A 71,816-nucleotide genomic window follows, 5' to 3' on the forward strand; every position below is an offset into this window, starting at 1 on the left:
AACCGAAAAGGTTCAGATTATTTTACCTTGTCGCCTCTAGCGAGACTTGGAGGTTTTGTCTTAAAAAAAATTATAATTCTTTATCTATTTTATGGAAAATTACGTATATAGTAATTTATTTACTTTTATAGTTCTATATTATTTGTTTAATTATTTTTTAAAAACTATATCAAGCGTTATATTTTAGTTTTATTTTAATCATCCACTGATAAAAAATAAACTGGATAAAATATAAATTGAATTAATAATGTAATTATTTATTTTACTTCTTAATGATAAGATTATCTTAAATAAAATATTAAATTATTATTAATTTTTTAATACGAATGATCAGGAGAACGAAATCAGAATGTAAATAAATATAGTTTTTTACCCCTGCTGTGAATCGAAATTTCCTTGAATCTTAACTCAGAAGTTGAACTGCTGCAATGCTTGAATTTTCTCTCGCAATTTTTGTGTTACAGCCACCCTCACCGTCATGACCCCCGCGGCAGGACCCATAATTCGAACTTTCACTATTGGCTCCTCGATGGCGACTAGTTCAAGAGATCCACCCGCTGCCCCGACTAGGTAGGGCCTAATCTCTTCAAGTACCTGACATGATATGCAACTCATAATAACTTCAAGTGCGTGCCAAGATACGCGATGCACAATATTTAACTCGAGTATTTAACACCGAGGATGAAACTAACAAGCTAAGGGATGCTCGTGCATACACCAAACAGTTTATGGAAAAAAGTACCGAATGGTTGTAAATAGAATGCAAACCAGATCAAACATCAAAATAATGTTACATTGACCAGGTATTTAAAATAAATAGAATGGGTCAGAAAACTAAACAAAAGGGAACATAATCTCTACTGTGTTACTATGTCAATGCATGACAGCAAAACCACCTTGGCCCTAAATTTATATCATCCTCGGATATATCTGTTCTCATTGATGTACTTGAGGTTTTGATCAGCAAAAACCATTCCATGGTGCTAAAACATTACAGAAATGCTTTTGTACAATCATCCTAAATCCATGGCCCTTAATATAAAAGAGCTAGACCATCTTCCACTCTTTATATGCATCCAAATATTCAATCATCGAAATTTGTTTTTGGAAAAGGAACAAAGGCTAGATAGACAAGACTTGACTAATAAAGAAACATAAGTTGACCGCAAAATAAACTATACATGACCCAGTTACAGTCATTCAGATAAAACCATATGCCCAATGTAAGCAGTACTCAGGAGAGGTGTTAAACCTTGAGCAAGTAGCCATCAAAGGTTAGCCAGAAAATAGAAATTCAAGCTACTTTTCACCACACAAAAAAAAGGTTAGCCAGAAAATATTTTAACATCAAAGAATGGAAACAGTTGTCATCAAAGATTTGAAACAAATCTTGAGCTATGGCGCTTAAAATCCATGTCTATGTTGTCAAGGTTCATAATCATATCCCAGCTTACTGCTTCCATTGATATTGATTTAGAAGATTTCAAGAGAAAAATATTCCTTTACCATTTTGGCTTATTCTCTCATTCCCTTCTTTCCCTAGTTAGTGGAAAGTTAAAATATAAAGAGAAAAAAAAATGAGATCTCTTTATATGGTAGTGATGAAAAGAGAACAACATAAGTTTAAGAGCTAACAAGGTTAAAATGAAATTACCATCTCAATGTTCTCTTCATTCAGCTCAAGGCCAGTCTCTTCATCAGTTATTGGTTCCACAGCAACAATTTCAGGTATCTTTTCCATTAAACGTTTTTCAATACCCATCTTCATCTTCACAACAGAACTTGGGCAAGAGCCACAAGCTCCTTGGAGCTTCAACCGCACAACATTACCATCAATCTCATGCAATGCCACATTCCCCCCATCTGCAATCAGATATGGTTGAACTTCATCCAACACACTCTCTACATTCTCCGCTGTCAATGGTAACTCCAAGGCTGGATCAGGAGTTGCAACAGCCTTTACAACTGCATGAACTCAAAAAAGCAAGCTTTTAAGATTTAGAACATGTTTAGAGATTCAACATTCAAATGGAAATAGGAAGAATATAAACTATCTAAATCAAAAAGGTGTTTAACCACTCAAAAACCTTGCGATGAACATGATAAACTATATATCTATCTAGAGAAAGTAATATACTCAAATTTCTTAACATAACAATCCAAGAAATTCGGAGGAAAAAGAACAAATAAAGCAATTCGCAATTAATTGTATTTTTTTAAAATTAAAAAATGAAAAATAATAAGAGCCAGCTCCTACTATCCTAAATAGGTGCAGAGAGCTAAGATTTCAACATTCAAGTATTTGCTATGAAATAATTTTCTCTATAAGCCAAAAAAAAAAAGCAGCAGATTCCAAAAAAACCCTAAAATTATAACAATCAAATCGGAACGAACAAAACCGACCTTGCCTACGCCATAAGCAGCGCTGCTCAGGATTACGCCCTTTCGCGAGCAAGAAGCGGACGCCAAAGAAGTTAGATGGCTGGGAAAATCAGAAAATCGCATTAAAAATCCGCAAAAATCGAATTAAACTTCCAGAAAATAAACGAAGTAGAGAGAAATGAACCTTAACGGTTATGGGACGAGAAGATGAGGGTTCTGGGGATTGATGGGGCTTGCAGCAAAATGTAGGGCTAATAACTACGGCTTGCATCTCCAAATCAAATATGATTTTGATTTGGAATAGTGGAATAATAGATTTGAGATTAATAACTCTTCTTCTTGCTAAGGCTTCAAAGATTATCGAATTTCTGTATGGAATTCTATTTCCCAGTTTCCGCCCATGAGACGGCGTATGTATTTATGTGTTAATGGTGATTGTGGCAGAAATCCCCGAAACGCAACCGACAAGAGCCGCGAGTAGTTATTAACTACTAAGCATCTAGCTCAAATTTGTCTTTAAACATTTATCAAATTTACTCTTTTAAAAAATCATTTATTAAAGTTATTAATAATTAGAATATTTTAGAATTTATAAAAGTAAATATTCATTCAGAATATTGTCTGCAATAACCCCAATAGAGGGATTGTCTGCAATAATTTGGTATCTTGCTTAGACCAACACCCCGTTACATGTTCACAGAATGTAAGATTATCGGCGGTAATAAGATTACCGACGAGAATAAAATTATTAAGAATATTGTATTTTGTGTTTGGTTCGTTTAGCAAGAATGTAATATTATCGTGTTTGGTTAAAGGAATAAAAGATTATTAGAATGTATATTTTACCAAATTGTCCTTATTATATATTTGTTTTTTTAACAAGTTGAATTCTACTATAATATTACTATAATTAATTTATATATTTCTTTAAAAATTTTAAAAATTTTAAATTCATAAAATTTATATATATTTTTTTTATAAATTGAAAAGATAAATAAGTTTAATGAAAGGGTAATATTTTTTTTAACTCCTGAACTTCATATAAATTATAATTATTGATTTTTTTGTAAATCTAAAATAGTTTAAGGATACATTTGTAATTTAACATTTGTATAATTTTTTTAATCACAACAGAAAAGATATTTTTGAAAAAATATTAAGGGCATTTTAGTCCAAAACGCTTGGAATGTAACAATACCTAAAGGAAGAGGGTATTCACATTCCCGATATATACCCCAAAACACTGTTGGGAATAACTTATTACTGGGGCTGGGAATATTTGCCAACCAATGGGGAATGAAATGTCATTCCTTCGATAATGTGAGATACCATGAACCAAACACCCCCTAAAGGTTTGTTGGGACCTCTTTTTATCACATTCACCTAGTGACGGGTTCAGTTCTCAATTCTAGGAGTTTCGATTCGATTTAGTCTTATCGGTTAGAATCTTTAAAAAATATTGCATTGGATCGAGTTCGAATTTAAAATAAAAATATCGAATCGAATCTGGCCCAAAAATTATCTTATATATTTAGGGATAATTACAATAATAACTCTTTATATTATATTGTCAATTAAATCTTGTTTTACTAATACAAATAATATTTTTTTATAAATATTTTTATTTTTGACCGGGTTCAAACTTTATCTCAAAAAACCAGATCAAGTTCAATCGTACTAAATCACCCCTAAACTCAAATTAAATCAAATTCAAGTAGAATATTTATAATTTCAGGCTGAATCAGATTCATGGAAAACCCGAACCAACCCATCCATACCTATCCCTACATCCACCGTGCCCAAGAGTATGCTTAAATTCTGAAATATCTATAGCATAGGGCATGCATATTTCACTTAAATAAGCATATAGTTTTTCATTAATCTAAAATGACTATAAATTGTAGTATTTGAATAAAAAAATTCATTATAAATAATAATATTTAAATATCATGTGATAGTTGTTTTCTCATCAATGGCAAAACTTTCGAGTGGAAAAAAATTAATTTACTAGATAATGCACTCCCCAGATTAATTGCTTAAATAAGGTGAAATTCATCGTAGGTCGCCATGCCTTCCGGGCGACATACTAGGTCGCCATGTTTTCCCGGCGACCTACTAGTCGCCATGTCTTCCCGGCAGCTACAAGAGATTGCATGTGTCATGCACGTCCAACACGCTAGGCATCCGAGGCCATCCGACCGAGACCATCCGAACGAGCTATGCGAGGGCAGCCGAGCGAGCTATGCGAGGGAATCCGAGGCAGCCGAGCGAGCAAGGGTAGGTCGCCCGGAGTGCATGGCGACCTACAGGTCGCCCGAGAGCATGTCGACCTACAAGGTCGCCCGGAGGGCATGACGACCTATGTGTTGGGACTGCATGTGACAAAATCACCCCTAAACTCAAATTAAATCAAATTCAAGTAGAATATTTATAATTTCAGGCTCAGATTCATGGAAAACCCGAACCAACCCATCCATACCTATCCCTACATCCACCGTGCCCAGAGTATGCTTAAATTCTGAAATATCTATAGCATAGGGCATGCATATTTCACTTAAATAAGCATATAGTTTTCATTAATCTAAAATGACTATAAATTGTAGTATTTGAATAAAAAATTCATTTAAATAATAAAATATTTAATATCATGTGATAGTTGTTTCTCATCAATGGCAAAACTTTCGAGTGGAAAAAATTAATTTACGATAATGCACTCCCCAGATTAATTGCTTAAATAAGGTGAAATTCGTAGGTCGCCATGCCTTCCGGGCGACATACTAGGTCGCCATGTTTTCCCGGCGACCTACTAGGTCGCCATGTCTTCCCGGCGAGCTACAAGAGATTGCATGTGTCATGCACGTCCCAACACGCTAGGCATCCGAGGCCATCCGACCGAGACCATCCGAACGAGCTATGCGAGGGCAGCCGAGCGAGCTATGCGAGGGAATCCGAGGGCAGCCGAGCGAGCAAGGGTAGGTCGCCCGGAGTGCATGGCGACCTACAAGGTCGCCCAGAGAGCATGTCGACCTACAAGGTCGCCCGGAGGGCATGACGACCTATGTGTTGGGACGTGCATGTGACATGCAACACGTTCATTCTCTTGAGCAAGGGTATGTCACCCGGAGTGCATGACGACCTACAAGGTCGCCCGGAAGGCATGGCGATCTACGACCAACACTGTGGATTTCACCCTATTTGAACAATTAATCTTGGGAGTACATTAGCTCGTGAATTAATTTCTTCCAGAATATTATCTCGAAAGTTTTGCCCTCATCAATCGTATTTTAAACATTTAATATTATTTTATCATTACTTCACATGACATATACTTATTTTATACACTTAGGGGGCGTTTGGATGGGGGAATGTGGGATTCCCCCGGGAATGGAATCCACATTCCCCCGTTTGGTTTGGCCGGTAATGTCATTCACGGTAATGTTTTATTACCAATAGTGGATTTTTTGGGGTATATTACCCGGGAATGTCATTACCTCCCTTCCCTTAGGTATTGTAACATTACCGGCGTTTTGGACTAAAATGCCCTTAAATTTTTTTTTATTTTCAAAATATCATTATTCTGTCATGAATATAAAATTCTACGAAGGTTAAATTACAAATTTATCCTTAAATTCTTTAGATTTACAAAAAAAGTCTATTTTTTTTATGAAGTTCGGGTGTTAATAAAATTTTACCCTTTCATTAAACCTTTTTTTTATATTTTTAATTTTTTGCCTCCAAAACACCCTTCTTCTCATCTATACAGTATCTGAGACAAATTCGGGTTATTTTCCATTCGTTTCATCTACAAACTCCCCGTCGTCGGCGTCGTCTCCGCTGCCTCAGCTACATCCAGCATAGACATGTTCTTATGGAGTTGAGCGTTCAATGAAGCCAACGCAATCTATGTTCCGGATTCTCTTTCCTTCAACAAATTTAGCTCCGCCTTGTTTCCTCCAGCTCGGTCTCGAGCTTCTTTAAGTTATCGACAACCTCTTGATGATGATGGGTTTCTCTTGTTCCTCATCTTCTTCTCGGCTTAGAGGAGTAGGGTGAAAACCAAGTGATCTCTCGGGTTGGAGGGCGGCTGTAAGTGTAAGGCTTTGGGGCGTATATCTCTCTGACAAGAAGCCGCTCGCCGAAGACGGCGACGGCTTCTTTGACGGAGCGGAAAGGGCGGGAAGTGTCGACGTTGGAGCATAGTCATTGGGTGGCATTGTAGGTGGAACGGGACTTGGGTTTCCATGGAAAAAGCTTGAGATCAAACGATAAATTGTGTGTTTTGTAGTGAAAAACTGCTTGAGTCTGAGATTTCTTTGCTTTACTACAGAAGATTACAGAGAGAGAACGATTGTTGTTTGAAGGTTAAGCCTGATCGGAGCAGATGAAATGAAAGTATATTCATCTGAAAGTTAAAACTAATAAATTTTCAGCTAAAAACATAGAGTTCTTCACAAGTGATACGATAGGAAGGAAAAATAGAAGCCTACCTCTTCCAAGGAAAAAAATCAAAATAAAATGTAAATTCCAATCCTTAATTACATTCGTTATGCTCATAAACATAATCAGAACAATTCATATACCAGAATATTGGCACCAAAACTAGTTCCAACAGCAAATAGAGGAGTTCTGGATATTCACAGGTATATGGTCAATGATTTCCGTACATCTTGTTGGTAATGCTCAATCACATAGTGTTGGAAACACTATTGGAATGGTATTTAAGGCTTGACATTCTACTTCCTTGTTGAGTGATAGAGAACAAGGGGGGCTCTCGCACCGCCGCCGTCCGTCCGTCTCGGCTCGGCTCGGCACGGCACGGCTCGTGGTCGTGGTCGTGGTCGTGGTCGTGGTCGTGGTGTGGTCGTGTCGTGGTAATGGTAATGGTAATGTAATACGTGTCTTTCGACACGTCCGCGCGGATACTATCTTTTTAGAGAAAATTCTTGAGGAATTTCTCTTTGAAAGAAACAAATGGAAAATGTGAAAGATATCAACTGATATTATAGGCTGCTGAGGACTGTTTGAATTTCAATATAACAGCTGAATTATTTTTTATCAGAAATTAACAGTTATTCCTAAATTAAATCAGAAACGTTAAGATGTACTAGATGATTTACAGCTTTGTACAGAGGGACAAGCTGTTAATATCAGGAGTTTACAGGAGTTATTTGATTTAATTCCAGGGGTTACATGATATAATTTCGGAGTTATAACAGCTGAATGATACAATGAACCTGGACTATTTCTGAGTCAGGTTCATCTAGTCGTTTCAGCTGTTACTAATAAGAGGTTTAATCCTGAAATTTTATGGACGATTTTAACCCTATTTCTAGCCTATAAATAGAGAGCTATTCAGCTTCTAACTCACTCCAAAACATTCACAATTCACTTACCAAAGTGTTTCTAAAGTCTCTCTGTGAGTTCTCTCTGAGTGCTTTCCGATCCAAACCCAAATGGAAACCCTGAATCAATTTGGGGTTTCAGCTAGGGTTTTCAAACCCTAGCCCCCAGCCGCCGTCAACATCATCAGCCGTTGGATCTGGCAAGATCCAACGGCCCAAAAGGGTTCCAGATGGAAAACCCTAGGGTTTCTAACCCTAGCAGCCAGCCGTTTCCAGATGCGGCGCCACCCCTGAAGCCACCCCGACGACCGACTCTCTGATGCCAGATGGTCCAACCAGTTGCTGCCGACGCTGCTGCTTCCACGACGCCGACCTCGTCGAGCTTTCCAGAAGCCAGCTGCCTCACCAAAGATGCTAGATCGGACCGGTCCGAGGAGTACACTGTGGTGGCTATAAAAGCCACCATTGAACCTGCAAAAGAAAAGAAGAGAGCAAGGACAGAGAGCAACGGAGAACACGAGAGAAACGAGAGATCCAGCAAAGAAAAAAAAAAAAAGGGAAGACAGAAAGCTACCAACGAACCCACAACCAACATAAAACCAAAACAGAAAGCAAAGAAAGAAGAAAGAAACTTACCCTTGGAGCCTTGACCACCGTCGGAAGCACTAAACATCGCCGGAGAACAGAAAATACCGAAGGTATTTTCGTAGATTTACTCCGATTAGGAGTCTTTTAGGGAAAACAAAGACCGGAATCGGTCTTAGGGCGTTTAGATCTACGCTTTGGGGGTGTTTTTGGTGAATTCCGACCACCGTTACGGTGGCCGGCGGCGGTGGTCGGCGGCGGAGTACGGTGGCCTATGGCTGCCGGTTTCCCTCCGGCGAGGGAAACTAGAGAGAAACCAGAGAGAACTCTGGTTCTCTCATTTTGAGAGAGAATGGAAATAGGCAAATGAGAAGCTTGGCCCTTCGGGCCAGGCGTTTAGGGTATTTAAAACCCTCCCCAAACGACGTCGTTCTGGGGAGGGTATCTGTGTAATTTTCATCATGGGTAAACCCTTTCCGCAGTCACTCCGAGTTTATAACATTACAAATTAGTCACTGGAAGCAAATTTTGATTCTTTTAATTATCATTCAATTTTATTTTATTACATTTTAGTCATTATCAGTTTATATATATTTAGGGTAAATAACTGATTTGTACCTTATAATTTTATTAACATTTATTTAATCCGATTAATTAAATAAGGCTAAATTACATTTTTAGCATTTAAAGTTTTTATTTATTCGAGATAGAGCCTTTAAACTTTGATAAATTTTATTTTAATCAATGATTAATTAATTAAAGATTAATTACACTATTAGTAATTTTATTTATGATGATTCAAGTTATGTTCATTATTTAAATAATTTTACATTTATTATTATTTATTTATTTATAGTCATTGTTTAGTTATTTTTTTTCTTAATTTTTATTATTTTAATATATTTTAAATCATTACTTTAATTATTGTTTTACTATATTAAATATATATATATTATTTAATAATGTTTATTTATTTTCCATATTAAAGAAAAGGGCAGTCTTAATACAACTGGATGTCCTATTTTGGTATTTTAAAACTAATTATTATAAAAATTATAATTTAGTTTTTTACGTTTTATTTTAATATAGAAGGAAAGAGCTGTCTTAAGGTACCTAGAAGCCCTTTTCTGATATTTCTAAATAAATAAATATCTTATTTATATATTAATATATTTTCTTAAAATTATAAATTTGAAATAAAAAGATTATGAATTAAATATATTCGAAATTTTTTCTTCTAATAATAGAGACAATTTATAGTTAATAAAGTACCAATTTTGGGCGTTGTAGGGGTGCTAATCTTTCCCTAAACGTAACCGACCACGAATCTCTTTTTATTAATAAAAAGAATGAATTTTTGATTAAACGCAGATCAATTTATCTTTTAATTGATGTTTTCTTAAAAACTCTTTTAAAAGATGATTTTTAGGTATTCGACCTACCTGACTCAAAAGGCCGATGGCGACTCCCAAATTATTTTAAAAACCATTTATTCACATTACTTTTCCCATAAAGTTAATATTTTCGTGCCCGGACGAAAACCGGTTACGACACACAGCGTATATGGTCAATGATTTTCCGTACATCTTCAGTCCATCCAGCATTATAACAGCAATCAGACTGAAAATAAAATCATTCAGGTAGACTTCGTGAATTTGAAAATGGCAATTTCTCAAAAGACTAAGATGATTAAGAATCTAGGCCAAAAGAGCGTTGCATGAGAAACTCACAGTTAGAGATACACCTCCTAGACCACGATGATTGCATACAACAACACTCCAACCCTGTCTTGCCATGTTGAATGCACGATGCTTCACATACTGCACACACAACGACACTTCTTTAGGTTCTTCAGCAAAAATATGAGCGAATATATACATATATAACTTACTGCAGCAGTAGAATCGCTGGTCAAGCCAGGAATGACAATGACAATCGGAGTTTTATCACCTTTACGAACAGCAGAACCATCAATTATGCCAGAGGGACCCTCCACAAATGTTATTAGTTAAAGATTCATAATATTAAACTGAAGCCACATCTATCATTTTAAAGAGTGAATTCTCACCCATTCTTTAAATTCGAATATCATACATAAATGTTCTAAAAACCAAGCTAACTAAAAACAAAATAAACAAATCATGGGATGATGAGTAAAATCTGACCATCCAAATAAGTTAGCCAGTCCAGAGCAATTGTTCCACTATCAAAAGCACGGAATAAACGTCTAAGAATAATAAACACTTAGCAGTTAGCACATTGATATCTATCCAAAGAGAAGAAGTTGAAAATACAGATTAAAAAAGAAAAAGAAATAGAAAGAACTGAACTAACCGTCTATAAGTAACAGGAGGAGGCCTTCGTGAAAACTCAAAAAGGCTGTCTGAAGATGAGGACTAGAAAGCCATGGAGTGGCCAAGTACCTGCACGATTGTTGAACAAAATCACAAACAACTGGAAGATTAAATTCGAGTTTCGATAGATTAGCAGAGAATTGAGAAGTCAATCCTCTAATTTGTCCGAATTTAATCCTCAAACTCTATGAAAACTGAAAAAGCAGTTCAATTAACACTAAACCTTATTGTTAAATAGCTAATATGAAAATCAGCAGCTCAATAATGCAAAAAACTAACAAAAATTAGCAGTTCAGTTCAATAATTTATATGTATTGAGTAAACTGTTCAAATTAATCTTTCCGTTTTTCTAAAAGTAATAATGTTACTTTGTTGGAGTATCTTACACTTGGCGGCGACTGATCGGCCGAGGTCGGAGCAGAGCAGGAGTTGTAAGTTAACGTAACCGGATCGCCTCTGAAGAGCGAGTAACTCGTGAAGAAAATGAATCTCCAAAAAGTTGTACAGAAAAACGAGGAATAGAAAGAAGGCGGCGAGGAAGAAATGTGAGACGGGGATTGAAGCGAGTGCTCGGAAGAGAATATCCTAGGAAGAGATGGCGGGCTTGCTATCCATTGATGTTTGGAAAGAAATGGAAAGCTAAGAGGAAGCTATTATTTTTTTTCCTCAGAAAAAAGTGAAAAAGGAAATCCAAGAATATTGTGTGGATAATAATTAAAGGTAAATGCCAGGCTTGTTTTATTTGGCGGGAAATATTCAAAAAAACGCCGTCTGTGGGAATCGAACCCACGACCACGTGGTTAAAAGCCACGCGCTCTACCGGCTGAGCTAAGACGGCTGGTGAGATTTGTGTCTAAATAGTGAAATTATATATACAGAATGGATGGGGGGAAAATCCGACCACTGCCATCCGACCACTGCCATCCCTAGATATACTTATATCAAAATTTGAAAATTCATACGCAGACTGCATCGAGATGATAACCATGGCGGTTCGCACCAGAGTCCTCACCGGCTGCTTCTGGTCCGCAGCTTCGCAGACGCCAGGACAAATGGGTTCGGACCCTTACCTCGACACCGCCGTCGAAAGAGAGAAAAACCTCAAAGAAATCCTTTCCCTCAAAAATCAAATCGTCTCTTCTCCTCCAAATCCCTTCTCCTTTCCTCTCTCTCTCCCACCTCTCAAATCCCACTTCAATCTCCCCACCTATACTTCCAAGCTTTTTCACAAGTACCCTTCCATTTCTCCCAATTCCAGCCCTCTTTTTCTCTTCCTCTCCACGTTAAGCTTACTCCTCAAGCTATGGCTCTGCATAAGGAGGAGCTAGCCATTCACAGCTCTCCCTCCCACCGAAATGACACCGTAAACCGGTTGGCTAAGTTGTTAATGCTGACCAAAACAGGTAGGCTGCCTTTGCGTATCGTAGACAAGTTCAAATTTGATCTCGGCCTTCCCTGGAATTACATTACTTTTCTTCTTTCTGATTATCCTGAATATTTCCATGTTTGTGAATATAAAGACCCTTGTGATGGAAAATAAACCCTTTTTTAGAGCTTGTTTCTTGTAGGGATGAGCTTCCTATTTCCGAAATGGAAAAGAGAGCGTCGTTTTCTGGCCAAGCGAAATTGAAAAGGTGAAGGATTGGGTTGAAACATGGCAGGATTTGCCTTACATTTCACCTTATGAAAACGCGTTTCATTTAGGCCCTAAGAGTGAGCAGGCGGAGAAATGGACCGTGGTTGTGCTTCACGAGTGTTGTGGCTCTGTGTCGAAGAAGACTGAAGGGAAGAATGTGTATTCTTTGGGAGAGTATATGGGGTTCGAGAATCGATTCGAGAAGGCGGTGAAGCATTTTCCGGGGATATTTTATATGTCAAATAAGATCAGGACACAGACCGTGGTGCTTAAGGAAGCTTATAGGAAAGATTTCTTGATGGAGAGCATCCCTTGATGGGTATGCGGTTTAGGTATATTCATCTTATGAATAAGTCAGATAAGTTTCAAAAGGGAGATGGTGTTCGATTATTCAGGAGGAAAAGGAAGGTGATGCGGTGTGCCGATGAAGGAGAAGTTATGAAAAAAGGCAGAAAGAGTTTGGAGGAAAATAAGGATTCAAACGTGTCATCTAGTTCGGAGTTTAGCCATGGTTCAGATGACGAGAATTTTAAAACAAGGGTAATGGATATTTAGTATGAAAAGGATACACCAAGATATGAATAAGATAAATATTATTAGGGTCACAAGTTTGAGACAAGGAAGTTGAGAATTCTGCTAGAGCAAGCTTGACTGCATGTACTTTCTTCAGCTATCGATGAGTTCGAACTGTGAGAGAAAGAAGCAAACGTCGACATGTTTCTGGAAAATGTGTTGAGTTATTTTTTTAATGATGCACTTGGCTTTGCCTTTTTCTCTAAGAAAATCAGATAGGAACATATATTTCTCACAATGAAGCTTTAATGCTTTATAAAAGAGCTTATCATACATCCCATTTGGCAAAGCAAACTTTTGCGGTTTGCATAGTTTCATTACAACATTCTAGAGAAGAGAGATTGTTGAGAAGAAAGGGAGAGAAAGTATGGGACATTTAGAAGAAATACAAGAGATGCATGGTTGCCTTCTTCAATGTCAACCTCACCTACAACAGTGCTGCCATTGTTGTCTCTGAACCATGTTTCTTGTCTGCAACTCAGGGAGCTACTCGGTGAGGTTTTTGAGCAAGTGCTGGGATTCGTTCTCATCAAACGCCTTCTTCTTTCAACTTTGAAGGAGCTTGGTATGCTTCAGCCTCTGGTCCATTCACTCTAAATATGTATTTTAGTTTCTGCATTTTATGTGCCTAAAAAATTAAGACCTTTCTTTTGTTTCTTTCGATAAACCAGGGTGACCGATCCTTAATTGTTAGATGCAAGAATTGGTTGTGTTTGATTTCATTGAATGATGATAATTACTATTTCAGGTCGTGCAACTATGGAATCCGCATCCATTTGCTTGAATCTGAAAGTGTTCTGGCAGCAAAGAAAGAAAAAATCATTCCAAAGACAACAATATTTCATTCCAAATCAATGCTCCGACATGAAGCCGGTGATGCAGAACTTCAAGAGATGAAAATCAAGTACAGGGCGGCCATAGTTACATGGCTACATAATTCGACGTTCCTGATGGTTACATGGTTGAGATTGCAACTGCCAAAACTTCCGTCCTTCCACTCTACTCTTGCCTTCTCAAGGTACCTAAGTCTACGATGCAGTTTCTTTGTTGTATGGTAGGTTCTTTTATGCATTCATCCACTGTAACTGTAGTTTTATTCATATAAATGCCTAGAGAAGCTGGCTGCAACCATGGGCTGAGAACTTCCGGGAAGCAAAGCAGAAAGACATCTCGTTCCGGACTAGCCGTAATTATGATGAAAAATTTGGTGATAGACTTGTTGGACGTATCAATTTGACATGCATGAACAGAGATGAGATCTGATGCTGAGAAAATATGACATATATGCCACTGCTGTAGAATGTAAAAAATTTTCGAGTAAACATGGTTGAGAACATTATTTTCGCTGATGGTGATGATTTTGTCCGGCATTGGTTGTTTTCATGAACTTGAGTATGTATTCTGATAATAATGTTCTTCGAGAACATGATTTATTTGCTTGGCTTCAACCACCGTTGCCATGCCATGCTCACAAGTTCATTTGACTGCACTTAATCACTGATCCTGGAGACTGAAACCAGGTTCCTTGTCCTTGAGTCCAAAATTTCGATGAAAATAGCTGACAAGTCCCTCTATTATATCTATATCAATTTAGTCTATATATTATTGAAAATGTTCAAATTAACTCTCTACTATTAAATGGATCAATTGGTCCCTATACTCTTAATAAGATTATCCTCTCATCTAAGGCAACCTTACTCCACAAGGAATCGCATCAAGAAATGAGCACACACCATCGAGCTGCATGCCATTGAGCTCATATATAGCATAATATAAACGCTTTAAAAAAATAAAAGCATCACCAACGTTTATCTTTTTATTTTGATCATCAACAAACATATTATTTCAAGACGAAAGTTTTTCAACATCTCAATTTATTCTAGCATTTTAATTGGTATTAATCTGTAATTAACAAATCAAGGACATTTATGTTTGCCTTCCTTAGTCTTGATGTTGTCGTAGCATGACACTCCAGTGTGGCCATAAAAACCCGAAGGAACACAAACACCTCTTACAACAGTAGTTACAGAATTCCAAACACGCACTCTTATATTGTGTCTTCGAACACCGAACGTTACAGGCGTTCGGGCAATCTGCATATCCAACAAAATAAGGATTAGAAATTCGGCTGAATCAATCAATGGACATCTCTACTTAATCAAACTTTCAGTGAATCGGATTATTACGATGGAACATGACAAGGTAAATAGAAAATAGAAATTTGAATATTAATGCATTTACCTTGGAGGCGAAGTGATCCTTCCCCACCAGCCTGTGGACATGAAACATGTAGAATTAGAGAGATGCAATTCATAGTTTATAATAAATCAACATTCAATGAGAAGGAAGGGATGATAAATAGATGCAGTACGTTTACTGTTTGAATGGTGAAAGTGGAAACAACAAGGACGAGGGAAGGCAAAGGGAACGCATGAAAACCTAACCATCTCGATATGTTTCTTCGTTTAGGGTTTAGAAATCATGTAATTGTTATCTGCTTTTATAGAAATGTATACAATAAAATCTCTTTAATTGTTATATCTTCTTTTATAGAAAATACAATAAAAATTACAAACAAGTTTTGAACTTTCTATATATATATATATACCTAACAATATATTCAGCAATCATATATAGGGTAAAATAATAATTTAGATCTCTTTTAATATTGAAATATGCAATTTTTCTTCCATGATCCTGATGGTTACATGGTTGAGATTTGCAATTTGACATACATGAACAGAGATGAGATCTGGTTAATAAGAAAATATGTCATAAATGGCAAAACTTCTATGTAGAATGTAAGAAAATATTGTAATTGGAGTAAACATGATTGATAACATTATTTTTGCTCTATTAATGGATCAATTTAGTCTATCTATTATTGAAAATTTCAAATCATCCCTTATAAGTATTATATCAATTTAGCCTATCTATTATTAAACGGATCAATTTAGTCTATCTATTATTGAAAATGTTCAAAGTAATCTCTCTACTATTAAATGGATCAATTTGGTCTCTATACTCTTAAAAAGAATCAAATAAGGTATCAAACAATCCACAAAAGTTATACAACCAAGGAACTTGATATGAGTCCTCTTACATATGTGTCTTGTTATGGAGAGTTGGTAATTAAGTTATGGGAATTTCCCTTGTCAAAATGGTTGAGTGGGTCATGATCTGGACTCTTATCACTCCACCGTAATTAACAGGGAGTTTCTTCAATCTTAATCTTTTCAATAGGTTAAAATCAAATCTCAATTTTTCTACAGGTATGGTGGAGACTGCATATTACTGAATGCATTTCTTTGGAATTCTGATCTGGAGACTCTATAAGCAAAGATGCAATTTTATTTTCAAGGGCAAGGTTTGGTCTACCCCATCCATCATCCAGTCTGCACGCTCTTGGGCCCAATCCATCCGGGCTAAAACCTCTTCCATCGCCACCAAAGCAAATGACACACCTAGGAATCAAATTTGGAGACCTCCCAATCCAGGGGTGGTCAAGCTCAACACAGATGGTGTTGGAAATATAGACTGCAAAATGAGACTTTAGCGATTGACTGGACAATATAAAAAATTAAAAAATGAAACACCAAAACCGTGTCGTGGTGAAAACCACTGCCTTAGAAACAAATTCGTCCCGATGTGTGTAATAGTTACTTCAGGCAGATTGTCCCCCAAGGTTAACACGATCGCTCCAAATTCCATACACCCGAAACTGGAGTGGATTGCCAGTGACACTGCTCAACAAAGAGAATATCTCGATATATGTCTAGATGAGAGGATATGAGAGTGTTGAATGTGTGTTGAGAGTGATATGAAGCTCTCTATTTATAGGCTAAGCTTTAGGGGTAAAATTGTCCAACGTAAATCAGATACAAAATATGATTAATTTCTGAACTAAAATCATGTCTGAAACTGTTGCAATAAATGGATGAATTTAACCTCAATTCAGTCCAGGTTCATGCTTTAACACTCAGTCGTTTGTAGCTCCAGGTAATTAACTTTGTAACTCTTGTAATTACCCTATAATTGGGACAATAAACACTCTGAATAGAGCTGTAAAATTGTCCAAATTCATTTAACGTTTCACAAACATGAATTCAGAAACTGAAAATTTAAAATTTTAAATTGATCTGAGTAATTAATTGTTACCCTCTGAAATTTAAATCGTACAACAACATATAAATATCAGACAAACATTCTTTCAAAAATCTTTTTTATCATTTATGCTTGAGAAAAATCCTTACGAATTTTCTCTAAAAAGATATTATCCACGCGGATTTGTCTTCGACACGTATTGCCACGAGCCATGAGCTTGTCTTCGTCCACGAGCACGAGCATAAACAAAGGCGTCGGTGTGTGAGATTTCCCTTTGTTCTTTATCACTCAATAAAGGATGAAAAAATGAACACTATAAATACCCCAAGTCAAATGGTATTTCCCACTCAATGTGGGATAGTGTTTTTCCACATTACCAATAATCCTCCACTAATACGAAAGAATTCTTCTGAAACTCAAATTAAAACCTTCTAAGAAGAGCAATAGCAAAATTAGTTGTTTAAGCACTAGTAAACGTATCTTGAACTAGTACATAGTGATGATGGGCAATCATTCTCTTAGATAAGTGAAACTAGTCTTGAACTTTCTAAGATAAGGGTAAACTCATAATACACAACTAACCCCTTCAACCAACAAAGTCCTTGATGTGTAAGATACATATACACGAGTGTATATCAGACCATCTTACATCAGGATTCTAGTAAGTACTCTAGAAAAATAGCCCAACGTTTTTCATAGAAGATAGCTAATCCTTCTCATTTACGTATGTTATTTCATCAGGTTTATCTCAATATAAACCACCCTAAAAATGGGCTATGAAATAATTAAGAGCCTTTTATAATGGTTCAACCTCTAAAAGATTATGGTGATTTTCTTCAAGTTCACTACAAATGAACCACCCAAATTCTGAGATAAGAAATCATTAAGAATAAATATTCAACCTCTTTAGTCGATGAGTTCAATATGTCCTTCTCACTATGACCATCCAAACTTAGGATTTGAATTCATTAAGAGTTTTCCTTAAAACTCAACCTATTTTAGCAGTAAGTTCATCTTGTCCTTCTCAATTAGGACTACCTACTCAACTCTGGGTTATGAACTTATTAAGAATAAATATTCATCCAAGGTCGGTAAATTCATCAAGTTTTTCTCTGTAAGACCACCCAAAACCTGGGCTATGAATTTATTAAGAGCAATCAAGCTCATCTTGTGAATGCACATTGTTCGTCATAGGGATAGGTTGATAAATGTACATTATGAGTCTTTTTCATAGTTTCATTTGACCTAATTGAACTTAGATAACTAAGTTGGGTATCCACCATGAATTCCTGAACCAATGGGTTTTAAACCCACATTCATCAAAGAATCTAAGACCAATTTTCATCTTAACCCTTTGGTAAGTGGATTTGCTAGATTCCTTTCTGACTTCACATACTCTAAAGAGAGTACTCTATTCCTTATTAAGTGTTTAAAGATTCATGTCTTATTCGAATGTGTCTCTTCTTATCATTGTAAGTTTTATTCTTGGCCACACATATCATAACTTGTGAATCACACAATAAAAAGACTAAACGAGTCGGTCTTCCCCACAACAGAATTTCAACTAACAAATTTCTGAGCCAATCGGCTTCTTGCCTAGCTAAGCCAAGAGCTATAAACTCTGACTTTATAGTGGAACGAGCTATACATGTTTTCTTCATAGACTTCTAAGAGATCGTTGCTCAACCTAAAGTAAAAACATACCCACTCGTAGAGCTTACCTTATCATTATAAAAAACACAGTTGTCATCACAATATCCTTCTAAAACTGCAAGATAGCCAACAAACTTAAGTTTCCAATCCATCGTATCCTTAAGATACTTGAGTAAGCGTCAAAGAGCAATCCAATGTTCACTACTTGGACTATAAGTATATCTACTAAGTCTTCTTATAGCGTAGACAATATCAGGTCGAGTGTAGTTCATTAAGAATATCAAACTTCCAATTATTTTAGCATATTCACTTTGGGAAACGATACTTCCTTTATTTTTAAAGAGATGTCTGCTAGGGTCATAAGGAGTTCGAACATAGACAACATCAAAACTGTCAAACTTCTTTAACACTTTCTCAATATAATGTGTTTGATTTAAAGAAAATTCATTTTCAATTTTTGTAACTTTGACCCTTAAGATCACATTGACTTATCTCAAACCGGTCATCTCAAATTTAGTAGATAAGAAATTCTTTGTTTTGTTAATGGACTCAATGTTAGTACTAAAAATCAACATGTCATCTACATATAAACTTATGATGATGCATCAGTACCGAACATCCTCGAATACACGCATGCATCCGAACCATTCATAACAAAACCAAAACTCATGATAGTTTTGTGAAATTTCTTGCACTAATATTTAGGAGCTTGCTTGAGGCCATAAAGTGACTTTTTTCAGTCTAAACACTTTGGCTTCCATGGCAGACGCCTCAAAGCCAATAGGTTGCTCCATATAGATCTCATCATCTTGATATCCATTCAGAAATGCAGTCTTTACACCCATTAGATGTACTTGCAACTTGTGAATGGAGGCTAGCTTAAATAATGCTCGGATTATTGAGATTTTTTGTCACGAGAGAGTAGGTATCGGAGAAGTCTAAACCAAATTTTTGAGTGAACCCTTTGACGACTAGCCTTGTTTTGTACCAATGGATCGAACCATCTGGTCTGAGTTTCTTTTGGAAGACCCATTTATTGATGATCGATTTAAATCCCTAGCAAGTTAACCAATTCCTAGTATGATTAGACATTATTGATTCTAGTTCATCATTAATAGCGTTTTTCCAGAAACTAGCATCAATTAATCGTATAGATTCTTTATATGTCTTAGGATTTTCATCTAACAAAAACATTTGAGCTATAGGATTAAAAAGGGTGTTTAAATTATTTATCTTAGTAATAAAGGAAGTTATGAAATCTGGTCCAAAAGTGGTTTTAATTCTTTTTATTTTACTTCTTCTAGGCTCGAAATTAGTCTATTGAGAAGACCTAGTAGGAACACTAGAAGAAGTGGATGATAATTTTTCTATTTATGTTTCCTCGTTTAATCTAGGTTTCTTTAGTGGAAATATATCTTCAAAGAAAACAACATTCACAAATAGAGAAGTCTTGTAAACACATGAACTTGTATGCGACATTGTTTGTAGCATACCCAATAAACACTACGTCAACGGTTTTCGGTCTCATGGTGGACATCTTAAAGTTTGGCAAGCCGACTTTAGCTAGACGCCCCCACATTTCAAGTATTGTAGATTTGGAGTGTAGCCTTTCCACAATTCACAAATAGAATGGCTTCCCCTACATGTTGTCAGCTAGTCCAGAACTTATTAACAATGAATTAATCATCTCTTTTAAAGTTTATTTTTCCTCTCGGCTATATCATTATATTCTAACCCTTTTAAGAAATTTGATCCATATTCACCACCTCTATCGAATCTAACTTGTTTTATTCTCCTATCAAACCAATTCTCGACTTATGCCTTATAAATTAGAAAGAAGTTTTCAACCTCATATTTAGTTCTTAGGAGATATACTTTTTGTATCTTGAAAAGTCATATACAAAAGTAATATAGTAGTGTTTTCCTCCTTTACTTTCAGAGATTCTAAAGTCTGCTAGATCAATATGTATAAGCTCTAATAGTTCAGTCTTTCGCTCAGAAACAATCTTAAAGTGAGGTTTATGATGCTTGGCTTCTACACAAATTTTACATTTGTTAAAGCTAGTTATGTATAGTTTAGGAAGAATATTCATTTTCATCAGTTTCTTTAAAGATTGAATATTCACATGACCTAGTCTAGCATGCCACATATCAATAGTCTCAACAGTGTAAGTAGAAGTAACTATATTTTCATTAAGTTGAGTTTCTATGACAAATAAACCCCCTTTTAGAAAACTTTTCCCAACATTATCATTGTTTTGGGAAAGTACAAGTTTATTTGCCTCAAAAACTAACTTAATGCTTTCTTTATTTAAAAGTCCATCACTCATTAAATTTCTACGCATGATAGGTACATACAAGACATTATTCATGGCTAAAGTTTTATCAGAAGTCATTTTGAGTAAAACCTTGTCTTTTCCGCACTTCAGAGTTGTTGGAGTTTCCTATGTACAACGTTCACCTTTGGCCTCATCCTCGAACTCGGTGAAAAATTCCCTCATTGCATAGAAATGCATGAAAGTGCCAGTGTCCACAACCCACTTAGTATTGTTCTCCAAAAAAATTACTCCCGAAACCACCGTAGAAATGACATCATCAATATTGTTCTCCGCAACGTTCAACTGTGGTTTGCTCACATTCTGACGGTCGGAATGGTGTTGACACTGGTAGGCTTTGTGGTTGACTAGTCCACAGACATAACACTTGAAGGATTTCCCTTCAGCTTTGGGCTTCCCTGGTTTCTTGAAGTTGGCATTCTTTCAAGGTTTTGTCATCTTGTTTTGATTTCCTATTTAAAGTTTGTGGTCTTTTTGAACTTAGGCCCTGAGCCAGTACCAGACTCAACCAAGTTATCTTTAAAAGATAATTGACCAATAGAGTTAGTAACCTTATCCTTTAACCGGTTAGCCTCCTCTATCTTCATATGGCCCACGAGCTCCTCAAGTGAAATATTCATCTTTTTTATGTTTAAGGGAGTTGCAGTAATCTGACCCAGACTTGGGCAACTTCTTGATTAGAACGTTGTCTTGCAGAACTTCACACATCTGCATTCCCTCAATAATGATGTCGGAAACCAGCTTCTTGTAATCATGGACTTGATCCATGATCGACTTGTCGTCGGCCATATGAAATCTCATCCACTCACCAACAACGTACTTCTTGATGCCTGCATCGTCAACTCCATACTTCTTCTCCAACATTTCCCAAATCATCTTGGTGCTCATTTCTTTTAGGAACATGTCAGACAACTTGTTAGACATGTGACTTAAGAGATGGCCTTGCACCGTCTTGTTATCTTTCTCTTACTTTTTGGTGGCAGTGACGACAGTAGTAGTAGCAGCGAAAGTAGAGACAACATCAGGTGTGGTTTCATCACCAGTAGCATCAGTTGTAGTTGGGGTAGTCACTGGAGTAGTTGGTAGTGGCTTCAGCAGCACGTAGTTAAGATCAAACTGCTTGTAGAAAATCAGAATCCGCCACTTTCAGTAATTTGAACTATCTAAGGAATCGAGTTTGGAAAGATCAAGGATAAACTTGCTCAGTGGTGTTGACATTTTGCATAAATGAAGTTTGTTTCTAAATTGTTGGAAATATAGATTGAAAAATGAGATGTTAGCAATTGATTGGACAATATAAAAATATTGAAAAATGAAAAATCGAAACTATGTCGTGGTGAAAACCACTACCTTAGAAACAAATTCTCCCCGATATGTGTAATCGCTGCTTTAGGGGGATTGTCCCCTGAGGTTAACACGGTCACTCCAAATTTCGTACACCCAAAACTGGAGTGCACTACCGGTGGTATTGTTTAGCAAAGAGAACAACTCGAAATATCTTTAGATGAGAGGATATGAGAGTGTTGAGTGTGTGTTAAGAGTGAAATGAAGCTCTCTATTTATAGGCTAAACTTCATGGGTAAAATTGTCCAATGTGAATCATATATAAAATCTAATTAATTTCTGAATTAAATCATGTTTGAAACTGTTAAAATAAACATATAAATTTAACCTCAATTCAGTCTAGGTTCGTGCTTTAATACTCAGCTGTTTGTTACTATAGGTAATTAACTCTGTAACTCTTATAATTACTCTATAACTGGCACAATAAACATTCTGAACAGAGCTGTAAAATTGCCTAGATTCATTTAACGTTTCATAGACATGAATTTAGAAACTGACAATTTAAAATTTTAATTTTCAGAAATCAAAACGACAACTGATTAATTAGTTGTTACCCTCTGAAAATTAAATCATACAAAAACCTATAAATATCAGACAAAAATTCTTTTACAAGTCTTTTTTCATCTTTTATGCTTGAGAAAAATCCTTACGAATTTTCTCTAAAAAAATAGCATCCGCACAACACATGTTACCACGAGCTACGAGCACAAGACAGGCGGCGGCAACGCACGAGATTTTCTTTTGTTCTCTATCACTCAACAAAGGATAGAAGAATGAACACTATAAATACCCAAGCCAAATGGTATTTCCCACTCAACGTGGGATAGTGTTTTCCGTATTACGAACAGATGGAGCTGTCAACCAGTCCATGATGGAAGCGACAAGTGGCGGAATATTCCGTAATTCTGAAGGCGTTTGGTTATCAATCTATTACCGCAGCATTGGTCGATGCTGTGTCCTTCATGCAAAACTCTGGGCCCTCTTTGATAGTTTGTATATCACTTGGAATCGAGGCTACAAATGTATCGATGTTGAGCTGGATAGTTAGGAAGCAATCAATATCCTCTCCTTTTCCTGCGCTGTCCTTTGAACCGACCATTAGTCGCAGAATTCGGGGAATCCTCCAACGTCAATGGAGTATTAGGATGGTTCACATTACCGTATGGAAGATGCGCTCACCCTACTTGACCATTCAGTACCCGATGGGCTCTTTGAGCTAAACGACCCACCTAATGGAATTCATCGGCTTCTCCAACTAGACATGGATCGTTGGAGAAGTCGCATTACTTACTGCTAGCTTTCTATTATTTGTAACCAAAAAAAATGGTTGAGTGGGCGAGAACACCTAACGAAGAGATACTGTATAAAAATATTTAAAAACTAGTTTATAGTACGAAATTATCGTATGGATTTAAGATTATCTTCTCATTATCTAAGGCAGCACATTGTCGAGCTGCATACCATTGAACCCGTATCTATAGCATAATATTAAACCTTAAAAATAAAAATAGTAGTAACATTATATTTTTATTTCAGTCATCTACGGTTAAAAACTTGAAGTAATATTTTTTTCTCAGATTTTCTAAAATATAGCAACAAAATCATGTAATTGGAATTAAATGGCAGCATATTATTGCAAGATAAAATTTTCAACATCTCAATTTATTGTAACATCTTTAATTGGAAATTAATCGTATTATTCATAATTAAGGACATTTATATTTGCCTTCCTTAGTCTTGATGTTGTCGTAGCATGAACATTCTCCAGTGTGGCTATAAAAACTCAAAGGAACACACAAACACCTCTTACAACAGTAGTTGTAGAATTCCAAACATGTACTTTTATGATGTGTCTTCGAACACCGAACATTACTGGCGTTCGGACAATCTACATACAACAATCGATTAGAGAAATTCAATTTGAATCGATCAAAAGACATCTCTAAATATAATAAAAGTTTTAGTGAATCGAATTATCACGATGGGTATATAGAGAATGGGAATTTGAATAATAATGCATTTTACCTTGGAGGAAAAGTGATCCTTCCCCACCAGCCTGTGGACATGAAACAAGTAGAAGTAGAGAGAGATGCAATTCATAGTTTATAAATCAAAATTCAATGAGAAAGAAGAGATGATAAAGAGATGCAGTACGTTTACTGTTTGAATGGTGAAAGTGAAAACAGCAAGGACGAAGAAGAAGGCAAAGGGAGCCCATGAAAACCTAGTCATCTTCATATGTTTTATGGATTAGAAATCAGAATTGCAAATAATCAAGTGTGTGCTCTAAAACATCCATGAATCCCTCTTTATATAGTCTAATAGCAATGTAAAATGCATCTGTATTTAAGATCCCTCTTTAAATTGAATTATACTCATCCTTATCCATTATTAGGAGAGTATTGCATCGTGTCGTATTTTCGGGGCAAATAATTATTCGTTAACGTAGTTTCATCCCTAGGAGTAGACAATAAACTAGAAGTTCAACGTTAATCTATATAATCCACAGATCAAATAATGAAATCCCAAATTTCAGGGTTGGAATTCGACAGTTTGGTGAACAAAATAAATGATCAACTATTTCCTTGTCGTGATCGGATAGCCAATTCCATGCCTCGTGGTCGGAAAAACTACGAACAATAAGCTGCAAATCAGCCCAACTCCGACCGGTGCAATGCTCAAAACCTCCTCGGTTTCATGTTCAGGTGCCGGGTAGAAGCAATTCAACACATTCTTGTCTCTCAAAGCTACTGCACCGAACACGAACACCGACAAAACAGCGTGAACGCCATCGATAAACTTGAGTCTATACTTGCTCAAATCGGGCAAACTTGAATCTTTGGGATCGGGATAGTCAAACAAGAACAACCCTTTGAACGTCGCGAAACCGAATAAACTCGTCCGTCGGATGCCTCGACGCTGTCGGTGAAGCAGGCGAGGAAACAAGAAAGGGTGAGGAGGAGGAGGAGGAGGAGGAGCGTCATGGCGCGCGTGGCGGGATCACACGACCCGTTGTTGGTGAAAACCGGCACTAGGAGCTGGAAAGCTAACAGCGTGCCTGTAGGAAGAAGATTGGCTAAGTTTGCCGTCCACGTCAAGGTTTGCGAGAGTGCCCGTCGAGATAAAGTAGGCTGCTGTGATTGAGATTTTCGTGTTTCACGGTCACGCTCGCTGCTGTTGCCGCCTATTGAATGAGATGTTTGCTTGGAAACAGCAGCTCTCGGTCGCAGCGACGCTCCCGACATTGCCAAGTGGTGGTTGAAGGCAGTTGTTAAAGAAAATCTTGGTGTTGACGAATGAAATATGGGAGTTGGAGGATGGTAGGTTAGCCATATGCGAAATATAAACAAGGGTTAAGCGTTGTTGCTTGAATATGTCTACAATCGGTTGTTTCCACGGAATTTTAATGGTAGATTAACAGCTAAAGACATTATCAACTCTCATAATTGGGAGTTTGTAATATTTAAATCGATATCATTAAATTAAGTTAATTAACTGCTTGATGTCCAAGGAAGCATATGCCTTAGGGTACACGTCTATGCTTCTGGCTAAGTCTTCAATTACTTATTTATTAGGTTAATGAGGTAATCAGTTCATTTTACTCCAATTAAACACCAAAAAATAAAGAAAATGTTTTCACGAAACGAACACACCCCAAGTTTCTTTTCTTAAATTTTGTTAACCAAAATAGTCGAGAAGATGCTGTGTCTGCAGATTTCAATGATTTGGAAGTAGTTAACTCAGACCCTGCTGAGGCACGAGCCCAGGAGCAATTCATCTTCATCGTCCTCTTCAAGTGACAGCGACGAGTCATTTAGTGCTGAAGAAAATAGATGACTCGTTAATAGTTGATAGAGGGGATCATGGAAAGCAGAAAGCGAGTAAACTACCTAAGAAAGGGAAGAAAGATGATGATAAGCCGGCCAGGGTTTTGCGTTCTTCCCTAGGACACTCATACTTGCTGCCTCGATCAGATTCAGTGCCATCCTTAGTCTTAGATGAGTATATGCTCACCCTGAATTTTCTTTACTTAATTACTTATTTTATTGGTTATGCTCATCTCATATGAAAATTTTATGTTATTAATATATATATGTTCACCTTTAAAAATATTTTTAGATCCGATAAAATTATACAAAGTCCAGTCGCAACGTCCCTTGTTCTCCGGTGGATCCCGTCATTCTCCCTGGTCAATAACATCCCAGCAGTCCACATTGAGCCGTGGGGAATCTAGTGAGGTACAACAACAGCAACCGAGTTTAGTCATTACCAACCTCAATAAGGGACGAATGCAAAGAATTTTCTTAGATGTGAACTTTTAATATTTTAGATAGATACAAACATATATAATTTTAAGAAATAAAAATAATTTATCAAAAGAAAATATAAAAAATATATAATATATGATAATCTAAAATTTTATAAAAGAAAATATAAAAAATATATGATAATTTAAAATTTTATAATAAAGATAAGCTTCTAATTTTAAATTGGCAGAATGAAACTCTCTCTCAACTCTCAAGCTGAAGGACCCAACTTCGCTAGTGTTCATCATCTCTTGAAACCTATTGAACTATTGATCATAATTCTCTATTTAAATTAGAAGAATGATTGTCACAAGACATTTTTCTTATCAATCACCGGCTGATCTAAGTTGTGTTTGGACAAGTACCCATATGAAGATCTAAATTCCCTTATTATTTTTCTATTGATTGTGCTCGTCCTAAAATTTTATCAGTGTCTACTCACATGAAATGTAACCCCTAAATCTAACCCAAGGAGAAATTAGATCGAATCTCTAGAGTCACGATAAGATATGTCCCTCACAAAATCAATTTTGATTTTTGTAACTCGTAAATAGATGTAAAATACTATAAGGCTTTGAAAAACCCAAACTACTAAATATTATTAAATAATATATTAATGGAAAACAAAAAAAAACCTTCTCAACCATTCGGAAAAAAATAAAATAATGCCCAATATCCCAAAATAAGTAAATCTTAATAAATATATCCAAACAAAATAATAAATAAAGAAATTAACAATAAGTCCAAATAAAAATTCATACTATAGAAACAATGAGTTTTGTAGTAAGATGCAACTCCAAGTACTGGGTCTTAGCTCGAGTATCTGAAAGAAGAGACTAAAGGGGAGTAAGCAACGAGGCTTAGTGTGTCTCCAAGGTGCATATATAAACAAGTACAAGCATAATCTGAAGCATTCATAGATCATATTCACATACCAAATCATCAACAAGCATGACAGTTAAGATGTTATGCAAATGCTCATGCACCCACCCATACACCAATCTCGCCCAGAAGAGTGGGTTCCCCAGAACCGTACTATATTCATCCCTCACACCATGTAAGTGGGGTTTGTCACAAAGGCGAAGGCCACTGAATTTGAAAAGTGACATTCATCCCATCGAGTAAATGAACTGAACTTCCCTATCAGAAAATCTTCCCAATATGAATGCAAAATGACAACATAACTGATGTTCGATCTAATCCGAATAATAATATTTCTGAGGCATCTAGTAAATCCGAAACATATTATGAGACATTTAATTCAATTATGACAATGTATCACAATCAGACATTTTTATGAACACATAATCCCAATTCCGACAGGTTCACAAAGTCGCATGACATAAATTCTAATCAGACATTTAGAATTTGATACTTCAGGTTCATTTAGGATTCAAATGAATTAGGAATGTACTCAAGAACCTTTATATCCAAATTATTGAAGATTCAGATATAATAGGAGTGATTCTATTAATCATGCAATCATAAGCATTTTTAATATTATGATTTCTGAAGAATTCTTTGTAATTTAACCCAATAAGAGTAAAACGATAATTTGCAGTATTTAGAAATTATCTCAAATTATTAGGATTTCGAGTCAAATCGAACTAAACAAATCCCACCACTGCAATACTTACCAAACATTCGGACTGATATACTTCACTTCTTAATACTGACTACACTAGTTGAACTAATCACAATCAGAATCATCATTGAACAGATCTTGAGTAACTGAACAAGTATTTCGGTAATATTTATTTTATTTTTTTATTTCAATAGTACCAAGAATGGCGGATGTGCTTAGGTCGTGCTCCATAACCTTTTGGGGGAAGGACAACAATTAGGTTTATCAATGTTTCAAAATTTTATGTAATGACATTCACTTATTTATAGGTCATGGGGGTATTTAAGTCATCTCAGTACTCAAGGTTATTTTAGTCATTTTGGGGCTTAAGGATATTTCAGTCATTTTAGGTATAAGGGTATTTTGGTTATTTTAAAACTCGAGGATAATCCAATCATTTTAAATACTTCAGTGACGTGTCGTACATTCAGTAATCTGAAGATCAATGTATTTTGAAATCCCAAATGTAGAAACTAGTTTTTGAGGTTTTCCAAACAAATCAGGAATTTAATCAGTTATTCAAAGATTCTAATGGATCAAAATATGAGTTCCCATGTCGTTCCCACTATCACTGTCATTTTGTTCAATCGAAACGGATGCACTATTTCCAGTAATTTGGTCTTCAGGGGCTTGCTCAAGAAATCAGAAATTCTAAGTATGTTTTTCCATCTCAGAGGTAAAAAAATCGATTATCAGGAATCGTCTAAATAGATCGAGTATTTAATATGTGAAACAGTAGTTCCATTGGATCAATTATGACTTTTCAGGGTTATTTCTACTTTAGGGATAATTGTCCTTTTTATTTTCTAAAGGTATTTTCATAATTTCTTATCCAAGCATTTCCAACATTAAGACTTTTAATGAAAATAATCAAAATTTTAGGGATTTTGAGGCTAATCGAATTACCAATTAATCACTGAACTTGAAATTATTCCTTATTAGTCTTCTTGTTCCTTACATGAGTAGATCGAGTATTGTTTAGTTTACTGCATGTATATCGTATTCAGTTCGAGTCCAACAATAATTAACTATGCATAATTGACCAATTATTGGCATTCATGTATTTACCAATGATAAAAAAAATTGTAAATCATTCAAAAAGTAGTAATGTATTAGCTCGATTTCTGAGCTACATCGATAAATTATTAAGACTTTATTCGATCACTCTCGAACTTGAATTCAACTCTCAAAATATCTCGAATACATAACAAAAGAAATTATGTTAGAAACATAACTTAATTAAGAAAAATAAATCGAATCAAAATACAAAACATTAAAAAACTTAAAATAGGACTTTTTAATCAAAGTCAATGGACAACATTTGTTAAAGTCAACTTTGGATAGGTAAATGCAACTTGGCTCGGTCAACACGGCTCGACTCAGTTAACACGACTCAACTCTGTCAATACGACTTGGCTTGGTTCATAGCTTGGCTCGGCTTGAGCCATTTTAGAAACTCCTTCGACTGAAAAACAACCATATGCGTAGGGGCGGGTGTTAGGAGCGTGTGACGGTTGAAACGACCGAGGGAGATTGTCTGATTACAGCTCATGTATCCTTTTACCTTAAACAACCTAGATCTATGCAAAAACCAACCAAAACTGAGAAGAAACAATCGAAAAATGGTGACATAGGCTTACCCACGACAAAACGGCAGAGGGGCAGCGACGGAGCGACGACAAGGGACACAACCACTTGGGTTTTGATCGGAAATGCACGGGGAGGAAAGTGGTGGCATTCGTGTAGCTCACGACAGTCGGGATCGACCGCAATCAAGAAGAATAACAGTGGTAGTTGTTTTTTTCGTTGAGCATTTAAGGGGAAATCTACAGTTAACGATAACAATTCACGACGAGGAAAAGGTTGGACTTTGGTCGTGAGGTGACGGTAAACCCTCCGACAATAGCAATGCACAACACGATTGGCCGGACGGTGGTCAAAAGGGCTATTTGGAGGGAAGATTTTGTAAAAATTAAAAATGTTAGGGTGATTTTTCAAGTGGAAAAAAAATGAATTTTGGGTGTCTAGATCTAAAAAACCTAAAAGATATTTCAAATATTTTAAAATCAAAATAGTGACTTAGTCTGGTGGAGTGGTGGTTAAAGATATTGCTATATTTTAAGTTGACATTGAATCTCAAGTTCGATTTTAACGGCTTTCTCCTTTTTTTTTAATAAACAAAGAATAGAAAAAGAAAAGCCTACCCAAAAGAATTATTACTAATCTTTGATAAATATAATATATCAAACGTAACGTTAAGGAACTGGCAAGAATATTGCCGTCATCGTTGAATCGAGAACTTCAGCAAACTGCAGAAACATGTACGGAAATCTCCCCGTAATAGCCAAGGCCACCAAAATCAACAGAGCGAATCCACTGCGAAAACACGTCCATGGAAACCAATCAGCATTTTCGATTCATAAATAGCGGTGGAGCTCGCTCCAGCGTACTGCGGCAGGCAGCGACAAACAACCGCACCGCCTTTTACGCCAGCCTTCAATGGCGCCGATCGTCTCGAAGTTGCTTAGTAGGACTGATATCAAGGTACGAATGAACCTCCCGACCAGGTCCCTCGTGTTTTTCCCTCCTTTAAGTGGAGATAAGCATGCGGTGGATTTTCATGCAAGCGACGAGCGCCGCCGTGTTTGGAAGTTCCGAATTTACACTCGTAAGAACAAAAAGTACCGGAAGCCGGTTCTTACCGAAGGATGGCGAGAGTTCGTTCGCGCCAAACAGCTTTGTTTCAGCGACAGAGTTGCGTTTTACATGGACAAAGAAGAAGCCGACGGTGTTCGGTACCGTGTCGAAGTGGAGAAAGCAGTTAAAATATTTGGCGTCGTATTTGGTCATGTACCGATTCCCTGCTAGAATAATTGAGTACTATATAATCCCTCTATTATAATAAGTTGTACGGTTATTAAAAAGGTACAAAATAATTATTTAATTAGTTATATGTTCTAAATTCGTTTTTTTATTAAAAATTAATGATCGTTTGAGCTGGACACTAATATATTAATTAAAGTATGATAAAAATCATATTTTAATGATGTCTATTAGTATGTTCTAAACTCATTTTTTTGTTAAAAATTAATGGTCGTATGAGCTGGACATTAATATACTAATTAAAGTATGATAAAATTATATTTTAAAAATGTCTGTTAGTATTGTCGTTGCTTTCAAGCACTAGATCGATGACATAATGTTTTCAAACATTAACTCGACGAGATATTGTAAATAGAGAGTTGATCCATAAAAAACCTCTCAAATGATTATGAGATCATATTTTATCATATCACATGTTAATGTCTAGCTCGACCGCCAATTTTTTAACGATTTTTTTTTTGAACATATGAATATTCAAATGATCATTTTATAACTTTTATATATCATGAGACTCAATAAAAAAAACTCCCTATAATTAATGTATCATTTTTTAACTTCTAATAATCGATGAACTTAATAAAACAATGTCTTATGATCAAAGTAGAATTTATATACTTTACCTTATATGAAAAATGTTATTATGTGTGGCTTACAAGCACCTATTTATTTGTATGATCACATGTGGTATATGGCAATTTGGATAGTCGAGGTTCGTGATAGATGGTACGTTTGTGATTCTGAGTATTGATATCTCATGTATATGACTTTGGAACGTTAAAACATGTGTATCGTTCACTCTCAACCTTAAAACACATTCAGTTACTCTTATTAACCAATTATTAAGGAATTTCAACTTGAAATTATGATTGAGGACCAAATTATAATTTTCTAAAAGTTTATGGACCTAATTATAATTAAAAACATTATTAATCTTCAGTGGCAAAACAAAATTAGAACCGTATTAGGAATAAATTACTTGGTATGGGAAATTCTCCTCCTTTGGTAAGGGAAGTAATTGGTAAGCGCTGGGTTGAAATTTGATTCTCGTTTTAAATTATTAATCTAGCCCGCCTCGTAAGAGTTTTATATTTAAGCACGTAACCTAAAGTTATTGGCAAGAGGTAACAATGAGAAGAAACATGCATGGAAATTTCCTTGAATTTTCCTAAACCCTAAACCCTAAGTTCAACGGGGAACTGGCTTTATTAAATAGAGGAGGAGCTGGGCTGGCCCTAGCAACAAACAAGCATCATCTATACTTATCTGGTCTTAATTACTCTGATCAGTCCTGCAACTCCTTTTACGTCTTCAATGGAACCACCAATCTTCTTAAAGCGTCTAAGGAAGACTGATATCGAGACACGATTGAACCTTCCGAGAAAGTCCCTCGAGTCTTTCCCTCCTTTAAGCGGAGACGAGCATGCGGTTGATTTTCAAGTTCGAGACGAGTGTGGCGGTATCTGGGAGTTCCGGATTTACACTCGAAAACGCGACAGAAAGTTCCCGAAGCCGGTTCTTACCAAGGGATGGCGAGAGTTCGTTTGCAGCAAACAGCTTTGTATCGGCGACAGGGTTGCGTTTTACATGGAGAAAGAAGAAGCCGATGGTGTTAAGTACCGGGTCAAAGTGGAGAAAGCAGTTAAAATATTTGGTGTGGTATTTGGTCATCAACCAATTCAGTGCTAGCATAATTCAGTACTAAATAATCTACATGTTGTGAGTTTTATATATTCATGTTGTTGTGGGTCGGTTGAAATGGTAATCAGCTTAATATAGTTTAAGCATGTCTCAAGTCTGATAGAAAATCATCGATGAAAGATTTATTCACCAAAATTAAGTGTACGACTCGGGTTGATCCAAATTAATTAAGGTGAGACCTTGGAAACCGAGATAGTAAAAAAAGTTCTCCAGATTTGCCTCTGATACAACTTGTATCTTCTTGTAATCTTGGTTGTTGTTTTTTGTAACTTTTAAGAACATATGGTGTAAAATAACAAACATATTAGCCTCTTGGTTTCAAGTTTTTGGTCTTCGGTTGGATGGGTGGTTTAGGGTTTCAGCCCTTTGTTTACTTTACCTCGTTTGATACTGTAACGTAATGCAATTACTCAACAAGTGATGCATGGAGTCATATTAGTAAAGAAAAAATAAATAGCATTCACCCCATCTCTGTTTCACCCTCACTTCTCTTAAACAACAGAGGGGAAATAATTATTGTAAAAGAAAATAAATAAATTAAAAGTTTGACTAAAAATTATTAAATAAAATAAACAAATTCGAAAAATCCTTCATGAACAGTGATTATATGTATATTTTTTTATTTTTAACGAGAGTTATATATGAAAAATAAGAGGAAAGGATACTGATTAAGGATGGCACGGGTCGGGTTGGGGTCGGGTTTCGATCAACCCGACTCGATCCAAAAATTATACATTCTCCATCCGACCCGAAAAATACACACCCTCCATCCGACCCGAGTTTTGAGATAAAATTTGAAGCCGATTCGATTCGAAATAATATATTTATTAAAAAACATCATGTTTATTCAATAAAAATAAGGTTTTAATTAGATATATATATATTATTGTAATTATCCTAAATATATATAGTAAAATTATATTTGTGTTAGGTATTTTCTCTCTAAACCCGAACTCGATTTAATCCAACCCGAACTTTAATATTTTTGGAAATGTATATTTTTATTTTTTGGGCCTAGATGCGCCTTGCGCCTTTTGAAATCAAGAGCTGAACAAACCAGCCCCAACCAGCTTTAAACTGACCAGAAAGCCGACCAACACAATCCAACTTCCTTGGCCGAACGCAGACACACATAATGCAGCTAGCTGAACACACAAGCAAGAAAACCAGCCGCTATATCACACTTCAAAATCCTCACTGGGCACAAGAACATCCACAGTTATCTCAGAATTGTTAATCACCCATAACAGTTAATGTCTGCGACAGTGACCAAGTCACCAACCATCGAAACAAAAAGATGGAATCACTATTCATGAAGTACAAACCAAAACTATCAACACATCACAAACAACAAAACTGCCTCAGAAACAAATAGAAAGCTAATTAACGTCGAGCTTTAAATATCTTAGACCTATGTGCACCCACACCAACAAACCTTAACGCCATCCCATTACTCAATCTAGGAACGAAACCGAAAGTCACCTTGCCCGACCAACAGCATGCAGAGGACCTCATAAAAAGACAGGGCACAGAACCGAGCCGACCCCAAGAACAAATTCATAACATAGCAGAACACACAACAAAACCAGAAACATCCTTACCAACACGCTTTAAACTCAATTCCTGGAGGTGTACGCGAATTGGATCTTCCCAATTAGCTGAAATTTTTGGTCAATCTCTTCAAAGAAATTCTCCCATCTCTACGGTCTAGAGAGAGGTGATGAAACTCAATTCAAAGCTACTTTCGAATAGGGTTCAATAATCAACTCGAACTTCCCCAACCAATTAGACTCGCAAAATAACTCGATGACAGCTTTGATCGCTGATAGTTCAGCAAAGTCTGGGTCAACACTTGCAACAAGTCCAAAGAACATGGCCACCACCTCATAGAGATCGCTCTTAAAACTCCTCCACAACCTGCCGCTATCTTCGAGGCTGTCCTGTCCACGTTGAATTTTACTTGACCAAGGATTGGAGGATGCCAGACTGAAACCCGAAGGTCGAGCACGAGTCAGTGCTAACCCCGAGGCAGTCCCACCACAACTTCTCATCAAGATCGTTATATTCTTTTAACCTTCTCTCGAAAAACAGACTCGTTTCTAGCTAACCGCAAGCTCCAAATAACAACCGCAATACATCAGTAAATATATATAATTATAATTTCTTAAGAAATAATCATGTTTAATATATTATTTTGATTTTGTAAGAACCAAATTACTTCAGTAATTAAAGAATCGTTGTTGTTGTTGAAATGTCAAAGCTTGGAGAAAATTAGTTCAAGTTAGGCACCTAATATTGCAATGTCAAAATTAGGTGCAACAATGTCAAAATTAGATACAACAATGTTTGAAAATTAAATGGGTAAATTACAAACTTTAGTCACTAAACTTTAGGATATTTATAAGATTAGTCCTTAAGTTTCAACTATAAATACCCTAGCTCATTTAGCTTCAAAACCATCCCAAAGCATTTTAGCTTTCTTCCAATACTAGAGAGATTTTAGAGAGTTTCTTGAGAGTTGTTTTCTCCTTTTTATCTAGAGAGAATTATCATTGTTTTCTCCTTGGTAGATCGAGAGAGGTTGTAATTCCTATTTTCTCATAGTGAAATTCTTCTACCGTTGCCCGTGGTTTTTACCCTAAATATTTTAGGGGTTTTCCACGTAAATTTTGTGTCTCTTTTATCTTCATTTTTATTTTCTCAAATTATCAGTTGAGATTTTTCTATATCCGATAGCCGTCTTCCGCAACAATTGGTATCAGAGCTAGATTAGAGTGTGTAATATCTGCTTATTGTCTTTGTGGTTGCCACCAAAAGGTGGATCCTCCAACATAAGAAAGTAAGAAGGTATTACCCATTCTTTGAAGGTTCCAGAGAACTATTCACGATAGTGAAATAGTGGGAGCTATCCGTAATAGAAGCTATGACAACGAAATTTGATATTGAAAAATTCAATGGGAGAAATTTCTCACTGTGGAAATTGAAGATGAAGGTCATCCTGAGGAAAGACGGGTGTCTAGCGGCTATCAATGAAAGGCCGGTGGATTTCGCAGATGAAAACAAATGGAACGAGATTGACAGAAATACTATGGCAAACTTTCATCTAGCATTAGCAGATGAAGTATTGTCAAGCATCGAGGAGAATAAGACAGCTAAGGAGATATGGGATCATCTCACCAAATTGTACGAGGCCACATCGTTGCACAATAAAATTTTCCTTAAAAGGAAATTGTACACTCTCCGTATGCCAGAATCTACTTCAGTGACAGAGCACTTAAATACACTGAACACCTTATTTTCTCAGCTTACATCCTTAAGCTGTAAAATAGGAGAATAAGAACGTGCTGAACTTCTACTTCAAAGTCTACTGGATTCGTATGATCAACTCATCATCAACTTGACAAATAGTAATGTCACCAGTCTAGTCTTCGATGACGTTGCAGCTGCTGTTCTACAAGAAGAAAATCGGCGCAAGAACAAGGAAGACAAACAAGTAATTCTGCAACAAGCAGAAGCGTTGACAACGACGAGAGGGAGATCAACAGAACGTGGCCAAAGCAGCAGTCACAAACATGGTAGATCGAAGTCCAGAAGTAAAAAGAATTTAAAGTGCTACCACTGTGGAAAGAAGGGTCACTTGAAGAAGAATTGTTGGAGTCTCAATAAAAACTCTAATCCACAAGGTAATACCGCAAACACTTCAGATGATGGAGGTGCTCTATGCTGTGAAGCGTCAACTACCGTGGAAGGCAGAAAAAGATTTGCAGATATATGGCTCATTGATTCAGGAGCAACATATCACATGACCTCAAGAAGAGAATGGTTCCATCATTATAAACCTGTCTCAGGAGGATCTGTCTATAGTTGCAATGATCATGCCTTAGATATCGTTGGCGTGAGAACCATCAAATTGAAGATGTATGATGGAACAATTAAAGTTGTTCGAGATGTGCGGCACGTGAAAGGCCTGAAGAAAAATTTATTATCCTACGGATTGTTGGATAATAATGCAAGCAAGATTGAAACACAGAAAGGAATCATGAAGGTGTTCCGTGGAGCGCTTGTGGTGCTGAAAGGCGAAAAGATAGCTGCAAACTTGTACATGCTGAAGGGAGAGACTCTGCTAGAAGCAGAAGCCTATGTTGCCTCATGTAGTTCAGATTCTGCAATGCTATGGCATAAGAAACTTGGACACATGTCATAACAAGGAATGAAAGTCCTTGTGGAGCAAAAGCTACTTCCCAACTTAACAAAGGTATCACTTCCTTTGTGTAAGCATCGTATAACAAGTAAGCAACACCGGTTGAAATTCAACACATCAAATACTTTGTCTCATTTATTTGATGACTACTCCAGGAGATGTTGGGTGTACCCTATTAAGAAAAAGTCAGATGTGTTTGCAACTTTCAAAAACTTCAAAGCGCGGGTGGAACTTGATTCTGGAAATAAGATCAAGTGTTTCAGAACAGATAATGGAGGAGAATACACAAGCGAAGAATTTGATGACTTTTGCAAGAGAGAAGGCATCAAAAGACAGTTCACAGTGGCAAACACTCCTCAACAAAATGGGAATGGCAGAGCGGATGAACAGAACCTTATTAGAAAGAACACGAGCAATGTTGAGGGATGCAGGCCTAGAAAAATCATTCTGGGCAGAAGCAGTCAATACCGCCTGTTATTTGGTGAATCGAGCTCCATCAACTGCAATAGAGCTGAAGACACCAATGGAGATGTGGACTGGTAAACCAGCTGATTATTCAAACCTCCATGTATTTGGAAGTATTGTGTACGTGATGTAAACTCCCAAGAAATTTCGAAGTTGGATCCAAAATCCAGGAAATGCAAATTCTTGGGGTATGCTGATGGAGTAAAGGGGTATCGCTTGTGGGATCCCACTACCCGCAAAGTGATCATTAGCAGGGATGTTGTCTTTGTAGAAGATAAGCTACAAAGAAAAGAAGACGATGCTAGCGCTGAAAAGTCAGAGAATACTCATATACATGTGGAAAAGAGGTTGAACAAGGAAATTCTTCTGAAGCAGAACCAGCTCATGATGAACAAGAACTAGAGAGTTCTGAAGCTCCAATAACTCGTCAATCAGATTGTGTGAGAAGACGTCCCAATTGGCACTCAGATTATGTTATAGAAGGTAATATTGCATACTGCTTTTTAACAGAGGACGGTGAGCCATCAATATACCAGGAGGCAATAAACAGCTCAGATGCTTCACTATAGATGATGGCGATGCAAGAGGAAATTGAAGCCCTTCATAAAAATAATACATGGGACCTTGTGCCACTACCGCAAGGAAGGAAGCCAATTGGTAACAAATGGGTCTTCAAAATCAAGCGAAATGGTGACGATCAAGTGGAGAGATATCGTGCAAGACTGGTGGTCAAAGGATATGCTCAAAAAGAAGGTATTGATTTCAATGAAATATTTTCTCTTGTGGTTCGACTAACAACAGTTCGAGTAGTTTTGGCAATGTGTGCTACATTGAACTTACATCTAGAGCAGCTAGATGTTAAAACAGCTTTTCTTCATGGAAATCTTGAAGAAGAGATTTACATGCTCCAGCATGAAGGTTTTGAAGAAAAAGAAAAGAAGAACTTGGTTTGCAGGTTGAACAAATCTCTGTACGGTCTAAAGCAGGCGCCGAGGTGTTGGTATAAGAGATTTGATTCCTTCATTATGTGCCTTGGATACAACAGACTTAATGCTGACCCTTGTACTTATTTCAAGAGGTCTGGTGATAACGATTTTGTTATATTGCTGTTGTATGTGGATGACATATTGGTTGCAGGACCCAACAAAGATCATATTGAAGAATTGAAGGCACAGCTGGCTAGGGAATTTGAAATGAAGGACTTGGGATCAGCAAAAAAGATTCTAGGGATGCAAATTCACCGAGACAGAAGTAATAGGAAGATTTGGCTTTCACAAAAGAATTACTTGAAGAAGATCTTGTCACGATTCAGCATGCAAGATTGTAAGACAATTTATACCCCTCTTCCTATTAACTTCAAATTATCCTCCAATATGAGTCCTAGCAGTGAAGAATAGAGGATGGACATGTCTCGAGTACCGTATGCATCAGCAGTGGGAAGTTTAATGTTCGCTATGATATGCACAAGACCAGACATTGCACAAGCAGTGGAGTGGTTAGTCGATACATGGCGAATCCAGGCAAAGAGCATTGGAATACAGTAAAGAGGATCCTGAGATACATCAAAGGGACCTCAAATATTGCATTATGTTACGGAGGATCAAACTTACTAATCAATGGGTATGTAGATTCTGACTATGCAGGGGATTTGGATAAAAGCAAATCTACAACAGGATATATGTTTAAAATTGCTGGTGGATATGTAAGCTGAGTTTCAAAATTGCAGTCAGTTGTGGCTACATCCACAACAGAAGCAGAATATGTAGCAGCTACACAAGCCAGTAAAGAAGCAATTTGGTTAAAGATGTTATTGGAGGAGCTTGGGCACAATCAAGAGTATGTCTCTATGTTTTGTGACAGTCAAAGCGCCTTGCATCTAGCAAGGAATCCAGCATTTCATTCAAGGACAAAGCACATACGAGTTCAGTACCATTTCATTCGTGAAAAGGTGGAAGAAGGGACAGTAGATATGCATAAGATCCATACCAAAGACAACATAGCAGATTTCATGACGAAGGCGATCAACACTGATAAATTTACTTGGTGTCGATCCTCTTGTGGCTTGTCAGAGACGTAAGCAACATGATAGTATAAGGTAAAAAGAATGGTGTGAAGATATGATTGTTCCAATCAAATCTTCAAGTAGGAGATTGTTGAAATGTCAAAGCTTGGAGAAAATTGGTTCAAGTTAGGCACCTAATATTGCAATGTCAAAATTAGGTGCAACAATGTTTGAAAATTAAATGGGTAAATTACAAACTTTATTCACTAAACTTTAGGGTATTTATAAGATTAGTCCTTAAGTTTCAACTATAAATACCCTAGCTCATTTAGCTTCAAAACCATCCCAAAGCATTCTAGCTTTCTTCTAATACTAGAGAGATTTTAGAGAGTTTCTTGAGAGTTGTTTTCTCCTTTTTATCTAGAGAGAATTATCATTGTTTTCTCCTTGGTAGATCAAGAGAGGTTGTAATTCCTATTTTATCATAGTAAAATTCTTCTACCGTTGCCCGTGGTTTTTACCCTAAATATTTTAGGGGTTTTCCACGTAAATTTTGTGTCTCTTTTATCTTATTTTTATTTTATCAAATTATCAGTTGAGATTTTGCTCTATCCGATAGCCGCCTTCCGCAACAGTTGTATCTAAAGATCATGAGTTCAAACACTAATGAATGAAAGATAATTAAATATTCATTGCCGTAATAGTTAAGAGTAATTAGTTAAGAGTAATTAGGACAAATATAATTTATAATCGCTTTACTTAGGCAAATAACCGCAGAAAGAAAAAGAGAAAAACAAAAGTTAACGACATATTATATTAATTTTTAATATACATGCAAAAACTATTAGTGGAACTAGAACACATAAAGAGGCACGTTTTAAGGACAAGAGAATCTTGTTCAGCGTATTCTACGTATATCTAATTTTCGTACTCAGAAATCTCTAAACTTTCGATATATATATATATGTTAACACATATTCATAAGTTAACCAAATCTATATTACAATGATGAAAAGATGTTATTAGGGTTTCAAATCACGGTTCGAAAACATGATAACACCCGTGAAGTAGCGATTTCGTCACCGTCCGAGTTACCCGTTACACCTGCAATAGTGTCCAATAGCACCTGCGACGGCCGCAATAGCACCCGTGACGGCCGTAATCACAGTAAATTCGAAATGACTGAAAACTCGACCGTGACCACGATTTGAAACCTCGAATGTTACTACTATATTTTAAGTTGACATTATGTTAAAAAAGTTGACATTGAATCTCATATTCGATTTTTAGCGGCTCTCTCCTTTTTATAATTAGAAAGAAGGAAATCTCTTTTTATAATATATGAACGTAACGTTAAGGAATAGGCAAGAATGCCGTCGTCTTTGAATCGAGAACTTCAACAAACCGCAGAATAATGTCCGGAAATCTCCGCGTAATAGCGAAGGCCACCAAAATCAACAAAGCGAATCCACTGCGAAAACACGTCCTTGGAAGCCAATCAACATCTTCGATTCATAAATAGCGGAGGAACTCGCTCCATCGGGCTACGAGTTTATACGGTCTTACTCCGAGCCCTGTTACCTGCAACGCCTTTTTGGCCTTCAATGGCGCTGATCGTCTCGAAGTTGCTTAGTAGGACTGATATCAAGGTACGACTGAACCTCCCGACCAGGTCCCTCGAGTTTTTCCCTCCTTTGAGTGGAGATAAACATGTGGTGGATTTTCTTGCAAGAGACGAGCGCCGCCGTGTTTGGAAGTTCCGAATTTACACTCGTAAGAACAAAAAGTACCGGAAGCCGGTTCTCACCAAGGGGTGGCTAGATTTCGTTCGCACCAAAGAGCTTTGTCGCGGCGACAGAGTTGCGTTTTACATGGAGAAAGAAGAAGCAGACCGTGTTCGGTACCGTGTCGAAGTGGAGAAAGCAGTTAATTAAATTATCTGGTGTCGTGTTTGGTCATTTGCCGATTCACTGCTAGCATAATTGAGTATTATGTAATCTACATAGTTTGAGTTATATATTTATTTGAAATAACCAGAATATTCATTTATTGAAGCTGTATCAACAGACGTCTTGTCGAATACCGACTGAATAAATACAGTCGTGACTATCGAGAATAACATATAACAATGATCGCTTAGAGATAGCCTAAAAACAAAACCATTAACAATAAAAGTAAAGACGTACAAAAACTTAACACAACAACGGCTCCGAGAATTAAATATGGAGGAGAGAAACTTGAAAATGTACCAAAATGACCAACGAAAAAACGATCTCCCCTTAACAGCAATCTCTTCCGACACCTTTATACGATAATCAACGAACCGTCTTAAACAAACGAACAGAGGAACCATGTATCGGGAAAACAATAACCATATTTTCAGTTAAAATAAAAAATCGAGAAGAAAACCAAATAAAAACCCTACACAGAGAGTCCAAAAACACTGGTAGCCATGATACTCTTTACTAGAGAAAGGAGAAAGAGTAATATTATAGTAAATACGAGAAAACATAACTAAAATTGACAGGGTGATGGCCGGAGAAGACTACCACCACTGCCGAACAAAAAAAATGAAAACTGCCAAAGAGTGTTCATAACTGCTGCAAGGAATTTGTGAGTGAGTAATTCTTTTAGATACACAAGTGAGTTTTATATGTATTAGGGCAAAATTAGGAAAAATTGGATTTAAATATTCAATTCACTACTCATAATTTTTTTATTGGTACAACCTTTATTACTTTTTCTTTTTATCTTTGTTGATTTGTAATCACATCAAATTTAATGTTGATTATTGTCTGTTGATATTATTTATTTATATCAAATCTTTATTTTCTTTTGTTTTTTATTTTTAATAAATTTGTCTATATGCCATTTTTTCATCTACCTTTATAACATGTTTTCTTTTATCTTTTGGTATGTTTTTCATTCGTTTAGTCGTTGTTTTTATTTATATTTTTTAAAGGGTTGATTTGACATCGTCACGATTGATCAAGATGACATATATGTTATATTATCAATCTTCCCTGTTTTGGACCTTGATATTAGATTTGGATACTCGTTATGCGTTACTGGATAGTTTTTCACGTCACTCGAGTCTGATTTATGATTTGTCGGTGATTTTTTTAATAGAAGGATGGAAACAACAACAAAAACTAATAATAGTTATAGTAGCCCCTGAGCAGGACCTTCCTCCCTGTTGTCAATAGGAGGGTTTTGCAGCTCAATATCAACATATAAAAGCTCAGCAATAACGTCTGGAGGATCAATATATCTCTGAGAACTTAACGAGAAATTCCATGCTATTCTAGTCATGCCATAGCCTCCTTGCTGTTCATCTCAATAATAACCTTCCGCAACTTCATCTCCCGAGCAATACACATCCCTTCAAAAATACCCCACAACTCAACATCTAAAACTGAACAAATTTCAATATTCTTTGAGAAATCACTGACCCAATCTCCAAACTGTGAGCGAATAAACCACCCCAAGTCGCCAATCACGAATCATTCCTTTAATAGTTTGATTCTCTTATGTGGTTCATTTGTCGATACGATCAAATCTGTTTGTATCTATCATTGTTCGAGTTTCTTGATTAGGTTTTAATCTTTCCTTATATGATCCTTATGTTATCTTAAGTTGCTAATTTTATTTCAATGATTCTGGGAAATAGACTTATTTGTATGCTTAATTTACAATTATGATTGTAAATCTTCATTATAATTTTAGATATTTCCTATTTTGAATAAAATTAGCGGCTTCTATCAAAGAAGGAAAAAAATATTAGGGTAAAGTATATGAATGATTCATCGATTATAATAAGTTGTTTTGTTGAGTTCTCCAACTATTAAAATTTACAAAATGGCATCTTAACTATAGGGCATTATTTTGTCGAGTCCTACAATTATTAAAAGTTATAAAATGGTCACCCGACTATACATATGTTCTAAACTCATTTTTCGTTAAAAATTGACGATCGTCTGGGCTGGACATTAATATACTAACTAAAGTATGATAAAATCATATTTTAATGATGTCTATTAGCATTGTCGTTGCTTTCAAACACTAGCTCAATGAGGTAACGTTTTCAAGCATTAATTCCATGACATACTGTAAATAGAGAGTCGATCCATAAAATACATCTCAAATGATTATGGGATCATATTTTTATCATATCACGATCGACATATTAATGTCTAGCTCAGACGACCACTAATTTTTTAACGAAAAAGGACGAGTTTAAAACATATGAATAGTTGAGTGATCATTTTATAATGTTCAAATGCTATGAGACTCAATAAAATAGTGCCTATAATTAAGAGATCATTTTTAACTTTTAATAATTGAGGGATTCAACAAAATAACACACTCTATAGTCAAAGGATCATTTATATACTTTACTCTATATATTAATGGTGCAGATTAATACGAATCAACTTACCACAGTGGTTAAAGGAATGTGTTCATTGTCAAATTATTGAGTGTATTTAGAACAAATATTAATTTATAATCACTTTAATTTAATAAAAATAATAATGGTGCGAATTCAAAAAAAATCTAAACTATATAAAACATCCAATTATCAAATCATGCTCGATTCATCCATATTAATAATATTTCATGCCTATGTATTATAATTTAGATCCATCAATAATATCGAAACAACAACAACAAAACCCTATTCTCATATGCAATGGGGTAAGGGGAGGTATGGTAGTAGGCTGCCCCCAATGTCAGGTTGAGAGCAGCTTCCGTGGAAGAGCTCCGACAGTCAGAAAAATTAAAAATAAAGATAAAATACAATGCATCTATAAATAAATAAATACATAGTTGAACAATTATAAAATTTTATTTTATATAAAAAATTTAAATTAACTACATGATTGATACTTATATTTTATCTATTTTTCTTCATTGATTTCAAAAAAATAATAATATATAATCACTTTATTTTTTATTTAATTAAAATGTGATCATCACCCGTTAACTGTTGGTAAATATTTTGATATAATCATACATTTGGCCTTTATTATTTAATATATTATCTGAATTTAGTTATATTTTTAATAAATTAAAATAAATTTAATCATATAATCGAATGATGTCACATGTCACTGGTACCACATGTCATCATTTGGTAGGAGGACTAACTTTTTAAAGTATTGGTGGAAAATAAATATATTAAATTAAATTAAAGTTAGTCCTCCAACCGAATGGTGATACGTGGCACCAAGGACACGTAGTATCATTCAATTGAAGGATTAAATTTATTTAATTTATTAAAAATAAGACTAAATTGAGAGAATATATAAATAACATGGATCAAATATGTGATTATACCAAAATATCACGTCACCTAATATGGTATATGTTAACGACAATTAACTCATGGGATCACATCTTAATTAAATAAAAACGAAAGTGGTCATATATTAATTAAATATAATTGAAATTGATCATATATTATATATATATTTTGAAATGAGCGAGTAAAAATGAGCAAAATATAAAGATAAGTGATGAGCTATGTAGTTAACCAAAAAAAAACATACTTTAAATAAGTAAATTATCAAATCAAATTGATTACAACATTTTTATCATTATAATATTTCATGCCTATGCATTATAATTTAGATCCATCGATAATATCGGAAGTCTTGTAAATATACTACGAGTCTCAAATTATAAAATTTTATTTTATATAAAAAATCACAGGTACAAGAAATAGCAACACAAGATGATGAAAACAAATATAAACCAAAATAGGAAGTGAAACTCTCTATCTCCATGGTAAAAGGAGGTAGAAGCACTGACAGTAGGCATATATTCTCAAGGACTGGTTGTCGATGGCGGTGGAGAAAGGAACGGAATGGAGGGAATAGTAGTCGGAATCGTGGGGATCGAAGGGAAGCTCGGCAACGGCGGCAGGGTAACCTTCGGGACAGTAGGAAAGTTGGGCATGCTAGGAAGTGGCGGTAGCAAGCCGGGCTTCGGCAGTGTCGGTAAAGCCGCGGCAGCCCCGTGGTCGGCATGGGTGGTAACCGCTGAAGACGGCGAGATTCTAGGCCGGCATCGATGCCGGAAAACATCAGTGCCGCAAACAAGTCCAAGATGAAACAATTGAAAGATGCCATTACTAGTAATTCTTTCCAATGTAAGCGAGGAAAACAAGGCCAATGTAAGAGTTTGGTCCTCATGTTGGGCTGGATTCTAGAATAAAAGGACCATCCATCTATATATTGGGGGAAGCCCATATTTTACTACTGGACAGACGGCGGCGCTTCATCCAGCCCACCGCCGTTGCCGTATAAGAGCTAAAATTACATTTCGAAACACGAGAAACAATAAAAAGCCCTAGAAGTGGGGATCTAACGGTCGATATCCAACGTAAGAAGGTTGATCATGGCCGTCTTTAAATACTATAAATACACTAGCAAAGCTAAGGTAGGGTTTTTAGCCACTGAAGAAGCTGATAGCCGCTCTCGAGCTTCTTTAATTTGCTATTTTCCTTTATTTCAGATCTCGAGGTATTAGCGTTCCAATTTTCGTAGCGAATTTCATTTCAAGCTTATTGAATCTTATTTATGAATTTTTTTCATTTAGGTTTTTACGTGAATTTCTGTTTGGTAATGCTCTTGGTGTATGAAATCATATTGATTAGCTTCAGTGTCTGGCGATGATTGGGATGGATTTTTCCATGAAAAGACATTGTTGAGTAAATCAAGGCTGGAGTCTCGAAAAGGGCTATTCTCGCCAAAAACCTGAAAATTGGGTTTTGGGAAGAGATACCAAAGGAGCCCGAGAGTTGGTGTGCTTAAAGTTCATGCCATAGGCCTTTGGTCTTGGGATCCATTTCCTTTCAGTTTGCCAGATCTGTTGTTCTTCATGTTTTTCTGCATCTGGGTTTAAATCTTAATTATACTATTTTTATTTACAGTAGTGTAATTGTATTTTTTAAAAAAGAACTCTACGATGTTTGTTTTGCTTCCATCCAGATTCAGAACTTGATATTTTCTCGTTTTGATCTAATGGTTTACCTAAAAAAAATCATTTTCCCACATTATGCTTTTAGCTTGAATTATACTTATGCTGAAGTTAAAAATGGAACCGAGTTTTTTTAATTTTGCAGAGTATTTATTATTGAAAAAATGTCTCATCGCAAGTTTGAGCATCCAAGGCATGGCTCTTTGGGATTTCTTCCAAGGAAAAGAGCCTCACGCCACAGAGGAAAAGGTGTTTTTCTGTATTCCCATTTACTTGTTTTATTGTTAGGAACAGTTGATATTTACTTGGTGATATTGTTGAATTTCCCTGTTATTCAATTGTCTCATTGCACTAGATGTTGCTGAGCAGAACCCCATTTGTTTTATTTATTTGTCTTTTAATCCCTCATAATCCCTGAAGTTGTAATTGCTAACACTAACCCTTATCATGTTTAGCTTGTCAATTTATTTAGTGAACATTTTAGGTTCCAGCTATCATAACTTCCTCTATGATTGTTTTAATTAAAATCTTCTGATTTCTCTTTCTCCTTTTGTGGTTGTTTAGTTAAGGCATTCCCGAAGGATGATCCTACTAAGCCATGCAGATTAACTGCATTCTTTGGATATAAAGCTGGGATGACCCATATAGTGAGGGAAGTTGAAAAGCCTGGATCGAGTAATTCTGCTTTCTATTGCTCATGATTATTAAATTGTGGGATTCAAGATTGTCTTTTCAAGATTTACCGCTTTAAGAAATATTAGTGTTCTATTTATGTTCTCTCTTGCATGGTTCATTCTCCTCCATGTTTAGCTGGTTAGTTTAATGTATTTATGTTCTTTTTTCCAGAACTTCACAAGAAGGAGACTTGTGAAGCTGTTACTATCATTGAGACGCCACCTATGGTTGTTGTTGGAGTTATTGGGTATGTCAAAACTCCTCGAGGTCTCCGTACTCTTGGCACTGTGTGGGCTCAGCATCTGAGTGAAGAGGTGAAACGAAGGTTTTACAAGCACTGGTGCAGGTCTAAGAAGAAAGCTTTCACCAAGTACTCAAAGAAGTTTGAAACTGAGGATGGTAAAAAAGACATTCAATTGCAGCTGGAAAAATTGAAAAAATATTGCACTGCAATTCGTGTTTTGGCCCACACTCAGGTATATTCCTCTCAAGCAGTTCTAGAATGTGTAATTATGTTTTAGTCCTTCCAATTATTGATGATTGTTTTCTGATTTCTTTGATGTCATCCATTTCATGTCTATAGATTAGAAAAATGAAGGGGTTGAAGCAGAAGGCCCATTTAATGGAAATTCAAGTCAATGGTGGAACTGTTGCCCAGAAAGTTGACTTTGCTTACAGTTTCTTAGAGAAACCTATTCCAGTTGATGCTTCAGAAAGATGAGATGATAGATATCATTGGGGTGACCAAGGGTAAAGGCTATGAGGGTGTGGTGACCAGATGGGGTGTCACCCGTCTCCCACGTAAGACCCATCGTGGTCTTCGCAAGGTTGCTTGTATTGGTGCATGGCATCCGGCTAGGGTTTCTTTTACTGTTGCTAGGGCTGGGCAAAATGGCTACCATCACCGCACTGAGATGAATAAGAAAGTGTATAAGCTTGGAAAGGCTGGACACGAGTCACATGCTGCCATGACAGAATATGATGGGTTAGCCAAGCACCTATTTTCCAGCATGCCATATATATCCTAACCGAGTCATTTTTTAATTCTCTTCATTTTCTCCAAATTTCAGGACTGAAAAGGATATTACCCCAATGGGTGGATTCCCCCATTATGGTGTGGTGAAAGAGGATTATTTGATGATCAAAGGCGGCTGTGTAGGGCCAAAGAAACGTGTCGTGACTCTGAGGCAATCCCTCTTGCATCAAACTTCTAGGGTTGCTCTGGAGGAGATCAAGCTCAAGTTCATTGACACATCATCGAAATTTGGTCATGGTCGCTTCCAGACAACACAGGAGAAGGCCAAGTTCTATGGGAAGCTCAAGGCTTGACTGGCATATTATTAGTTAATCTACAAGTTCATTTACTATCAGTTCTTTGTTTCTCTGTTTTGTACGATATTGTATTTATATTATGGTTGCCAGCAACTTTAAATTTTGCTTATGATGGATTCGTTTAGTAACTTAACATTCTAGTTTCGTACCATGCCATGGGTTACCATTGTTTTGCTAATATCCTTACAGATTTCTTCTCATGACTAATTGAAACTTCCTATTCATTGTTTGTTGGAAACTTGAAAATCACGACTCAAAACTCTTGGAAAAAGGTTTATGAGATTGCGACTCGATTTCATTCTTTAAAAACAATTTGGGTTTAGACCTGGTTGAGTTTTTAGAAGATATAATGGATCCCACTCAACTCGATCTATGTTCATTCCTTTATGTGCCTCGCCAGTCGCCTTTGGTTTGTTTTCGAAGTCCTGCTTTAGTGTGCTTTCCTTATTAAAGGTGACCCCTCCTCTTTTAGAAATATGTCTTATATGGGAATGGGAGACAACATCTTTCAGAAATTTGTCTATGGGTTGTTATGAGTTGAATATTTATATATTTAATACGAGTATATTTTATAATTTATATATTTTTTTGAGTAAACTGAACCAAACATTTGAGTTGGTCTTCAAACTTGTAAACTTTCCAATAATCTCTCTTAAAGTTTGAGGATGAAATTGAAACATTCAAGAGTTTGGGGACTAATATTAAATGAGGATCATAAATTGGAAATGCATTTGTCATGTTAAAAAATTCAAGGACTAATTCATAACGAAGTTAAAAATTTAAAAGACAATTTAAGATAGTCATAATTTGGGAATGTATAGTGCAACTATCTATTTTTTGTGATTTTATGCTTATACACACTAATAAAGTGTTCACTACAAATTGTTGGTGCTTATTTCTAAGAAGAAAATGGGATAAAGCTCTTTTCTTTGTAGTGATTTGGAATGAATATTTGGTCCAATAGTTGAAGGATGAAAACTCTGTAAAAATAGACATTGTTTCTGTTAAGCTTTTGTTTTCGGTTGGGGATATCATTGTCTATGGAATATATTAATACTACAAGATCATAACTTGGCTTATTAAATTCAAAAACTTTATGGATTTGATAATATTATTGATTAAGGTCTTAGATAGGCTTTCACATCAGTCTCGGACATTTTGATTATCTTGTTTGACAAAGAGCTCTCACTCAATGCATCTTTTGGTAGAAGAGCCTCTTTCTTTTTCGAGGGTCCTCACCTCTCATTATTGCTTCTATATTGTTTTTTTCCCACTCTTCTTTTTCTGCAACATGGTTACATGAATTCTTGGCTTTATGGAAGATAAAGAAAGCAAGTAATCTCAGCATGTTCACCCTTAACCATGTGACAATAAATATTTATATAATTATACGATGTTTCAACTCAAAATCTCAAGAGATAATAATAAATTTCTTAATTACAGCGAGAAATATAACTATTTATAGCACTGCATAAGCACAATTATTCGATTAGAAAGATAACAAGTGATTTATTCAAAGTTATAAAATCTGACATAAAATATACGCACCCTTTTTCTCTCGAGCTCTTTGCTTTAAGCCACGGTCCATATTTTATCGTTCTTCTCTTGAATCATTACATTTATAGCACTGCATATGCATAGCTGTAAGGTTTCTTCTCTCTCTTAGTCAATCACCCCTTTTTCTTCCTAAACTTTCAAGTCAATTCTTATTCTGTTCTTTTGCATGTGCTTCCTATCCTGCTGTTGATGTTGTGTTTACTTTGAATCAAATACCCAAGTTTATATATATATATATATATATATATATATATATATATATATATATATATTATAATTGTGTATAGTTCTTTTTAATTTTCTATTTGTTTTGGTTGGAGATTATGTTAATGATACATGGAAGGTTTTGCCATAAGTAAATTTCGCTAACTTTAATGATGGTTATAATCATCTTTTTCATGTGGAAATTTTATAATCTTTGGGGTTTTACTTTAGAAAAATGCAGTTATAATCATGTTTAATTTATATAATTTTTGTTTCTGGTCTGCGGACAGCAAGGCCCATGCTTTTGATTCCTTTAGGGTTGCTTCTTGAGACAAGGGTATGGTATTAATCAAGCCATCAGCATTATGTAAACATCATTCTCATTCAACAAAATCAAAAGCAAAGTGCACACTGCTGGGAATTATCATATAACTTTGTCTCTACTTTTTTAATTTGGGGTATATAAAAGCTAGCTGCTCTCAGCCCTTAAGAAATGGTGTGTTTTTTTCAGGACGGAGTTAGAGCCATAGGATCAAAGGATTAAGTTCATTTTTTGATGTTCATAAGTCATAATTCACAGGACCACGGTCCCCCAAGGTCGAAATCTTTTGATTTTCCTCTCTTGGTAAGCACTGATCCTGGTTTATTTTCATTTGTAATGATGCCATGAAGCATTTACATTAGGTGATATGGTGCTTTGCTGCTTCGGGTCAGTGTTATTTTTTCTGTTTTTGGTCATTCATCTATGATTCAGTGATTCGGTATGCAGTACCGACCTCAACGGTACTTAGGATAGTCTGAAAGAGCCACTTTCATATCTTTTTGTTCGAACAGAATGACTGAAATCGCCCGAAAGTGATGGTGCTATCGATATTCATATTTGAAAACGTGAAGGGTCTACAATGTCTGAAAATGATTCATTGTTGAGCTGATCATGTGGTGTAGCTACTGCTGATGTTTTATATCATTAACACTGTCATTGACAACATCCTTTCTTGTTAATTTTACTTGCGAATTTCGACTTTCTCATGTAATAATCGCTATGTCGACAATTTCGAGACATGTTACCCTTGAAATGTGGATGAATGTTCATGGATTTTGATGATTACCTTTGTTGATCATTTTCAGAAAAAAAAGGCAACTCATGAATGAGGAAGTTCATGTTATTAGAGGAATAAACTGCAACTATGAATGGGTTTGGAACTGGAAGATCAATGCCATGGAACATGTACCCAAGTTCCGATCCGAGTCTGTCTCAACCTGTATTCGATAAGGAACCGCTGTTGAAAAACTTGGGGACATCTATGAATGCCATTTCTTTCGGCTTTGTTGCTACAGCCATCTTGATATCCATGTTTGCTATCATGGCCATCTTCGAACACCTTTTTCAGCCAAATCCTGCTTTTTCTTCAACCGTTCAAGACGGTGCTGTATGATCCGGAGCGGTCAAAAAACTCGGGAATCCGCAAAGAGTGAGCTTCTATCTCATCAGGATGCTGAGACAATGCACCCTGCATATTCTGCTGTTCTTTCTCTTTTGACAACATTTCTTTAAGAACAAAGAAACTTCAACCAGATGATCAATCACGAATTTCGACTCTTCAACCACTAAGCTAAAAACCCTTTGTCCCTTGGCAATGATTTACCAATTTCTCTTACTGTTCTTCAAGTAGAATTAAGTAAATTCCGATCATATATATACAAGTAAAACATGTAGTTTATTTCTGAAGTATGCTTTATTTTGATCGGATCTTGAAACTGATGCTTGATGAATCCGTCGCGATGGCAGGTATCGACACCGTATGCGACTGATTTGACGGTGGTGATGCCGGGAGAACAATATCCTACCCATATAGCTCAGCTTGCTCCTCTCCCTTGTCCAAGGGAAGGCATCTATTGGCCTCCCCATGAACATAGTTTAGTATATCCTTAAGCATGCTTCATTATCCATGATGTTTTTGAATACATTTATCTTCTTGTCTTCTAATACTATTTTCCGATGAAATATTATAATTTGACAGATTAAAAAGAAAGAAAAGAAAACCAGAAAATTGTTACTCTCTTGGGTATGTGTGATGTAAAAGGATTAAGCTTAAACTATGTATTTAATCACTTATTTATTCTCATAATTCTATTTTGATAATCATCTGTTTTTAAAATCATATCTAACTTTACCTTTTGATCACTTGTCGATAATGACACGTCATCATTAGAAGAAAAAATTTACCATTACATTAAACCAAAACGAAACGTTAGTGACGAGAATAGTTTACCTAAAGACTAAATACAACACTCACACAGAAAACAATCACTTGAGAATCAAAACCACCATTGTGCATAGAAACTTGAAGAATTTATATTAGAAACAAACAAAAAAATTTACATTACAAGATAAAATTTGCAAGCAATTGAATACCCAACACTCCTAATCATATCTCCCTCAGCTCTTTTTCCTCTCTTTCATTCACCCATCCCCATGAAGTTTATCTCTGTAAATCTGACTATTCTTGAGTTTCCATTCATCTCTGCATATTTTTGGATTCTCTGATCTTCGGTAACTTTGTCCTGTTAGTATTTAGTTCCATGGTGGATAAAGAATACACGGTGACAAGTGGAAGGGAAAATCGTCTAGTTCTCATCGATGCTATCTTCATCGGGTAATATTGCAGTCAATAAAGAATACTTTACCAGGAGAGAGATCTTTCCCTTCTTGACGACTAATCTTGCCCCCGAAACGACCCAATATCCAGGACTTTCCTGTGGCCCTCGTGTAATTTCGGTTGTATCAACGAATTTCAAAAGCTTGGGAGCTTGAACAGGCATGGGAGGGCCTCCGGGGTAAACAGCGGAGTTGATGTTCACATCAGCTGGCCTTGGAGGCGGCTTCTGAACTTGTGTGAAGTGATGACTGATTAGTGTGGATATGAGTCCAGACTTGGCGACCGACCCGGGTGATCCTTCCCATTCTGGCTGCTTAACGGAAATAGCTCCCAAAACAGTCGAGAAGCGTAGTCGTAAAAAGAGAATATTTTTAAAACCATGATTCTCAACCTGCAATTGGGCTCCAGTTACAATAGAAAGATCCTCATCGGACTCTATGGGAGCGGTGCATACATGAGAGTAGTTCTTCCAATAAACTTTCTCGTAGTAATTACGATCATGAGACTCTTGGCGGAAGTTCCCTTTTGGATCATCTACAAGCTGGAAGATTTTTGGAAGGGAAGAAAGGTGCTGCAAGTGGATGGCCAAATGGTTGCTCCTTTTACCTTCTAGATATAGTCGGAGGCCAGTCACAGGCCTCCTACCCACATCAACCTGTAACGGAATTATGTAGTGAAAAATCAGATATATTTTCTTTTGATATGAACAAAGACTTCCCAGGAAAAGCGGTAGCTCAATGACCCAAGCGCTAGTGGTCATCTATAAATCCAACACCAGCATTGAACATGGTCCAAATTTTTATCGAGCTGATGGGCTAATAAAAACTACTCAAACCCAGACATGGATGAAACCTACATGGAAACACTTAATGCACAAAGCCAGAAAGTTACAAATTTAAAATTTCATTACCGGAGTAGTGTTCACGAAAAGCTTGGGCCCCATGAAGCTGAATTGCAAAGATGAAGTGCTTTGTTGCTTTCGTCGCGGACCAAGAGGAAGTTCACTGAAAACCGGTGCCCACTGTCTTGGAAGCTGAAATTCCAAAAACTGGTGGAGCTCTTCAATTGGTGGTTTATCTGTAACAAACGTGGTCAAGGATCAACTACTATTGACGTAGTTTGGTACTTACTAACAACTTACAATCATTTAAGAAAGGTTTAACCAAAATAAGCTCATAACTCATGTTTGATTGCCTTCGAATTACATAATAATAAGACGGTTAGTGAACTTACGATATATTTACCGAATTATAAAAAGGCAAAAATGTGAGGCATACTTCTTCCAGAGAATAATAAAGGCATTCCATGTTTAGGAAGAGGAAAAAAAGAGAGAATAATTTGAAGCAGGCAGTGGAAGAAAAAATAAAAATGCATCAGGTAGACAGACAGAAACCATAGGTCTTGCTTACATCGCAAATATAAATTTATGGCATGGCTCAGAAATCCACATCCCGGAACTCCATTCAGCAGAGAAGTAATAGGAATAAAGGACATTGAGATTACGTCAGGCTTTAACTGAACCGTTTGTAGCCAGTCAATATGAGAAAGGTTTCTATTATCATCACTTCCACCTCTCCTTTTGTAAATGGTTACAATATCCTGCAATTTTTAGGTAATTATTAACATCGATATCGCGAAAGAAGCTTTAACCTTTACCAAGGAGCTTTAACTATTAAGCAAACAACCCATATGGAGGAAAACCAACCTCTTTATGTGCATACGAACTTGATGGACTGTTACTAGCAAACCTTAGCCGCTGCTCCCTGATTTCAAACTGAAACAGAGATAATTATATTAGATACCCCAGGAAAAAGGGGAAACACACATTATGCCAATGTTTCACTCGTAAGGATGATTGACAGACAAGTTAAAACAAATGAAGTTTTACCACCAAAAGTGACGGCAAATCAGATATATGTAGACAAATACCCATAATTTATTTATTCTATAGAGATTAATTAAACTAATATTGGAAGGCTAGCAGTCAAAGTAATAAGGCTAAAAACAAAACCGCCAACCAAGTTGAAAGACCTATAAAATAACAGTATCCTCATAAAACAAGCAGCACAGCAAAAACAATGACAGATCCAGATCTCAGAGTAAAAACCTAAACATTTAAAACAGTAGCAGACATGGAGTATTCTCTGGCAACTATTTAACTGGTATATCGTTAGAAATCATACAATATTTAGTGTGAAACTGGGCTGTGGTGTTACTATGTGAGAAAACTCTCAAAACAAATTTTGGCGTCAATACGCAACATCCTGCAACACTTCCACAATAACACCCTGCTTGACAGTTTAAATCAGGGATATTGTATCCCTGTTGTAAAAAATATTGAACTGGGAATATTGATTTCATTCCATCCAAACAAGAAGCATGATTTATGTATATATACAGCTATAGATTAGAAGATGTATCATCACAGTTCTATACCAAACCTTGTCACTTGGGTAGACTTGCTCAGGCACCATGCTGTATTGTTCACTGGCATCCAAAAACCTCTTATCAGCAATATCCTTCAGTCTTTTCTGAATATCAGCAGGTTGAAGAGTAGAGGAATGCTGCTGCTTTATGTAAATAACATCTTTCCCACCCATCTTCACGCCAACAATAATGTGGGTGCCATAAGTTTCAATAAATCTGAGATGTCAAAATTATATATCAACCTCAAATACTATATAGCAGAGAGTAAATAACACTAAACGAAGCAGGCAGAAGGCAGCAGAAAATTCATAGTCACCAACACAACAGCATTCTTTATATGTTCATTTAGAACATGCATGCTGAACCAGTAAAAGAGAAACAAAAAAGTTAATCATTGAATTGTTCACCACATGACAATTGAACTCAAAAAGAGAGGGAGCCAGAAACAAACATTGGCCGAAGCCCAAGTCACTGAATAAGGGAAAAAAGGCGAATACATGGCAAGGTCTTATTTAAGAACTCATCAACAGCATTCATGATTAAATTTGCATCAAAATTCACCTCGCCAAAGCTGCAGGTTCCCATGTAGACGGGACTGCTTTCCTGACATGATCTCGTAGCACCATTTGGGATTTCTCCAGTGCGACTGAGTATAGTGTGATGAACACCCCATCAAAAGCAAGGGTCTTGGTATTAGCAGCATCTTTTTGCCAACAACCAGAGAATTCAAACATGGAATTGTAGTGGCCTGAAGGTATTTTTCCAGTCAAAGATATATCTTGGTTGAATTGCTCTGACATCTGGAGAAAATAAAAGAAAAGAAATGAGAAAAAGCATACTCTCGTATATCTCTCACAGGATTCAACTCATGTCACAACAATTTAACTACTAATAGCATTGAACAAACGATGAACCATTACCTGTTGGAAGGAGAGAACATCGGACCTGAACCGTGTGCGCTCTCCTTTATCACATTTTATTGATTCGGGCACCGCGGGTATCGAAATTCCACCAGGTAAAACAATCTCATGGCCTCCATCTTCATCAATCTCGATAAGACATGGATCTTTTGAATTACTCCCTTTGCAGTACTTCAGTCGAAGATCCATTCCAATATCATATCCACATCCAATGGACCTCATGGCAATCTCAGCCGCCTCCGGAGCTGGCATCTTAAGCGCCATTGCTTAACGCATCACTCTTTTTCACCAAAACTGGAACCAAGTTCACACGTGATTCAATTATTCAAACCAAACATAGTATACTCCAAGTAAAGCAAAAGCAACACTGTTTCAATCATTTACATAAATAAAGCTAATCCAAATCATACACATAGCTCAACGTGTAAAAACAGAACAAAAGCCATCATACAAAATTTTCCTTTTAAGCATTTATTACTAAAACAGAACAGATCAGAAGTTCATATATAGCTCAAATATTCAAATTCATATCGAACAAAATCACCTTTCATACTCTTTTCCAGTAACAATCACAAGTAAAACCAAAATACCTCAATTTAAGAAGAAAATTAGCCGATTTTCACAAATTAACAACACCCCAAATCCAAATATAGTTCCGATTGAACAAACATCCCTAAAACACTAGATCCCGAAAATAAAAATAGACCCAAAATAATTTTTCTAAAGAAGGTTAGCTCATATTAGGCCAAAAAAAAAAAGAAGTTCATACATTTTACGCTGCTCAAGAAATAAAGTGGGGAATCTTAGATGGGGTTTTTAGAGCATATTTTGAAGCTCGAAAAAAATCCCAATCCAAGTAAAGCTCACGCAAATTGTAGCCGAAACGCCAACCGTTCGATTTGGAAGTGTTTTGAAACTGCAAGGTTTCCAGGTTGGGAAATTCCAAGAACAAAACTTGAATGGAAAGAAAGATAAAGAAAAAAGTGACTGAGTTGAGAGATGTAAGTAACAATAACAATGAAATAAAAAAAAACAGAGAGAAACCCTAAGAAAAGGGAAGGTTGCTGAGTTGAGACACGGACGAAAGTAGTAAAAATGGGTTTGACAGGAAATAAAGAAAAATTCTTTTGTATTGAAATGAGTTGTGAGTGAGTCAGACTCAAGCCATTTTAACTCCGAGTTGAGTTTTGATTGAGAAACAGCAGGAAAGTCAAAGGTGTTGCTTCCATTGACTGGCCTTGGGTTCCATTAATCATTTCCAGACCTATTAGTTAGCATTACAAACTGCCCCATTAGTCACTAATTTTTACAAGCTATTTGTTTTGGTTATTAAATAATAAAATTTAATTTTATTATAAATTTTTTAAATTATTTTTTATAATTATATATTTAAATAATTAATAACATACTAATAAAAAATTAACTGACCATTTTTCCCATATGAACATACTAATATGATCATTATTTCAAAAAAATAAATTATTATAAACATTATTATTGATTGATTGTCGTTATTTATCACAGTATGATATTAAAACCTTATATTTTGTTCATCTTTCTTCTTATCATTTAATTTTCCACAATATTATTCAAAAACAAGTTTCATACAAAGCTGACTTTAAAATGGTGTGATCTCCCTTTTTTACCACAGTTTAATGAGATTAATTTTGAGATATGTTATTTTTAAAATATAATTTTTATTATTCAAATTTTTTGATAGTTTAATAACTATCATTTATTAATTAATAAGATGATAATTCATGTTATATTTTCATCATATAAAATTTCTCGAATCATATTTATTAAATAAATTTAAAATAAAATGAAGATCAATTCAAGTCCAAAAATATTTTATCTTAACTGTTATATCAAAATATAGTTTATAAAGTTAAATTTTGTTTGGAATGCACTTTTTGATTTTTCAAATGATTTTAATATTAAATTTATCACTTACTCTCTAAATTTATTTTAAAACTTTAAAGTTGAATTCTTTTTTGAACTACCAAAAAGAGGAAGAAGTATGGTTTGAAAAATTCAATTTTTTAATGAAAAAGGAGAACTGAGCATTTTCATGAGGTTTTCCAACAATTGATATCTTTTTCATTAAACATTTTATTAAGGGGAGTTTTACCAAAAATTATATCAAAAAGGGGATATTGTTTAACTATATTTTAATATAACAATTAAAGCAAAATATTTTTGGACTTGAATTGAATTTATTCAAAAGTATTCAAAGTTTTCAAAAATAATTCAAAGTCCATTTAAAAGCTTGGAATTGAGCACAAAACGTTTTTCTGGACAAGTAGTACCGATGTTGTTCTTACAGTATTGATACATAATGAACTAGTACATATTGTTCATATGGTACCGATACCAACGGTAAGGAAAGTATCGATACTCACTAGGTATTACCGATACTACCAGCTTTGCTCAAATTCCAGAATGAAAAAATAGTACCGATACTACTCTGTATAGTAGTTAGATACCATAGGCATATTATCGATACCATCAGGCCCCAACGGTTAGTAACGGCTAGTTGATTTAAATATAAACAAAGTTAGTACCGATACTCCCTTTAGGAGTATCGATATCCCTTGGTCTGGACAATTTTATTTTGCATGAAAATTGATCCCCTAACGGCTCCAAACCACCTCCAACGGTTAGAAACGATCACAACAACATTCCAACACATAAATACAAGTTGAGGACACTTGAAGAAGGGTTAGAACACATATCCAAGCAATCAAACACAAGATAAGAGCTTTTCACTCTTTATTTCAATTCTCTTGTAAATATTTTATTTTTGTGAGCTAAATTTCCCTTTTTTAGAGGTTTTATTTGCTTACATTCTTTTTCTTTGTAAATGATTTTTGGTTCTATCTTAGCCAATTCAAAAGATAGGAAGTTGTAAAGGTTATCTCTTTATCATTGAAAAAAGAAGAACAAATTAGTGAATTTGTTAGAAAATCCTTAGTGAGGAGCTAAGGTAGTAGATGTAGACTTGGTTGATAGGTCGAACTACTTTAAATCCTTATGCCAAATTTTTTTTATCTTTTGCTCTCCTTACTCCCTAATCTAAATTATTACCAGTTAACCCCTTTTCCACTTTTTCGATTATTCACTTGATCCTCTTCAAATCTCAACATGTTGGTTATTTTGATCCTTTAATGTAAAATTTATTTGCCTTTTTTATTAATATGCACGCATTTTGATTTGTTTATGTTGTTGTCGCTTGATATAGAGATAAAAATAATATATTTTACATAATATATTATGTTTGTTTACTATAACAATGTACCTATGCATTATATTTGTTTTTATACCCGCATAAATGCATATGTTATTATTTTATTTGTATTTTTTTTCATTTTATTCTTTCCTCTTATTTAAATAATACACTTTTAAAATCATATATTTGTACATATATTCTATTAAAGATAATTTTATAACAATTGAATATCTATATATTATATTAACATGGTGGTTTATTTAATATTTTAGATATCTATGAAATCTTTGGCTGTTCGATTAACTTATGGGAGACCTCCAAAAAATTGGGATGCCCTTTCGAAGGTTTTGAATAAAATAATTTTAATATTATTACTTGTTTCTTATTTATACTTTGGGATATATTAATATAATTAGATGTATCTTATTCACTTTAAATAAAGGTGCATGTTTAAATAATTTTGTTTTTTACAAGATTATTCTAATAAATAAATATTCATTGTTTGTGTATTTATTTTATTATCCCGTTATTTTAGTCTATTCATTTGTCATATTATGTAAATATTTCATCCATTCTATACATGACATCTGTTACTGTTGCACTCATAAATCATGCATTTATTTTATCGTTTTTCAAATTAATCAAGGGTAACGTTTTTTTTGTATCGTGGATTAACGAAATTACGTCAAACATATCTGGATTTCCATTTACGTTAATTCACGTAGCAAGTGGACATCCTTTTATATAAAAATGAATGAATTAAATTATTTTTATCAAATCAAATATTTTGCAAAGATTCACTCTTTTTTGTCATCAACATAAAATGATCGAAATTTAAATTTTGGATTCAAATAATAAAATTTCACTATTTAGACAACATATAACCGAGGGCAATTATGGGCGCTGTAACACCCCCAACCCATATCCAACCCGGATACGAGTCAGAGATATTAAATTGACTTTTAAAACACAACTCTTAAATAATAGCAAATACTTGAACTTATATTAACAAAATACGATAATATACATATGGTAATATAAGTTTACCAAAATATTCAGAGCATACACAACTTAACTCTTTAGTTACATGCCAACATCCATTTTCATAACAAAATGACCTATGATTAAGTTGCTTCTGATCTGATAGTTGCAGGAGTAATGTTGTCCAGCTGCTTAACCTCAATCATCTACTTTATCGGATCCTACGTGTGAAACACTCACACGCTAAGTCATCGACTTAGTGAGGCAATATAATAATATCAATAAATATAAAGTAATTGCTAAAATGAGATGGGTTGCAATGATAAGATGTATGTAAACAATGCAATAACCAGAACCATGTTTCTTACACATATACTTATCAAATTCACATTCATAAGTTCACCTTATTAAGTTTATTAGCCCATGGTACCATACAGAGAACCTAAGGTATGTGAGTATTGTGAGGTTGTGCACTATGCTGTCACCACAGCTCGTATAATTGCACCGAAGTGCCACGTAGAATTGCACCAGAGTGCCGCATAGAATTTCACCAGAGTGCCATATAATAATGTCCATAAGGACCACATATCATTCATTAAGAATCATATACATATACTAGGGATCAAACATGTGTCTCACAAGACTTCACACATGTTCCAAAGAATATATATATATCTCGAAGGACAGCATAGACCCTCTACCCTTGGCATGCCAACTATACCTATAGTTCTCATCTACATAACATGGGCTTTCACAATTCACCTAATTTGTATCACGTATACATATTATTTTCATACCTTTATCACATAATATAACTTTTTCTTGCATATTCATGTCACATAATGCATATGGTATGAATTCATGTCATGTATCATAATATGAAATACGATCATGTATCAAAATATTGAATCTAGACTTATCACAAGTCTAGAACTGAATAGAATACATATTCATGCTATGCATATGCACTCACTATATTTCTTTGTCTTTCCCTCGATTGATCCTACTTGTCGATGGTTCCGGAACTCGTTTAGGCTCGATATCTACATAGTAATTCGTTGATACTTATCAGTATACTAATTAGTATATTCTAAGCTATCATTCTTAGGCTAAAAGAAAAGCCATTTTCATCTTTTAATGGAGGTATGCATCGATGCACTACACCATGCATCGATGCATAAATCCTATTCGATGTTTGTATTTAATGGGGATGCATCGATGCACTCCTTATGCATCGATGCATTAATTGCATTCGATGTTTGTATTTTAAAAGAGTGCATCGATGCACTTCATGTGCATCGGTACACCTTGAAAATTTCTGGGATTTATCATCGATGCATCGGTGCACAATGAATGTGCATCGATGCACATTGCCCAGAATTGTCATTTTAGCACGAAAATCTCTTCTTAGTCTACTTAACACTTTATATTTCCCCTCTTTATATATCCTTAACTTGCATACTCTTACTTAAACTAATTATTATCCATTCCATACTTTTAAAACTTAGAGATCCAATTCTCCATGTAGAGTTTAAGAATCTAACCCAAATTCCAACATGTTCTAATTTGAATTCTAACACCTCATACTTCTTATTTAGCTTTATGACAAGTCAAAACTCACTTCTAATTCTTATTAGAAACTCTAATCCAAGATTTCACTTTTCTACTTCCTTTCTTTAATCCTTCATAACTCACCAATCTTTGAGTTTCTATAATATTTTCCATCTCCATAATCTTTCCTAAAGCTTCATAAATCAAACCCATACTTTAATTTGAAGGATTAACCAAAAGAAATCAAACTTACCTTAAGTTTGGGCGCTTCACGTTGAAGAAGAAAATGAAGAAGAAAGAAGAATCAATAGTTGTCTGGAAACTCTTGTTTCTTTCCCTTGGGTGTTATAATACCAAATATCTAATATTTAATTATTACATTTGCTCAATGACCCTTTTACCCTTTTAATTCTCATTCACTTAATAATCATCATACACCAAATATTTCAATAAATTCCTTCAACTTTCAATTTATCAACTTTGATCCTAAATTATAAAATTCCACAATTTAATCACTAACCCAGTATGGAGGATGTTACAAATCTCCCTCAATTAAGAAAATTCGTCCTCGAATTTCATTGTACGAACAGATGGGGATACTGAAGTCGCATATCTTCTTCATGTTCCCACGTGGCTTTTCTACTTTGTGATTTCTCCAAAGAACCTTGACCAACGGAACTGTCTTACTCCTTAACTGTTTGACTTTATAAGACAATATTCTCACTGGTTCTTCTTCATATGTCTGATTCGATTGGACTTTTACTTATTCTGGTGCAACTATATGAGAGGGATCGGACTTATACCTTCGCAACATGGACACGTGAAAGACATTATGAATTTCTCTATCTCCAGTGGGAAAGATAACTGATATGCCCTGTTCCTATCCTCTTAACAACTTCATATGGCCCGATGAATCTATGACTTAACTTTCCTTTCCGACCAAATCGTAAGACTTTCTTCCAGGGAGATACTTTCAGAAACACTTTATCTCCAACCTCAAATTCAATCTCTTTTCTTTTAAGATCAGAATAGGACTTTTGTCGATCAAATTCCACTTTGAGGTTATGTTGAATTTCACGCACTTTGTCTTCCACATCTTGAATTAAATCTGAACCAAGTACACTTCGATCTTTGAGCTCATACCAGTTTAATGGAGTACGACATTTCCTCCCATAACGCCTCATAAGGTGCCATTTTAATATGGATTGATAACTATTGTTGTAAGCAAACTCTGTCAGCGATAAATACTTTTCCCATGATCCTTTGAATTCCATTACTCATGCTCTCAACATATCTTCCAATATTTGAATAGTTCTCTTTGATTGCCCATCTGTCTTAGGGTGAAAGGCCGTACTAAAGTTTAAACGAGTTCCCAACGCTCCATGCAAAGATTTCCAGAATCTAGAAGTGAATCGAGGGTCTCGATCAGAGACTATGGAAACAGGCACTCCATGTAATCTAATAATTTCTCTATATACAGCTCAGCGTACTTTTCATAGAGAAATCTGTTCTAACCAGAAGGAAATGCGCTGACTTAGTCAACCGATCAACAATTACCCAGATGATTCTCTTTTGTTCGGAGTCAAGGGTAACCCCGAAACAAAATCCATCGTAACATTATCCTACTTCCATTGAGGAATAGAAAGGGGTTGTAATAATCCAAACGGAACTTGGTGCTCCGCTTTGACTTGTTGACATATCAAACATTTAGACACAAATTCGGTGATGCTTCGTTTCATCCCTGGCCACCAAAATCGATCCTTTAAATCCATATACATCTTGGTTCCACCCGGGTGCATCGTTAATGGACTACAATGAGCCTCTGTCAATATTTCTTCTTCAAGTTCATTGTCGAATATCACAATCTTCCTTACAATATAGATTTCCATCTGACTTAACCTCAAAATCCTTAATCTCTTATTCTTTCCTTGCTCTATTCTTTTCAAACACATTTCATCTTTACTTTGTAATTCTCCAATTCGTTCCAACTATTCCGGTTTAAACCTTAGTTCCGCACATAGACCACTGTCTCCAGTTAAAGATAATCTTGTGTCCATAGCTCGTAAGGCTGCAAACGTTTTCCTGCTCAAGGCATCAGCTACCACGTTAACCTTTCCGGGGTGATAATCAATTATCACATCATAATATTTAAGAATTCAACCTATCTCCTTGCCTCAAATTAAGTTCTTTATGAGTCATTAAATACTTCAAGCTCTTATGATCTGTATACAAGTAACAACGCTCTCCATAAAGATAATGACGCCAAATCTTGAGAGCGAACACTACAGCAGCCATTTCTAAATCATGGGTGGGGTAATTCTTTCATGTGGTTTCAACTGTCTCGATGCATACGCTACCACTTTCCCTTCTTGCATTAACACACACCCTAACCCATTATAGGACGCGTCACTGAACACTATCAAATTCTTGCCGTTTCAGGTTGAACTAATACAGGAACTTCTGTCAGAATTCCCTTAAAACTTCAAAACTTTCTTGACATTCAGAAGTCCAACTAAACGGTACGTTCTTTCTCATTAGCTTTGTTAGAGGCATCATAATTATCGAAAAATTCTTAACAAATCTTCGATAATAACCGGCAAGTCCAAGGAAACTCCGAACTTCAGACACATTCTTAGGAACTTCCCAATCCATTATAGCTTTAATCTTTTGAGGGTCCACCCTAATCCCGTCTGCGGAGATCACATGCCCCAAGAAATTTGCTTCATTTAACCAAAACTCACATTGGACAATTTGGCATACAACTTCTTATCTCTTAAAATTTGCTAGACGATCCTCAGATGTGCGTTATGCTCTTCATAGGATTCGAGTACACCAGTATGTCATCAATAAAGACAACAACAAACTGGTCAAATTAGGGCTGAAAAAATCCTGTTCATGAGATCTATGAAAGTAGCAGGTGCATTCGTTACTCCGAATGGCATTACGATGAATTCATAATGACCATATCTCGTCCTGAAAGTCATCTTCGGAATGTCTTTCTCCTGAATCTTCAATTGGTGATAACCAGAACGTAAGTCAATCTTTGAGAATACTGAAGCTCCTTTTAACTGATCAAACAAATCGTCAATGCGTGAGAGAGGATACTTATTCTTGATTGTCACCTTATTGAGCTGTCGATAGTCAATGCAGAGATGCATTGATCCATATTTCTTCTTGACAAATAACACCGGAGCTCCCCAAGGCGACACACTTGGTCGAATAAATTCCTTCTCTAACAGCTCTTGCAATTGATTCTTTAACTCTTGCAATTCCTTCGGAGCCATCGATAAGGTGTCATTGCAATTGGAGCGGTTCCCGACATTACTTCAATTTGAAATTCTACCTCTCTATCTGGAGGTAATCCTGACAACTCAGTAGGAAAAACATCAGAGAATTCCCGAACTATTGGAATCTCATTTAATCCTTTCTTTAGTTCTGACATCTATCATTAGCAAGAAAACCTTGACATCCTTGCAACAGTAGCTTCTTGGCAGACATCACGGATATTACATTTGCAAAAAGATTAAACCTTTCACTACTCACACTTATCTTTGTTCCTCCTGGACTTTTCAGGGTTACCCTTTTCGATCTACAATTAACATCTCCATAGTAACGGAACAACCAATCCATTCCCAGAATCACTTCAAACTCATCAAAGGGTAATTCCATCAGATTAGCAGGGAATTCAATTCCCTGAATCTTTATGGGACACCTCTTACAGACTTTGTTCACCCGAGCACTATGGCCTAAAGGATTAGTTACTATAATCTCATTACTCGTAACATCTAAGGGGATCCTCAATTCCTTTACAATTACTTGTAATGTAAGAATAATTAGAGCCTGAATCAATCAGTAGCATTACTAATTTATGTACAGTTGAAAAGTATCTGCTATAATATCAGTGTTATCACGATTTTCACTTGTCTTTAGATTGTACACCCGTGTAGTTGACCGAACTTCAGGTTGAGCAGAGGATTCAAACTGGTTCCTTCCTCTGCCTCTTCCTCGTCCTCTTTGTGAGGTAGAACCAACTCTTTCAGATGGTACAGGCTCATCAACCATCAATGGACAATCTCGGATAAAATGTCCAGCATCTCCGCATCGAAAACAGGTTCCAAAAGCCATCCGACAATCCCCAAAATGGTTTTCCCACAGTGCTGACACTGTCTCACTTGACTCGGAGTAGATCTCCCAATACCAGATCCCACTGACTGCGTCTGTCTAGGTCTTGCCTGACTTGCTCCCCTAGCAGACGATGCAATTGATCTTCCTCTTTTTGATGGTTCTGAGCTAGAAGAAGCACCCGTTCTTTGATGTCTGAACTCTAAAATCCCCGAATCTCGTTCTGAGCTCTTTCAAGAGCCTTGGCACGATTGATCTCTTGGAACGAGGACAAATTCAATATCAGCATCTCTTTCAATCTAGGGTGTAAGCCTCCACAAACCATTCACAAGCCTATTTTTCAGTAGGCACAAGCTCGGATGCAAACCTACTCAATTTGTTGAAACTCACATTCATACTCATATACAGAGCGGTTCATCTGTTTCAAATTCAAAAACTCCTGCTTCATTTGCCGAATAAACTGATCTCCAATACTTGTTTTTAAATTCTTCAATAAACAAAGACCAAGTCAAATGGTCGTTTGACATCCTCATGGTGACGTTCGTCCACCATATCCTCGCCTGACCCCTCAATAAAGATACAAATCCATCTAACTTCTCCACTTCGGAATAGTGGAGACCCTAGCATGATTTTCAAATCATTCAACCAAAGATCCATGACACTGGACCTTCCTCAACTTCTCCTTAAATTCGGGAGCTCCTAAACCTCTCAACTCTTTGCTATATTCATTCTTTGAGTTGGTGGAGCAGAAAGTTGAAGACACGTCAGAATAGCGTCTAACATTATGAAGAACGTATCTTGATCTTTCACAGGCACTCCTTGATATGCTTGTTCTTCACCTTGCCTAGCCAGGGCAGGTGAATTACTGCTTTCAGCAAGCCTATCTTCTCCCGCTTCACTTCGAGAGCTATTATGTCCAGACATCTAATAAAAAAACACATTGTTTATTAGCAAAACAACATACTCATACTATACCAGATCAGAATTTCTTACTATTGTTGGCATGTATCCCATTTAAAGACTCTATAGACTCTGGTTTATGCCTATAATCGACTAAACCATAGCTGATACCATTAAATGTAACACCCCCAACCCGATCCAACCCGGATACAAGTCAGAGATATTACATTGACTTTTAAAACATAACTCTTACAAGTAATAGCAAAATACTTGAACTTATATTAAGAAAATACGATAATATACATATGGTAATATAAGTTTACCAAAATATTCAGAGCATACACAACTTAACTATTTAGTTACATGACAACGTCCATTTTCATAACAAAATGACCTACTGATTAAGTTGCTTCTGATCTGATAGTTGCAGGAGTAATGTTGTCCAGCTGTTTAACATCGATCGTCTACTTTATCGGATCCTACGTGTGAAACTCACACGCTAAGTCATCGACTTAGTGAGGCAATGTAACATCCTCAATACCGGGTTAGTGATCAAATTGGTAAAGTTTCATAATTTGATGACTAAAATAGAAGAATGAATAGCTCTATGATTATTAGATGCATATGATGAAGGTTATTTGTAATTGTTAAAGGAAATAAGGGTAAAATGGTCATTTGATCATTAAGGAATTATACACGTGGAAGAGAGCTATCTGGAAGCTTTCTTCTTCTTGCCTTCTCTTCTTCACGTGGGGCTAGCTTCAAAAGGTAAGTTGTTTGTAAATGAATTGTTGATTTTAAGGTTGGGTTTTTGATTATTAGATGATAACTAAGCTTAAGGAAAGCTTAAATCATTAAAAACAAATGATGGAGAGGTTAAGAGAGATTAAAGATTTGGAGTTTTTATATGAAATTTTGGAAAGGAATTGATAAGTAGAATTTGAGTTAAATTTGACTTGTCAATGGTTAAATTAAGAGATTTGGAGTGTTAGAATTGGAATTAGAACACATTGAAAATTTGGTATGATTTTTGAATCTATATGGAAGATAGGATTTTGAGGTTTAAGATGAAAAATGATATAGATTGGTTTAAGTATGTATACTAGAGTTAAGAATGAAAAGGGGATGATTATGAAGGGTTTGAGTGGAAATGAAGAAGTTTTTCGGGTTGAAAATATGATTCTGGGCAAGGGGAATCGGTACCCATTCAAGGGGAACCGATACCCCTTCAAAACGACAGAATTCCAGAATGTCTTGATGGAATCGATACCCCCATGGTAGGGAACCGATTCCCCCTAAAGAAAATGTTAATATTGGTTTAATAAGTTCGTTAAGTTGCTAGTATTCAATTACAAGGTGTAGTATCTAATGATTACCTCGAATGTACATTTATGTAGATTCTACACATAAAGAATTCCGGAACGTTTGGCAAGATCGATCAAGGGGAAAGATAAGAGATTGGAATTGACTAGTGAGGCCAGGTGAGTGCATATTAATTAGTTTATGGTGCTAAATGGAACAAGACTTGCGACAAGTCTATTTCCTTGTTAGAATGCATGAATATATGATTATACGTATATGAATGACATGAATTGTATGTATGCATGATTATATGTGTTAACATGCTTTTGATGTAATGTTATGAGAAGTATGTGCTATGTAATGTATATATGAACATATGTGAAACTGAACTATGTGACTGCATGATAAAGATATGAGCCATATGACATGCTATATGTGAACATGAGAAAACAAAGATAAGATATGAACTATGTGATCCTATGAGAATATGAAAAGAAGCTATGTGACTACAAGTATATGTTATGAGATAAGATCTATGTGATTGCATGCAAACATGATATTAGATATATGTTACACATACATGTGGTATGTGACAGAAAAGAAGGAACATGTGGTTATGAGATCAATGATTACACGTACATGTGATAGTGATGAAAAGAAAAGATATGTGGTTATAAGAGAAAGAATATGAATAAGTAATGTGAACTGTTATAATGATAATGCCCATGTTATGTATAGAGAGCTAGGGGTATAGTTGGATGCCAAGGGTCGAGGGTTACCTATGTTCTTCGGAACATATGGACTGTTTACCTATGTTCTTCGGAACATATGGACTGTTTACCTATGTTCTTCGGAACATATGGACTGTTACCTATGTCCTTTGGGACATATGGACTGATTACCTAGGTTCTTCGGAATCTATGGACTGGTTCTTCGGGACATTGATCGAGCTGTGGTGACAGCATATGTGTGCACACCTCAATGTACTCACATACCTAAGTTCTCACTAGTGTACATGGGCTAATAAAGTGATTAAACAAGCATACTGAATGTGATATGTATACGATGGGGTTATAAGTGTTTGAAATTGTGTTACGTGAACCATATGATGTTGTGTGTGTATAGTGTTTGATTGAAAAGGTTAACAATAAAAAGTAGTGATTACATGATAACTGTTAATGATGAATTATGTGTCTGTATGTATTACTGTAATTAATCTGATATGATTTTATATGATACGAAGAATGCATGGAATTGCTATAACATGATAGAAAAGAACAGCATGTATCGATATATGTTTAAAGTGCATTATAAGTCGTTATGCCTCATAAGTCTTCGACTTAGCGTGTGATTGTTTCACGCGTAGGTTTCGAGAAGAGTAAAGAGTAATGCGGAGCAAGACAGGTCAGTTTTCCTTACCAAAATGTCAGATCAGAAAATGTATGTACTGTTTACAGAGTGTAGTTGGCATGTAGTCTAAAGATATAAATGGTATGAACTCTGATATCTGTTGTAAACGCTTTGAAATAAATTAAATGTTATCAAAGTTTTAAATTACCCACTATTTTATACGAATGAATGTTTAAAAAGTCAATGTGACACTTCGGACTCGTATCGGGTCGGATAAGGGGTTGGGGGTGTTACATTTAATGGTATCAGAGCCAAGGTTTAGCCGATTCTCGGCATAAACCGAAGTCCAAAGTGTCAAAAGGTGTACATGCCAACATAGATTGAAAAATTTCTGATCTGATTGTGTAAGGAGTATGTTGTCTTGCTAATAGAATAAGAATAGTTTAATACAGTAGAAATCCGATCGTAATAATTTCAAAGTAAGTGAAAGGTGATATTCCTGATTGTGATAGTATTCACTTGCCCTGGCCAGGCAGGATGAAGAGCGTTACACCTCAGGAAATGCCTAGTAAGATCAAAAGTGATTCAGAAAGCTGAAATCATATCTGAATAATGATAGAAAGTTTCATCGTTTGAAATCGGAAAAACGATATAGAGTTATTATGTGTGGATAAGATAATATGGTGAACGGGTGTCACCATAAGAATGTTAAAAAGATCTAAGGACGTGATGAGTACGTATAGAAGAACTTAAGGATAAGTGCAGTGACAAGTGTATAAGATGTATAAGTCAGAGCTTATAAGTTCAAAATGAAGGAATAACATTGTGTATAAGCAAGAGCGTTTATATGATAAGGGTTTGCAGTTAAGACGGAAAAGTTAGCGTTAGCTAACGAGAATATGCGATGGGAATGTACTGGAATATAAGATTATAAGATATTGTCAGGATATGAGAACCAAATCCGTAATGGATCTGGATACAGTTGCATATTTAGATCATAGTAATGTGGTATAGTAAAGGAAAAGGAAGTAAGAATTTGTATATTTAAGTAAAGATGAGGATTTGATAAGAAGAGTTGAGAATATGTATATCGATGATCAGATTATAGGACACAGGAAGTCAGAATGTTGAGTTTGAGTAAAAGAAATTTCAGGATGTATGAGAATAGAGGTGAAATTGATAAGTTGAGTAAGCGAATGTTAAGATAATTTAGATTGGAAAGAATGTATATGATTGGTATAAGAGGGCTTGTCCCTAGACTGAACCAAAGTATTATCTAGCTGTCAGAGTAAAGGTGCTAGAGTATAGATTGGAGGAAAGATAGTGGAGTTAATTGATTGAATTGAATATAATTGTATATTCTGAGCAGATAGCTATGATGTAGAAACAGAGATAAGTATTTGCATGGAACCTTCAGGAAGGAAAATACAAGTAGAAAATGAAAGGGATTGATTTAAAAGAATCAGATACGATAAATATGGAAGTACAGAGGACAGTTTGATATAGAGTGATGAGATGAATGTTATTGTCAACGTGATGAGTGACATTATATGGAATTTTAGAAAGATCAAAGGAAAAATGCATAATCGAATGAGAGAAAAGACAAATGGATTGGTATACGGGTTATTGCTTATGATAAACAACAGAAGATGAAGGTATAAACGAAAAGAGATAGTCGAAAAACTAGGGATTGAAAAGTAAGTTTCTGATGATGACAAGAAAGAATAAGTCAGGGAAGCAACATAAGAACATTAGAAGATATGTTCTATTAAGATGTGCAGTGAAAATTCGAGGACAAATTTCTTATAAGGAGGGGAGATTGTAACATCCTCAATACCGGGTTTGATCAAATTGTAAAGTTCATAATTTGATGACTAAATAGAAGAAGAAATAGCTCTATGATTATAGATGCATATGATGAAGGTTATTTTGTAATTGTTAAAGGAAATAAAGGGTAAAATGGTCATTTGATCATTTAAGGAATTATATACACGTGGGAAGAGAGCTATCTGGAAGCTTTCTTCTTCTGCTCTTCTTCCGTGGGCTAGCTTCAAAAGGTAAGTTCTTTGTTTGTAAATGAATTGTTGATTTAAGGTTGGGTTTTGATATTAGATGATAACTAAGCTTAAGGAAAGC

At 35.7% G+C, this 71,816-nt stretch overlaps 4 protein-coding genes, 1 non-coding gene and 6 pseudogenes across 5 annotated transcripts; 3 read left to right on the forward strand and 8 right to left on the reverse strand.

Annotated features, from left to right (window-relative positions):
* Positions 1-403: 403 nt before the first annotated feature.
* LOC120149422 lies at positions 404-2,791 on the reverse strand (annotated as a pseudogene).
* A 1,322-nt stretch (positions 2,792-4,113) lies between these two features.
* On the reverse strand, positions 4,114-6,596 carry LOC120149532 (annotated as a pseudogene).
* Positions 6,597-9,854: 3,258 nt separating this feature from the next.
* Positions 9,855-11,651, reverse strand: LOC120149533 (embryogenesis-associated protein EMB8-like). Its single transcript, XM_039162285.1, has 6 exons — positions 11,565-11,651; positions 10,644-10,705; positions 10,475-10,536; positions 10,201-10,307; positions 10,040-10,129; positions 9,855-9,929 (listed from the first exon to the last, which is right to left on the reverse strand). The coding sequence occupies exons 1-6, from the start codon at positions 11,649-11,651 to the stop codon at positions 9,855-9,857; spliced, it is 483 nt and encodes a 160-aa protein (XP_039018216.1).
* Positions 11,429-11,501, reverse strand: TRNAK-UUU. Its single transcript has one exon. It is a non-coding gene; the product is annotated as a tRNA-Lys (tRNA).
* On the forward strand, positions 11,650-12,862 carry LOC120149534 (annotated as a pseudogene).
* Positions 12,863-14,788: 1,926 nt separating this feature from the next.
* Positions 14,789-15,319, reverse strand: LOC120149463 (annotated as a pseudogene).
* Positions 15,320-24,015: 8,696 nt separating this feature from the next.
* LOC120149415 (gibberellin-regulated protein 12-like) lies at positions 24,016-24,547 on the reverse strand. Its single transcript, XM_039162208.1, has 3 exons — positions 24,464-24,547; positions 24,335-24,365; positions 24,016-24,197 (listed from the first exon to the last, which is right to left on the reverse strand). The coding sequence occupies exons 1-3, from the start codon at positions 24,545-24,547 to the stop codon at positions 24,016-24,018; spliced, it is 297 nt and encodes a 98-aa protein (XP_039018139.1).
* A 325-nt stretch (positions 24,548-24,872) lies between these two features.
* On the reverse strand, positions 24,873-25,585 carry LOC120149414 (annotated as a pseudogene).
* Positions 25,586-45,926: 20,341 nt separating this feature from the next.
* On the forward strand, positions 45,927-48,627 carry LOC120149425 (annotated as a pseudogene).
* A 2,798-nt stretch (positions 48,628-51,425) lies between these two features.
* On the forward strand, positions 51,426-52,171 carry LOC120149535. Its single transcript, XM_039162286.1, has 2 exons — positions 51,426-51,668; positions 52,028-52,171. The coding sequence occupies exons 1-2, from the start codon at positions 51,426-51,428 to the stop codon at positions 52,169-52,171; spliced, it is 387 nt and encodes a 128-aa protein (XP_039018217.1).
* A 401-nt stretch (positions 52,172-52,572) lies between these two features.
* On the reverse strand, positions 52,573-57,322 carry LOC120149399 (MACPF domain-containing protein At4g24290-like). The gene is made up of 8 exons (XM_039162197.1): positions 57,015-57,322; positions 56,246-56,539; positions 55,887-56,125; positions 55,340-55,541; positions 54,604-54,672; positions 54,308-54,497; positions 53,809-53,975; positions 52,573-53,553 (listed from the first exon to the last, which is right to left on the reverse strand). The coding sequence occupies exons 2-8, from the start codon at positions 56,507-56,509 to the stop codon at positions 52,867-52,869; spliced, it is 1,818 nt and encodes a 605-aa protein (XP_039018128.1). The 5' UTR covers positions 56,510-56,539; positions 57,015-57,322; the 3' UTR covers positions 52,573-52,866.
* Between the last annotated feature and the right edge of the window lie 14,494 nt (positions 57,323-71,816).

Source organism: Hibiscus syriacus, unplaced genomic scaffold (assembly GCF_006381635.1).
Source record: "Hibiscus syriacus cultivar Baekdansim isolate YM2019G1 unplaced genomic scaffold, ASM638163v2 tig00111005_pilon, whole genome shotgun sequence".
NCBI classification, from domain to species: domain Eukaryota; kingdom Viridiplantae; phylum Streptophyta; class Magnoliopsida; order Malvales; family Malvaceae; genus Hibiscus; species Hibiscus syriacus.

Bases quoted from the DNA above. Each gene is read 5' to 3' on its own strand.
- LOC120149533 (XM_039162285.1), bottom strand. From the start codon at position 11,651: ATGGTTATCATCTCGATGCAGTCTGCGTATGAATTTTCAAATTTTGAT. The intron at 10,537-10,643 runs GTTAGTTCAGTT...TATTATTCTTAG, and splicing joins CCTCCTGTTACTTATAGACG to ACGTTTATTCCGTGCTTTTG. The intron at 9,930-10,039 runs GTGAGTTTCTCA...TTTTATTTTCAG, and splicing joins TAGGAGGTGTATCTCTAACT to TCTGATTGCTGTTATAATGC.
- LOC120149415 (XM_039162208.1), bottom strand. From the start codon at position 24,547: ATGAAGATGACTAGGTTTTCATGGGCTCCCTTTGCCTTCTTCTTCGTC. The intron at 24,366-24,463 runs GTACTGCATCTC...TCATGTCCACAG, and splicing joins TCACCATTCAAACAGTAAAC to GCTGGTGGGGAAGGATCACT. The intron at 24,198-24,334 runs GTAAAATGCATT...TGTTGTATGTAG, and splicing joins AGGATCACTTTTCCTCCAAG to ATTGTCCGAACGCCAGTAAT.
- LOC120149535 (XM_039162286.1), top strand. From the start codon at position 51,426: ATGAATGGGTTTGGAACTGGAAGATCAATGCCATGGAACATGTACCCA. The intron at 51,669-52,027 runs GTATGATCCGGA...TCGCGATGGCAG, and splicing joins CAACCGTTCAAGACGGTGCT to GTATCGACACCGTATGCGAC.
- LOC120149399 (XM_039162197.1), bottom strand. From the start codon at position 56,509: ATGGCGCTTAAGATGCCAGCTCCGGAGGCGGCTGAGATTGCCATGAGG. The intron at 56,126-56,245 runs GTAATGGTTCAT...TATTTTCTCCAG, and splicing joins ATGTTCTCTCCTTCCAACAG to ATGTCAGAGCAATTCAACCA. The intron at 53,554-53,808 runs GTAATGAAATTT...ATTCCGTTACAG, and splicing joins TTTTCGTGAACACTACTCCG to GTTGATGTGGGTAGGAGGCC.